At 32.0% G+C, this 69,280-nt stretch overlaps 7 protein-coding genes and 1 long non-coding RNA gene across 9 annotated transcripts; 5 read left to right on the top strand and 3 right to left on the bottom strand.

Annotated features, from left to right (window-relative positions):
* Positions 1-156: 156 nt before the first annotated feature.
* On the bottom strand, positions 157-1,174 carry LOC146934605 (ethylene-responsive transcription factor ERF117-like). Its single transcript, XM_085708437.1, has 3 exons — positions 701-1,174; positions 443-580; positions 157-319 (listed from the first exon to the last, which is right to left on the bottom strand). Exons 1-3 carry the CDS (start codon positions 1,152-1,154, stop codon positions 315-317), a joined length of 597 nt encoding a protein of 198 aa, XP_085564563.1. The 5' UTR covers positions 1,155-1,174; the 3' UTR covers positions 157-314.
* A 24,746-nt stretch (positions 1,175-25,920) lies between these two features.
* LOC146934604 (uncharacterized) lies at positions 25,921-26,955 on the top strand. Its single transcript, XM_085706509.1, has one exon. It carries the CDS (start codon positions 26,058-26,060, stop codon positions 26,700-26,702), a length of 645 nt encoding a protein of 214 aa, XP_085562635.1. The 5' UTR covers positions 25,921-26,057; the 3' UTR covers positions 26,703-26,955.
* An 11,579-nt stretch (positions 26,956-38,534) lies between these two features.
* On the top strand, positions 38,535-44,046 carry LOC146934603 (aluminum-activated malate transporter 9-like). Of its 2 annotated transcripts, none has more exons than XM_085706507.1 (6): positions 38,535-40,030; positions 41,682-42,089; positions 42,168-42,271; positions 42,377-42,523; positions 42,816-43,531; positions 43,637-44,046. In XM_085706507.1, exons 1-5 carry the CDS (start codon positions 39,688-39,690, stop codon positions 43,509-43,511), a joined length of 1,698 nt encoding a protein of 565 aa, XP_085562633.1. In that variant the 5' UTR covers positions 38,535-39,687; the 3' UTR covers positions 43,512-43,531; positions 43,637-44,046. The 2 variants fall into 2 exon arrangements, with proteins under 2 accessions (XP_085562633.1, XP_085562634.1); XM_085706508.1 differs by having other exon boundaries at positions 39,576-40,030; positions 43,640-43,776.
* Positions 44,047-48,041: 3,995 nt separating this feature from the next.
* Positions 48,042-52,609, top strand: LOC146934602 (aluminum-activated malate transporter 9-like). The gene is made up of 5 exons (XM_085706502.1): positions 48,042-48,500; positions 49,746-50,153; positions 50,545-50,684; positions 50,778-50,924; positions 51,331-52,609. Exons 1-5 carry the CDS (start codon positions 48,143-48,145, stop codon positions 52,024-52,026), a joined length of 1,749 nt encoding a protein of 582 aa, XP_085562628.1. The 5' UTR covers positions 48,042-48,142; the 3' UTR covers positions 52,027-52,609.
* A 1,202-nt stretch (positions 52,610-53,811) lies between these two features.
* LOC146934601 (aluminum-activated malate transporter 9-like) lies at positions 53,812-57,250 on the top strand. The gene is made up of 5 exons (XM_085706506.1): positions 53,812-54,172; positions 54,669-55,076; positions 55,651-55,790; positions 55,877-56,023; positions 56,371-57,250. The coding sequence occupies exons 1-5, from the start codon at positions 53,812-53,814 to the stop codon at positions 56,572-56,574; spliced, it is 1,260 nt and encodes a 419-aa protein (XP_085562632.1). The 3' UTR covers positions 56,575-57,250.
* A 391-nt stretch (positions 57,251-57,641) lies between these two features.
* LOC146934600 (cytochrome P450 CYP736A12-like) lies at positions 57,642-60,249 on the bottom strand. Its single transcript, XM_085706505.1, has 2 exons — positions 59,526-60,249; positions 57,642-58,709 (listed from the first exon to the last, which is right to left on the bottom strand). The coding sequence occupies exons 1-2, from the start codon at positions 60,219-60,221 to the stop codon at positions 57,870-57,872; spliced, it is 1,536 nt and encodes a 511-aa protein (XP_085562631.1). The 5' UTR covers positions 60,222-60,249; the 3' UTR covers positions 57,642-57,869.
* A 1,995-nt stretch (positions 60,250-62,244) lies between these two features.
* Positions 62,245-65,129, bottom strand: LOC146934599 (cytochrome P450 CYP736A12-like). Its single transcript, XM_085706503.1, has 2 exons — positions 64,314-65,129; positions 62,245-63,301 (listed from the first exon to the last, which is right to left on the bottom strand). The coding sequence occupies exons 1-2, from the start codon at positions 65,013-65,015 to the stop codon at positions 62,462-62,464; spliced, it is 1,542 nt and encodes a 513-aa protein (XP_085562629.1). The 5' UTR covers positions 65,016-65,129; the 3' UTR covers positions 62,245-62,461.
* Positions 65,130-65,569: 440 nt separating this feature from the next.
* LOC146934598 (uncharacterized) lies at positions 65,570-66,011 on the top strand. Its single transcript, XR_015007826.1, has 2 exons — positions 65,570-65,684; positions 65,784-66,011. It is a non-coding gene; the product is annotated as an uncharacterized LOC146934598 (long non-coding RNA).
* Positions 66,012-69,280: the final 3,269 nt, after the last annotated feature.

Raw genomic sequence — 69,280 nt, 5'->3', positions numbered from 1 at the left:
ACTAATGTTACCGTCACCTAGAATTTATATAAGACGCAACACACACAAAAGGAAAGCATATACACAGACGGACAATTTTCATAGAATTTCATCACATGCAAATCCAGCCATTTTTTATTATATTTAAAAAAAAAAAAAACTAAAATTTCTCGAAGACCATGAAAAAGTTAAACAAAGTTATAATTCCATAAAATTTTATTATCATAGATAACTAATCTAACATTCCAAACAAATTAAAATCTTGTAAGCAGCTGCATGTGGATTAAAGGCTGGTCAATCTCTGCATGCATGCCCTGAACAGCTAGCTAGCTTCATCAAACTGCAAAAGTACAATCAACATTATTCAAATTAATTTTCATCGATCCGTGCTAATTCCATGACATCTAATTATAAAGAATGTTTTTCAAGTACAAGGATCATAATATTGTTAATTAATTTCTACCTGCAACATCAATAACATTTTGGTGTGAACTACCACCTCCAAAGTCGTCGTCGTCGTTGTCGTCGTCGTCGTCATCAGAGGGATCATACCCTTTCCCTTGTTCCTTGCAAGATTGATTAAGAACAGGTGCCTCCTCTCCTTAACAAATTAACAATACACTAATCATAATCAACATCATCTTCCTAAATTTGATACGTTAGTAATAATAATAATTAAGCAAAGTGCAAATGATTAATTCAGGAGATGAATGAGCCAAACCTTGTCTGTCCTTGTTCGAATCAGCCACCTTTCTTTTATGGAACTCCTTAGTCTTTCTGCGATAAGCCAAAGCAGCTTCATATTCGGTATCATGAGTACCAAGGTACTCAGTTGTCTTTTCAAATGGATTTCTAATCTGAGCTGCATATCTTTCCTTTTTCCCACGGAGGCGCCGAACACCTTTGTAAATGCTTGTGGAAAACCTTCTCCACAATCCTTGTTTTTGAGGAAGCTTTTTAACTATTTCTGGATTTGGTTGCACAAACTCGCACAAAATTCTCTTAGGCGGTAATGGCTTTGAGGGATTAGGTTTTTGAACTTGTTCATCACTTGAACTCTCTGTTGCATCGGGGTCGTTAGCCAGAATTCGAACTGTTTGATGATAAAATTCATCTTCGCTTGTTGCGTCAACCTTTTCTTTTTCTTTCGTTGATTTTCTCTTTTTTGGCGCCATTTTCAAGTTACAACTCCAAATCTAATCTAATCAAAGAAAAGGGACTAAATAGATGAACAAGATCAATTTTGTTAATTAAAGGACTAATTTGATTTTGGATCTTTTTTAGTTTATATTTCATTTTCAAAGAGAGTGCACAATTTTGTTAGAGTTGAGATCATCTTCAATTCTCTTGAGAAATAAATAACGACTTCATTTATGAGAGATGGACATACATGTTAAAATAATTAAATAGAAAAATGGATACACCGATCCACTTATAAATATCAAATCTCTCACAAATTAAACCCTCAATTGGATTTAACTAAAGCAAATTAAGGTGTGAAACATATCAACGACAACGAAATAATGTCTAGTATTCAAAAATTACATGCAAACGACGATATATATACAAGAATGAATGGAGTTCATGAGAGCTATATACAAAAACAAGTAATTGGAGATAGAGAAGAAGAAATCAAGACACATATATTCTTCAGTCAAAAAATATAAAAAGTTAGCAATATTTGACAAAAATCTTAATAAATAATTGTAATCAAAACCAATACATTACACCAGAACAAAAATAAAATCAATGCATTGCTAGGTAAATGCAAGCGGGTATCATACATGTGCGCCGATCAAAGGTTACAAATCAATCCATAAAATAAAACATTTTTTATTTGAAATTTGTTTCATTTAGAAGAAAAAAAAATAAACATGCATGAAATCTAAAAGAGGTGAGTTGAGAAAGAATCTTACATTGGTTGGTACACTCAATCACATTCTAACTTTGGTTTGTTTATTTGCTAGAGTTTGCATCGGATATAAAACTCTAACTCACATTTGGCTTTATAATGCCAATTGCACATATTTAGTTCCGGTATCTTTTTAAAACAATGGGTGGGGGAAAATATTATCATTTATCAATTAATTAAAGTTATATATTCTAGTCAAAAATTAGTTTATAGTCATCATCATCATAAATATAAAGTGTAATAAAAAAGTAGAAAAATTATATTGCCATTTAAAACAAATATATAAATTACAATAACAAACATTGACTGAAAATAAATAAATTCGATACAATTTTTAAGATAAGACTAATGAAGTAGAGTGAAATTAAAAAAAAAATGAAATTATAACCAATTGGTTTACTGGTCAATTTTGAATAACATTAAATTAATATTTCTTTTATTAAATGTCAAATATATTTGGTCCAATATATCACGAAAAGTGGTGAATTGTTAAAGAATCTTAGCTTGGTTTATAGTTTGTACACTCAATCACACTCTAATTTTGGTTTGCTTGTGCTTACGATGGATATAAACTCTAGAAAAAGCAAAATTAGAGAGGGAAATTAGTGACGGAAAAAATAAAATCCTTCATAAATTTCTTGGTCGCAAAATTTAGTGACGGAATTTGGGAGGGATTTCATGTTTTCCCTCACTAATTTTTGTTTTTTTTAGTGAACTCACAAATTTCCCTCACTAATTTTTTGCTTTTTGAGTAAGGCCAATTACTCAAACTTAATTCGGTTTCAGCCAGTACCTTTTAAAAATACAATGGGTGGAGAAAAATATTATCAATTAATTAAAGTATTGTAGTCAAATATTGGTTTGTATATCATAAATATAAAGTGTAATATAATAGTAGAAAAATTATGCTAGCAATTAAAACAAATATATAAATTACAATAAGAAACATTCTAGTAGTGATTGAAAATACGTGACTAATGAAGTAGAGTGAAATAAATAAAAAAAATACAACGGTTTGATTTATTGGTCAATTTTAAATAACATGAAATTAATATATCTTTTATGAAAAGTCAAATATATTTGGTTCAATATATCAAGAAAAGTGGTGAATTGTTAAAGAATCTTACCTTGGTATGTAGTTTGTACACTCGGTCACACTATAACTTTGGTTTGTTTGTTCTTCTACTTGCAATGGATATAAACTCTAACTCGCACTTGAATTTTTTAGTGTAGCCAATTACTCAGACTTAGTTCAATTCCAATTGGTATCTTTTAAGAAAAACAATGGGTGGGAGAAAATATAATCAATAAATTAAAGTTATTGTAGTAAAATATTATTTTATATTAATTAGTTTGGAAATTATTAAAAAAAATATACATTCGTATATATTTTCAACATAAGCAATTTTAACGTGCCTAACAAACTTAACGTACGCAGCCGAATGGATTAAGTTTGAATCTCCCACATTTCAGGAACACTTAACTTCATTTGATTTGAACTACCGCCATTGTTATCATCATCGTCATCAATCAAAGGGATCACCATAGTTATTACCACCACCACATTCCTTACACAATTGATTGATATCAAAATCACTTTAAAATACATATTCAACTAATTTTTATTTCTGTCAATTTAGGTGGACTTGATTATCTTATTCAAAAAAAGCTAATTTCCCTTTCTTAAACTTCTCCAACTTTTCGCTATAAGTCGTAGCAACTTGTTTGTGGTATCAAGAGTATCAAGCCACTCTCTTTATTTTGCAAATGAATCTCGGATTTTAGTTGAATATCTTCGTCATGACCTGCATTAAACATCTTTGAACTTATTAGTCAAGGTCTTTTTTCCATTTTTGTCTTTCAGATAAAGCTTACTTTGTTGCATTGGGGTATATAATTAGAGTTTTCAAATGATCAACTGTTTAGCTTTTTTTTGGAAAAAATCAACTGTTTAGCTTGATGCTTTCTTTATTTTCAATTGGTAGATTTTCTCTTAACCATTTTTTATATCTGATCAAAGAAAAACAAATAGATAATCAAAAGTCATTTCTTAAGTATCAAACCATTTTCATTAACCCAAATGCTAAGACTGCTAAAACCAATTTAGAATTATAAAATTATTTATATTATTATCTACTCTCTCTAGAATGAAATATAATTAAAGAGACCTAAAAATTCAAGTGTATTTAGTCTAAATTTTGCACTAAATAAGTTTGACTCTTAAGATCTTTTTTGTTTACATTTCAATTTGGAATGAGTACATAATATAATTAGAGTTCAGATTGTCTGCATTTCTATTGAAAAGGGACTTTCCTTCTAGAATGAGCATATAATTTTATTAGACCTGAGATTGTCTTCATTTCTATTGAGAAATAGGATTCCATCTATGAGTACATAACGTTTAAAATAATTAAATAAAAATAAATTGATAGATTGATCTCTGATCTATTCCAACCCTAGCAACAAAATCAAGGGAAAGAATATTGATCGGTTAGATAATTCATCCAATTGGCCTTATTTTCCGATATGATTTATAATTCACCACTTGACAGTGATTTGATATCTAACAATTTATTTTAGTTTTTTTATTGGTTATTTATTTTTTCGGTAATATCTTGATTGTTTATTTTTTTCTAAAGGAAACAAATTCTGAATAAAAAATATTCACGTACCTATGTTTTATTTACGGTGATTATTGAATAATTTGTATCCTTTTGAGTACGTATGGTAGATCCATATACTTAGTAATATTGATTTTTATGGGGATTTTTTAATGAGTATTCATTTCTTTTAAAAATGTTATCAAATATTCCTTGTCTGACGAATTCTTTTTTCCCGAAACAAGATATATAAAAACAGATTCTATATTTGACCCAAAAAAAAAACAGATTCTATATTTTGTAAAAAAAATAAAGAAATTCTATATGATGCTAATTTTTTTCCTTAAATTGTCAATGTACTTTTTTATATATATAGTGCCTAGATATGAAGTAGATCCATGTCTTAATTTTTTTTCTCTCTTCATTCTCTTGTTTTTGTTATTTCAAAAAAAAATCTCTTGTTTTTTTTTTTTTAATTTCTTGAACTATGTTCATTCTTTATCGTCCATTGCATGCAATCTACGACTCGGAGTATTTTCTATAGAAGAAAAGGTATTTTCATCTAACTACAATTTTAATACCGTGACTATAATTTTTTATGTTTCACGTGTACCTTTTTGTTATAGCTGATTCAATGACAATTGAGGACTTGTTTAACATGCATAGATAAAGTGATATTTGAAAGAGATGATGTATCAATTTTTGTTTTAATTAATTATCATTTTAAATATTTGTGTTTATCTCTCTTATCGTAAACATATGCATGCTTTTTTTTGTGGCACTTATATTTTAGGACAAGTTCACCCCCCCCCCCCCCCCCCCCCCCCCCCCCCCCCCCCCCCCGTAACAATCTTTTAACAGGTTTGCGTCACAATTTGCTTTAACTAAGTCTTTGTTTGGTTTTTCCGAAACAAGGGAATTAAAGAAAAAGAAAAGGAAAGAGTTTAAGATAAAAAAATTAAATAAATAATGTGGCTATTTATTTTTTTTATGTTTCACATGCATTTTATGTTGATTTTAATATGAGGAGTTTGTTTAACATAGATCGATTGATATTTGAAAGAGATTGATGTTTAAATTATTGTTTTAATTAAAAAAGAATTAGGGAATTATTGTTTTAATTAATTGTTTTTTTAAACATTTATATTATTTTCTCATTTATAAAATCGTTATTATTTTCTCGATAGTAAAGAAGAAGATCTCAACCCTAACAATATATAATCATTTGGAATAAAATAATAGTGAAAGAGATAAATAAAAGTTGTTGTATTAAACTCAAGTTTTGAACCAAATACATTTGACTTTTTAGTTTGCTTTTTAATATTTCATTCAAGAGCAATTACATGATAGAATTATTTGGATTAAGAAAAATAATGAGATTTTGTGTTGGTCGAGTGATTTGATATTCAACAAATTGATCTTGATTGTCCATTCTTCTTTCTAATCAAAGAAGAAATAATTAATAGATAATCATGGTCACTTTGTGAGTATTAAGTCAATAGACAAATCTAAAACATCATTATTTTCTTTAACAAAAATAATAATAATAATATGTACTTTCTCTCAAATGAAAGAAATATTAACAACAATCTAAAAATTCAAATGTCTTCGGTTTAAAATTTGAACTAAATACATTTGACTTAGTAAATCATTTTCCCATGTATTTCATTTTGAATGGATTGTATAATTGTGTTAGATTTGAGATCGTCTTCATTTCTAATGAGAAATGATCAACGACTTCATTTACATGAGAGATCTCAAATGTTTAGAATAATTAAATAAAAAATATTGTTATACACTGATCTCTTTTGAGTATCAATATCTTTTTAAACAATTTCTCAATTGATTTTGTCAACTATCACAAAGGTGTGAATCAATTGAGATACACACACTTTTTCGTTTGTTAAATGTTCAAACTCTTTGAAAAGATTATTTGTTTGTTATAAACATTTGAAAAAAATATATAAACTATTTAAAATATATAGCTGTTTTCACTTTTGGACAGCTTTTCTTAAAAATTGGAACAATTGTTCTGACAAATAATTCTTGTTATGGCAAATAAACAATAGATATTTCTATTTTAAAATTATTTATTTTATTTAACGGTGACACCAATAGTTATTTTATAAATATATCAATTGAAATTTAAATTGTGTCCCTTAAAAACACAAAACTAATGAATATGAAAACTTACTATTTTATCAAAGTTTCATACTTTATAGCAGTGTTTGTATAGCCAAATCGGCAGGATCAGTTTTGTTTGATCGGACAATTTAAAATTTATATTTTTTCTCATTTCTGAAATCGTTATTATTTTCTTGATAGTAATGAAGAAGATCTCAACCCTAACAATATATAATCATTTGGAATAAAATATAAGTGAAAGAGATAAATAAAAGTTGATGTATTAAACTCAAGTTTTAAACCAAATACATTTGACTTTTTAGTTTACTTTTTAATATTTCATTCAAGAGCAATTACATGATAGAATTATTTGGATTAAGAAAAATAATGAGATATTAGTTTGGTTGAGTGATTTGATATTCAACAAATTGATCTTGATTGTCCATTCTTCTTTCTGATCAAAAAGAAATAATTAATAGATAATCATGGTCACTTTGTGAGTATTAAGTCAATAGACAAATCTAAAACATCATTATTTTCTTTAACAAAAATAATAATATTATTATTATGGACTTTCTCTCAAATGTAAGAAATATTAAAAACAATCTAAAAATTCAAATGTCTTTGGTTTAAAATTTGAACTAAATACACTTGACTTAATAAATCCTTTTCACTTGTATTTCATTTTGAATGGGTTGTATAATTTTGTTAGATTTGATATCGTCTTCATTTCTAATGAGAAATGATCAACGACTTCATTACATGAGAGATCTCAAATGTTTAGAATAATTTAATAAAAATGTTGTTATACAGTACTGATCTCTTTTTTTTTTTTGTTGATAAAATGACTGCATTATATTAATTCAAAAAATCTTTACAATACACCTCATAGATTGGGTCAGGAACCTCCTCAATCCAAACTCTATTAGGGTCAGAATGTGCTAACTGATCTCTTTTGAGTATCAATATCTCTTTAAACAATTTTTCAATTGGTTTTGTCAACTATCACAGAGGTGTGAATTAATTGAGACACACAAACACACTTTTTCATTTGTAAAATGTTCAAACTCCTTGAAAAGATTATTTGTTTATTATAAAAGTTTGAAAAAAAAAATCTAAAAACTATTTAAAATATATAATTGTTTTCACTTTTGGACAGCTTTTCTTAAAAATTGGTACAATTGTTTTGACAAGTAATTCTTATTATGGCAAATAAACAATAAATATTTCTATTTTAAAATTATTTATTTTATTTGGTGACACCAATAGTTATTTTATAAATATCTCAGTTGGAATTTAAATTGTGTCCCTTAAAAGCACAAAATTAATGAATTTGAAAACTTACTATTTTATCAAAGGTTCATTCTTCATAGCAGTGTTTTTATAGCCAAATCGACAGGACAAATCTTGTTTGATTAAACAATTTAAACTACTGGTTCAACAAAATTTGAAAAAATTGTCCAGACTTTTTTAAACCGGGCAAAATCACTTTAACTGTTGAAGTGGGTCTAGTTTTGCAAAAGAACTTATAGTGAACATGACCCTCTTTTATATATGATTCTCTAGTCTATCTCCCCTACGAAAAAAAAAAGTTGTGTTTGAGCATTATTCTCTGTACATATTTACTTATATTATTATAAAATATAATTGAAATAAGTTTTCATAATTCGTAACTCATATTTTAACAATGGTTTTAACTTTCAACGCACCATTTTTCTTTTCTCAACACTTCACATTATTTTATCTCTTTTCCACCTGATAATTCAACATTCATTGAACATTTACACTCTTCAATGGTTTTTTTTTTAACATTCAACACTCTACCCCACCACTTTATATTTCATATTCTTATTTAATTTTATAATTATCGATTACAATTAAATTAAAATAATACTCCCTCCGTCCCAATTTATCTGAGCCCTTGGCTCATTTCACACAGATTAAGAAAAATGTATAAATAAAGGGGAAAGTGGAATATATTGTATTGGGAATGATAAAAGTAGTATTATTTAGTGTTATATTGTATTGGGAATGATGAAAGTTGTATTGAAAATTGAAATGACTCAGTTATTTTGGGACACTTTTTTTTAGAAAATGGGTCAGATATTCTGGGACGGATGGAGTAAACACTTAACAATTTATCTTTTAGATTTTTTTTAAAACAAAATTTATTTAAATAATTTATTTTTATTTTCTTATCTTATATTATTAATAAAAAGGTTCATCTTTCAATTAAATAAACTCTAGAAATAGCAATAGTCATTATCAAAACAATAAAAAGGTTCGTTTTTTTTTTTTGTGTCCAAATCAAATGAAACAAGATTCTATTTAAAAAAAAAATCATGAATTTTGGTAAAAAAAAAAAATTAAAAAATCATTTGAATGAAATAATTGAGTTCAAATAATTAAGATGAGATAAAACCAATCAGTCAACCAGCAAGCGCCGCATGGCCTGCTCTTGGCCCACCATTGCAGGTTTCAACATGTTGAGTTCTTTCAAAATCTCTCTCTTCCACCTCATTTATCTTCAACTTTTAACACACCATTACATAGGGGTGTTCGTGGTGCGGTTTGGTTCGGTTTTGAGGCTAAAAGTCATCCGAACCGCAAGATAAAAAAACATGCGGTTTGGTTTGGTTCGGTTGACTTTTAAAATAAAATTCGAACCAAACCAAACCAAACCAATGTGGTTTGGGTTGGATCGGTTGGAGCGGTTTTTCGATACAATACAATTTTTTATTTCCAACATTAAAATTGAGTTAAAAATGTAAAACACAACATATTTTCAACAATGTTTCCGACAATGTTTTTAGTTTCATTCCACATTACAATTTCATTTTCACCAAACAACATAGACCAAATTAAAAACGTGGGCAAAAAGTAATTCTATTATGAAAGAAATGTAAAGACTAAGATTTTATCATTCTTTAAAAGTTCAAGTAGTACATAAATATATTTTTTAAATAAAAAGCAAAAGAAGAAACTTAACAAGAGGAAAAATATGTCATTTTATAGAAGTTTCCATTGAGTTTCAATGAGTATTGGTTTAGGAGACATAGATTTAATTAGTGTTTTCTTATGTTGCGGTTTGGTTTGGTTTGGTTTGGTTCGGTTGGTAGAATGAAAACCGCAAACCAAACCAAACCATGCGGTTGAGGAAAAAAGTGATCCGAATACATCCAAACCAAATGCGGTTTTTTGCTGTTTCGGTTTGGGTTGGTTCGGTTTGCGGTTTTTCTATTGAATTGGTTCGGTTTTGAACACCCCTACCATTACATGTTTTTGAGTGTTGAAAATGACATTCAACACACCATTGCCCTTGGTCTAAATATCATGTAAAATCTCAAAATATAACTTTAATTGAACTATTTGTTCATTAGCTTATTTGAGTATATCAGTCATATGTCTTATTACTTATTTGATATATTATTATGCAGTTATATGGCAAGTACGAACGATTTTTATTCTAATTTTAAGTGTCTTTCGTTGGAGGGAGAAGAGGAAGAAAGATTATTGTAAGGGGTGTTTGCGACTGAACCTATTGCTAAACCGATCAAACTCTAATACATAATGGGATGGTTTGAGTTTGGTTTAAGGGGTAACAACTGACAACATTTGTGTAATAAAATTTCAAAACATAGGGTCATCAAGTGCAGACTCAAAATTTCGAAAATACTAGTGAGGAGATGGTGTCCCATAGTCAACTCATATTTCTCCAAGGTTGATTAGTTGCAAACCAAAATCAACTAATTTTGGTTAACACTTCATTGATTGGTCATGTTCTTTACATCCTTATTTTTAAGAAAATAGATGTCCGTCGCATTTTTTATTTGATCAACTTTCTTCCTTTTTGTTTTAGTCTACCAATTTCAATGAATGAATGTCGTATTTTAGGGGGAAAAGAAAAACAAAACTCACAAACACTAAATTAGTTTAATACATGCTCAATCTTCATCCTCTCATTTCAAAATCACCTTCGACATCATCTAAAAATTTAAGAACGACACTAATTAAACATTGAAATTAATAATACCAATAGTACTTGGAATGGACAGAGTAGTTGAGATCTCGCTGAGATTTTCACATTATTATGTTGAGTGCTTGGAATGAATCCAAATTCATATTATTATGTTGTGATGCAGTAGCTCAGATAGTTTACTCACAGCTGCAGCAATACATCAAAAGCATTGAAGGCATACGTACAAGTTAGTTTGGACATTATCTCTAGAAGCAAAGCAAAGGTGGTCATAGAAGAAATCAACAAGGTACAGGGCTGAGAAATGTGTGGGCCGTTCTTGAAGCACAGGTAGTTGGGCTACATGTGCTGATAATAATTGAGAATTGGTCTTCTCCCATCTGTTTTTGTTCATCTCCGTTGAAAAATACACATGCGTGAGTTAACTCACGTTAAGAATACACATGCGTGAGTTAACTCACGCTCGGCTATTTTGACGGGAATGAGCAAAAACAGATGAGAGAAGAACCATTTCCATAATAATCGCATTTCAAATGGTACAATTGTAATTCTCACCCCAATTCTCAAACAAACATAAAGTTTTACTATAGATCTACCGCCATATTGGATTTAAACTTATTTACAAGAATAAGAACTTGTGAGTTTATTTTGAAGAGTTTATGAATTAAGCTTATGATATGTTCATAAACTAATTTTTGGTTCTAAGGATAGGTTATGTTGTAAGCATTTGATTAAGTCTAAGTCTTTTATTCAACATACATTGTGTGCGTCACATGTTCCTTCGAAACAAATACGCATGAAAATAAAATATAACAATAGACCGTCAATTTAATCTTTAGAAAACTTTATCTCCAATTTAGTTATTGAACTACATAAATATAACAAGTGACGATAATTCATGGACTATGTTAATTTTTTAAAAATAATTTAGAAATTACTTTTTTTTTTTGGAGGAATTTAGAAATTACTTATTATATTTTTTTTTAACGAACCAAAATGAATTATACTAACAAACCAAAGCAATCCCTTCAACATAAGGCGTGCCAAAAGGACTACTAAATGTACAAACAGTCAAGTGAGTAACAATAAAACGGTGATAGCCGATACTCAAACACATAAGGGGATTCGACCACCACAACTGAGTGCCAAAAACAAAAGAAACATGTCTAGCTTTCAGCCACCACAAAAAATGATATTTTACTTTTTCAAGTAACCCATAACTAGTGCATTCCTGATTATTAAACAATCTATTATTTCTTTCATTCCACAAGATCCAAGAAAACATAAGTCATAGGAGCTAAAGAAAATTTCGTCGCACTTTCAAACCACCTGTGCCATAAATAAATTGGCAGAAATGATCATGAATAACCTGCGTGTCGACACTATCAAAACTAATCCAAGCACGCACCAACGGCCAAAAGAGGCAAATACTTATTATATTTTTATAGATCAAATGTATTAAAAAAGCAATGTTAATTTCAAAAAATTTAATACTTTTATTAATTTTTTTAACAAGTGTTCCAACTCGGGATATTTGTGAGCATTTTTCAAATGTCATGGACGAGGCCAAAAGAATTGTACTGTATTAACTAATTAACTAATATTGTTTTGCCATAAATACAAAGATAATGACAAAACATGAAACATGGTCATTTTCTCTTTTGTAGGGGGAAAACATGGTCTTTTTCTTCTCCACTTTTATACAGGCCAAATAACGTCATTGGTCTTTTAATTGTAAACATTAAACCATAGTTTTAAAAACCGGACCGGTGATCGACTCGGTAAAGGTACTGGGTCACTGGTTCAATGGTTGAACCACTGGATCACTGGTCGACACACGACTGAATCGGATTGAATTGAATAACTCGCTTATTTGAATCGGTCAATTATAATTATTTTTTACATAAATAAAAGCACATTTTTTACAATATAAATATAAACATCTTTGATAGATGTCCTTGAATTTAGCTGCATATATTCTTTATGAGATATAGTACACATTTAAATAAATATATTAAAAAATATTTCACTTTGCATCTACAACACAAATAAAAACAAATGCGCTAAAAAAATAGTTTTAATCACGAAAAATGTTTACAACAATATTTTGTATCTTTAAAAAAACAATATTTTTTATTGCATAGTTATTTTTTTATAACAACACAAATAAAAACAAATGCGCTAAAAAAATAGTTTTAATCACGAAAAATGTTTACAACAATATTTTGTATCTTTAAAAAAACAATATTTTTTATTGCATAGTTATTTTTTTATAATATTGTTCATTTTAGTGACAAATCATTTTTGAGCTCACAAGCTTGGCCAAAAAATATATATAATTGAGTACATATGTGACGATATTGTCATCACAATCCATTCCTTCAAAAAACAATTTTGTCTTCTTAATCCAAGATATAATTATTATATATAAATAAGTAGAAGCAATATAATATATTTCATAAGAGAATCATGGTGCAAATGGTAAAGGGAATGCCTTGCAAGTGTTAGGTCGCGTGTTCAACACCCTGCTATGCCATTTTTTAATAAAATCATTTATTAAATTTCTGCTTCACAATCAAACCAGTCCGGTTTGTTAAAACCGCCGGTTCATCGGTTCTAACCGAGTCACACCGGTTCACGTCGGTTTGAACGCACAACCGATCTGATAAGTAGCTCGAACCGGTCACCCTTGAACGCACAACCGATCTGATAAGTAGCTGGAACCGGTCACCCCATCGGTTTCCGGTCGGACCGGTTCAACCGGCCGGTCCGAACCGGTTTTTAATACTATGCATTAAACACATTGGTCTTTTAATTTCTTTTTTTTTTGACAGATAATTTCTTTTTTTTATTTGAATTTGATCTCTTAATAAACTATAACTATTAACATTAAGTTACAAACCCATTTCAATTTTTAATGTTGTTGAATTGATACCTTGAAGTGTATTTTTCTTATAGTTTTGGGTCTGATTTTCTCTAATGTCAATTTTAATGGGTTAAATTCGTAGAGAGTTATGGTTTAGCTTTAAAGAAACCCTAAAAAAATGGACAGTGAAATTAACTCCTTCAAATTGGTTTGTCTTTGAGCCGAATATCGAGTTTAAAAAAAAATTAAGTTACAAATATTAGTCACTTCATCTTTCAAAAAAAAATATTAGTCACTTCAAAGCCTTAATTTATAAATATTAGACATTGATAAAAAGCATCAAAGTACTGGACATTTGTAGTTTAAGAGATTGAAGTATCTAATCTAGTACTTATAATTTAAGGGATCAAAATATCTAATACCTATAATTTAAGGGATAAAAAAACACTTAAATGATTAAAGTGTCTAATGTCCATAACTTAATAGATAGAAGTGAAATTTAAAATGACTTAAATATAATTAACAAACTATTTTAAAGTATACACGTTTTTTGTTATCTATAAAGGGGATAAAGAATGTTATACTATTTGTCTCATTGGAAAGAAAAGTATGAATTTATATTAGATTTTTTTTTTATAATTTACACGTTTTACCGCAATAAAAAAGACATAAACAAAAACGCTAGCTTAAATATAAGCACAGTAACTATTTATTTTCCCCTATTTTCGCCCACTTGGGGAAATTGGTTACTCCATTTTAAAATCACCTAGATTTGGTCTATTTCTCAAAAAAATTGACTTGAAAAAGATGTGATGTATCATACGACTTGATGATGTGTAACGATCAACAATCATGAACATATCAAAAACCCTCTTAAAACTTCGACTTGAATATGATATATCATCATTTTTTTTTGGACAAAATATATCATCATTTTTTAAATTCAAAAATACAAAAGACGGGTCAAAACTGAGTAATTTTAAAATGGAATGACCATATTTGTGAGTGAGAAAATGTAAGGGATTAAAATTGTAAATAAGCCTTGAATATAAGAGCATGGGAGTGGTTGGAAGGGAAATAACAGTGTAGATGAGATGATTTTATTTTAATAATAGTGTATTTGATACATTGTCCTTAAAATATTGTGTTGGATGAGTGATAAGATTGGACAAAATATGATTATGAATGAACCATTAAAGAGAGTTGTGGTAGCATCAATGATATAAAAGATGATAGAAAATATACTTAAGTGATTTGAGCATGTGCTGGGACGACATGTAGATGCAATAATACGAAGAGTGGCTCGAATGAAAGATAGTCGAATCAAAAGTGGTACATGAAGACTTAGAAAAACTATGAAAAAGTATGGTTTATAAGAGAAATGATATTTGAACAACTATTTTTAAATAACTTTTGTGACAATTCTCTCTTTCGTGCTCTCATTGTACTTTTATTCTCTATCTTCCTTTTTTTCCCTTGCTCTCTATTGTTATTGTCCAAAAAGAAGAGAAGAAAAAAGTTGTCACTAAAAGTTTTTAAAATTTGTACCTGCAGTGAGTACGATTTATCAGACTATGGTTAATTTGTTTAGGTCATGCTTTGAGGATGCTCTCAAGGTGGGTATTTATAGCTGTAATTGGGCCCATTTATCCGCCAACTTAGACAGTAAGTTAGCCGGGTCGAGATAAGCATTCGGGGTATCTAGGTGCTTCAAGAAGGCTTCAAAGGTGGTGCCCGCATAGAGGTCGTCCGAGGTCTCCTTGGCTATGAAGGGCGCCTTGGCCCTAACGAAGGGCGTCGTATCCCTTATTCGGATTTCTCCCGTCCAAAATTTGTTGTTAAAATATCATTCCTCGGTTAATACTCCCTCTGTTTCAAAATGGGTGTCACTTTAGCCAAAAAAATTTGTTTCAAAATGAATGTCGCTTTACATTTCCAATACAATTTTAATTTTTTTCTTCCAACTTTACCCTCTCAAACTTTTTCTCTCACACAATTTTCAATGCAACTTTAAGTTTGTCTTTTTCTAATAAAGTAAGGACAGCTTAGTAAAAGCGTTATATACAATGATTATTTCTTTCCATTTCTTAATCTGTGTGCCAAAGCCTAAAGCGACACTCATTTTGAAACGGAGAGAGTAATACTCTATCCGTCCCAAAATAATTGAGCATTTTATAAAAAAATTGTCCCAAAATATGATTTATTTCACTTTTTAATATAATATTAATTATTTTTTTCAATTATACATTTTAATTAATACTCCAATTTCATCACTTACAAATTAAATATTTTTCACTGTGCCTTTGTGATAATGTAAAACATTTTTTTTCTTTTTCGGTTATACATTTTCTTTCTTTTTTGGTATAGTAGTCTAATGGTTAGAAATTCACCGCAAATAAATGGGGTGTTTGAGGTTCGAACGCCGATCCCTGCATATAATATGAGTAGATGATCAAATTAATCAATTACTTTTAAAACAAGTAAACCATTATGATATAATTTGATCTATTTAACCGATACATTTACTAGAATAAAACTTGGTTAGTGTCTTTACTCATTAGCATGACCTTTTAAACTTTACTCTCTTCGGTCTTATTTATAAGAGAAATTTAAGTCAACATTGGTTACAAATTCAGCCCAAATACATCTACTTTTTGTTGACATAGATTTTTCTTATAAAAAGGCTGAAGGGAGTATTTTTATTGTAATTTTTGGAGTTGAACTCGTGTGGGGAGCGAACGAGGTCAGAAACTGAGGTTGACAAAACAATTACTCCCTCCGTTTCAAAATGAGTGTCGCTTTAGCCAAAAAAAATTGTTTCAAAATGAATGTCATTTTCAGTTTCCAATGCAATAATAACTTTTTCGTTTCAATTGCACCCTTCAATTAATACTATGTTACACTACTTCCAAAGTATTATTCTTTCTTTAATAAAAAACAAATCAATAGTTGATTAGAATAATTTGGTAAAAGAGCGGTGCTAGGGACAGACGTTTAGCCATTCGCTTACAAACACTCTCCTAAATAAAGAGTCACGTCATCAGTGATTTCTTGGTCACCGTTTGCTTTTTTTTAACACATTGTCTTTTACTTTTTAATTATTTAAATTAGATAGCAAACTGAATATGTTTCTTCGCCATTACCACCATCTTTCACAATTTCTTTCCCAAAAAATGCTACAGTATTGCCCAGATTAACAATCACCATTTGCACTTCATCTTCTCAACTTCTTGACAAAAATGTTTTTTGAAAAACCGCCATACTGGCTATCGAGAACCGTCGCCGATAAAGGAAAGTGTGTTCGTAAATGAAAAGAGTGAATCAATAGTTTAGTGTGTTGATTTCATACACAATCATATTTTGAATAACACAACTTAGAAATCAAAATTCCACAATAGCTACATATGTTTCTAGATCTAAATCTTGTTATTTCTTGCAATACTCTCTTTTAGTAATAATGGCCATTTCATTTCAAAGGTTCGATTAGAATAAGAGACGTTTTGGATCTGCATGTGGATACTTTGGTTGCAGGTTATAGACATGGTCACAAGAGACGAGAGGAAGTTGATGGTGAGTCTTATGGCTGCCAATGATGGGAGATTTGAAGTGGTGTTGCTGCAACAAATATGTTTGGACCTCCTTTCTGGAGATTGAAAATCATGGTGAGGCTTTCTTCCAGGTTGATGGTGGACTGTTCTCTATACAAGAGAAAGAACAAGATGACGGATGTTGATTGGTGGCGTTGATGGAAACGAGAGATGGAAAGAATAAAATAAAATAAAAAAGGTGTAAGAAAGCCAACCGAGAGAGCCCGTAAACCGGTCACCAATTTTAAAAGAATTGTAACGTGGCCCAATACCTGAGCGTGTGTTTAACATCGACTGCCAAAGCAACTGCAGCTAGCATTCCTCTTTGGTAAAATTGCTATGACATTTAACTACTTTATTCAATTCCTTAATCTGTGTGCAATTGCCTAAAGCGACGCTCATTTTAAAACGGAGAGAGTACATGAAACACGAAACAGGCTCGTTGGTAATAAACAAGTGGCAGCCTCGTAAACAGCTATTATGGATTCTAGTGAGGTCAGTAACCTTATTGTTCTCCTTCAATAAAAGCTGTCATGTTTGGTGAGGATGCAACATCATATGCATCTTGTCAGCCAAAGATATTTCTTTAGTGAAAACCGTATTATTCCATCCGTTTTAAAATGAGTGTCGTTTTAGATGTTTACACACATATTAAGAAATACAATGATTAAAAGAAAGAGAATTTTTATTTTACCAAATTATCTTTATTAACTATTGGTTAGTTTTAAAAGTAATACTCCCTCAGTCTCTCAATAGATGACATAGTTGACAATACACCATCCGGTCACTAATATAAGCAAAAGTTTGATTTTTAGATTCATTCATTAAATGACGTATGTAGTCTTTATTAGAGACTACATACGTCATTTAATGAATGAATCTAAAAATCAAACTTTTGCTTATATTAGTGACTGGAGGGTGTATACATTATTGACTTGACATACTTTAACCATATTTTTCTAGTAATTCACAGAGATAAATAATATCATGCAAGATGTTGTTGGATTCGTCACGATGAATATTTTTAAAATATTAAATTTTCATAATTTTTTTTAGTAGAGAATTGAAGATATCAAAGATAAAACATATGCATTGGTACGTGTGTCGGAGTCAACTAGGTCATCTATTGAGGGACGGAGGGAGTACTTTGGAAGTAGTGTGCAGAGTATTAATTGGAGGGTACAATTGAAAAGAAAAAGTTATTATTGCATTGGAAATTGAAAGCGATACTCATTTTGAAACAATTTTTTTTGGCTAAAGCGACACTCATTTTGAAACGGAGGGAGTAAGAAACTAATTTATCTTTATAAAAAATTTGTGAATGAAATCATTTTCTATATAAATTCAAGGGAAATGGTAAGTTGTGCTCTAAGGACACATGTTAAAATATCAAAGATAAAAAATTTATGTTGGAAATTGCATTAATTTATTTCTTAAAAGATTGAAATTTAATTTTTTTCAAAAAATATTTTTTTTTTGGAAATCTTAACATGACCCTAAATTTAAAAAAATGTATACTTTGATCTTTCAAGAAACAACATAGTCTCAGATTCCAAGCCCATACCACCAGACAAACCAAGTAGATTTAAAAGATAAAATTTTATTATAACATTGATAAGAAAAAGTATATAAGTGCGTGTTTTACTGTTGTATGTTAATAATATTATTGTTGTAAGTTTGTTTAAAAAATTTATTTTACATTTCTTTTTAAGTATTAACTCTTCAATTTTTAGAGAAAATGCGTTTTAAAATTAAATATGAAATATACGACAGTTAACATATGAGATCCACAGTTTGAATTTGTTTATTAAATTTGATAAATTCAAAGTTAACGGAGTCCAACTCCAAGCTAATTTCAAAAGTACATCTCATACGGAGTAATAAAAAATTCTCAAAGATCCAGCTTTACTATAGGCGAGAATTTCGGTTGCCTTTCAAACAGACGATGCCATGCCACGCATCGAATAAGGATTTTTTATTCATCTTCTCAAAATATACTTGTTATTACTTAACCGACACCATCCTACTCCCTCCGTTTTTAAATATAAGCAAAATTTATTTTTTAGGTTCATTTATTTAATGATGTATGTAGTCCATATTATGAACCACATACATCATTAAATGAATGAATCTAAAAAGTGATTTTTGCTTATATTTTGATACGGAGGGAGTATTTATTTTTGGGTCCTGTTAACTTGTGCCCTTAGGGCACAAGTTAAGAAGCTTAAAAGGGAAATTAAAAATAAATTTTATATTGAAAGTATAACTTTTGCAACTTTTAAGACATTGAATGCACAAGTTTCAAGAAAAACTTTATACATTTGCCTTCTTAACTTATGCCACAAGGGCACAAGTTAACATTTCCCTTTATTTTTTTTTTGATTTTCAAGCATTTTTAGTCTGATTTATAAGTTGAGAAATTATATTTACAAAATGTTAATTTGTGCCCTCTCAGGATACTAGTTAAGAACCTTAAATGGTAAAATTTTATAAAAGTTTATCTAATAAAGTAGGGAAATGTTAACTAGTGTCCGGGACACTAGTTAAAGACCTTAAATAGTACTCCATCCGTATCAAAATAAGTGTCGTTTTAGGTGTTTACACATATACTCCCCCCGGTCACATTTATAAGCAAAAATCACTTTTTTAGATTCATTGAATATTTAATGTATTTGGTCTTTATATGGACTAGATACGTTAATCATTCAATGAACCTAAAAAGTTGTCTTTATATGGAGTATTAAGAAATGCAATGATTAAAAGAAATAGAATGATTATTTTACCAAATTATCCTTATTAACTATTGGTTAGTTTTAAAAGTAATACTTTGGAAGTAGTGTGCAGAGTATTAATTGGATAGTACAATTGAAAAGAAAAAGTTATTATTGCATTGAAAACTGAAAGTGACATTCATTTTGAAAGAAATTTTTTTGGCTAAAGCGACACTCATTTTGAAAAGGAGAGAGTAACTTTTTGTGAAAATTTGTATAATCAGTGCCTTATAAATTGAAAAATTTAACATTTTTTAAGAATAATTATTTAACTTATAATACTTAAAGAGTGTCTCAAGGCACTCGTTAACAAAACCTAAGACCATCCCCAATGGTGGTGTCTTTACCAATTAAGACATCGTACCTAATAGGTACCCCCATTGGGGAATTTTTTTTTGGGGTCTCTTAAGACCCGAGGTCTTATTTAAGACCCCCAACTTTAAACGGGACCCGCACGCTTTTAATATTAAAAAATTGAAATGTAGTGATATAAAGTTATTGATAGTTGATTAGTGGATCCCATTTAAGAACTTTGTGTGAGATCTGGGTTGGAGGAATTGAATGCTTATTAGGTACTACTATTAAAAAATGATAAAAGAGTGATGTGTACGTGTGAGACCCATTTAAGTACCCAAAAATGAGTGTCTCCATTGTGGATGCTCTAATCAAGTATATTGAATATTGACAATTTTAACATTTTTAAAAAATAATTACTTGATTTAAAATATTTAAAAAATGCTTTAGAGATATTCGTTAACAAGACCATGTAAAATGATTGTTTTTTAATTTTGTGATAATTGTTGCGGAGAACGGGTGAAAGGTTCTGGAGAATGGATATGGTTCACCCAAACAAATGTGGAATACGCAATACAACTAGTAGTCAAAAGAGACAAAAATAAAATTAGAATAAGTGATTTTCGGCCACAAATACGTGGATCTGAGATTACGACAACCCATAACAGTAACGTCCGTTTGAAAAAGATTAAAAAAAAAGGGTAGTGTTAACTTGTGCCCTCAGGGCATATGTTAGGAATTTAAAAATGGAATTAAATAATCAACTTTATCTTGAAAAGATAAGATTTCAAATTTCAAGAATATTGAAGGCACAATTTCCAATAAAATATTTCTATCTTTGCCTTCTTAACTTGTGTCTTGAGGGCACAAGATAACATTTCCCAAAAAAAATTAGGTAGAAATTGTCAAAACCAAAAAAATATCTCTTGTCTAAAAATAAAAAAGAATAAAAAAAGACAAGAAAGTAAAACAAAGAATCCAACAACAGCGCTCCTTCATCGGTGGGACCACTCCAAAAATTCCAAACCCCCAAAAGAAAGAAAAAGAAAGGGTCATGTTAACTTGTGTCCTTAGGGCACAAGATAAGGAACCTAAAAGTAGAAATATTTCCTCAAATTTTGTGAATTGTATTTATTATAAATTCAAAAATCAAATCGGATGCACACATTCCAACAAAAAGTTAATATGTTGGGTTCCTTATCTTATGCCTTAAGGGCACAAATTAACATTTTCCAAAAAGAAATAGTAATGATTTTTTAGGAAAACCAACCACTTGATTCCTGCAACGTAGGTGGGGCCCACACCCACGGACTTCAAACTGCATTCAAATTTAGTTTAATTGCTAGTATTATCGACATCATAAAAATCTTGCCTCATTGCCCCGCAATAATGACAGCGGATCCCACAGACAAAATTAACCGAATTATTTTAATATTGTCAATTATTTATTCTGCTGTCTTAATCATAATTATTTTAAGACTTTTTTGACAAAAATAAATGATATTCATTCATTTAAATAATAGAGTATAGGTTACAACGCAAATTTGCTACTCCCTCCGTTTCAAAATGAGTGTCGCTTTAGCCAAAAAAATTTGTTTCAAAATGAGTGTCGCTTTCAGTTTCCAATGCAATAATAACTTTTTCTTTTCAATTGTACCCTCCAATTAATACCCTGCACACTACTTCCAAAGTATTACTTTTAAAACTAACCAATAGTTAATAAGGATAATTTGGTAAAATAACCATTCTCTTTCTCTTAATCATTGCATTTCTTAATATGTGTGCAAACACCTAAAGCGACATTCATTTTGAAACGGAGGGAGTAAAAACAAAAGGGTCTTGTTATCTTATGCTTTTAGGGTACAAGTTAAGGAATTCAAAATTAGAAGTTTTTCATAGAAAACATCAAAATTTTGACTTTAAAACATTGACTAAGGTTGAATGCACAACTTTTAAGACCATTATTTCTATTTAAATTCCTTAATATGTGCCCTTGGGGCACATGTTAGCATTAGCCAAAACAAAATAGATGAATCTGTGAACAAACTCAAAATATCAATGTTAATACTCCATCCGTCCCGGAATATCTGACCCATTTTCTAAAAAAAAGTTTCCCAAAATAACTAACCCATTTCAATTTTCAAAATAAATTTCATCATTCCCAATACAATATAACTTTAATTAATACTACTTTCATCATTTCCAATACAATATATTTCACTTTCCCCTTTATTTATACATTTTTCTTAAGAGTAATGATATTTTGACATCCATTTGATGACAACTTTGTTGACAACTTTGTTTTTCTCACTTCTTATTGGTCAAAAACAATGGAGAGAGAAAAAGGAAGAGAGAGGATAACAACATCATGTGAGTATGAGAGAGAAAGTTGTCCAAAAGTTGTCAAAAAGTGGTTGTCAAAATATCATTTCTCTTTTCTTAATCTGTGTGAAAAACCGAATTGGGCCAGATATTCTGGGACGGAGGGAGTAACATAAAACAACAATATACAAAAGCCTACACATATGATTATATTAAGTCTCTGGAATACCAATGTCTCCGGATTTGCAACGTGGACAACGTCAAATTCATTAATTGATCTGAATTGGATCGAAGCTGATTTGACAATCGAAACCAAACAAATACTTGACCGAAACATGAAAAATAGACAACACTGCACAAAGACAACGAACAAACCAACGTCGCACTAACACCATGAAATTACAAAATAAAAATGAAATATATGTGAAAATCACTTATTTCAATAAAAGTGAAAGAAAAAACGAGTTAGAGGAGTAATTTTGATTTAAAAATTGACTCTAAATCATCCCTCTCTGATGGATGAATGAGAAGAAACTAAGATTTTGGGATGGCTCACGAGAGAGGAAAAAGCGAAAAGAGGGTTATAAGTTTCTATTATTAAACAACTGTGTCATAATTATTAAGACTTGTCATTTGAAAGGGATGGTAATAGATCTATTTCGGGAGGCACACTCCGCTGAACACAAATTTAAATAAAAATACTTGATCACATATATAAAATCAAGAAAAAATTGTGGAAAAATAAAATTACAATATATTAATTGATGTGACTGAATGTTTTTATTTCATTTTGATAGTTTTATGTGAATATGCTCAAATAATATTTATTTGGGGTTGTATTTATGAAAGACTTTTCCATTGTCTATTTCACATCAACTTGAAGCTATAAATTTGAATTTAATCGTAAAAATATAGCAATGTTATATTTTTTGAAGAAACGATTTGTTGGTATTGTGATTATATTCGACTTAAAAGTTCTCGTGAACTTAACTCAGTTGATAGAAACAATATATAAAATATACAAGATTTGGCGTTCAAATCCCCATCACCACAAAAAAATACTCGACTTAAAAGATTAGTTCATATACTTATACAAAAAAAAAAGTAAAGCAATCAAAAGACAAGACCAAGACTCACTTTTTGTATTGTATTTTCTTGTTCCTTCCATGAAAAATAGAGTATTTTTTGTTCATAGTAGAAGTTTGAGTTATTTGAATACCAAAATATAAACATCTTAAATATATATATATTTTTTAATTCGTATGTGTCAACAATGTAAAACATCTTACACTACTTATAGTTTATTTAAGTAAGAGATGATATATAAGGATAAATTTTGAAAATATGATTGAAATATGATATTTGTATAACCATTTTACGATAAATTGTTGACAATTTTTTCTCTCGTATTCATGATGTTCCTATCTTCTCCTTTTTTTTGTATCTTTATTGCTTTTGATTAATAAAAAGAAAGAAAAAAAAGGTTGCAAGAGACGTTATCATCAAATGATTGTCCAAATATCATTACTTGTGGATATTGAACGTGTTGTTTACTATAGTTATACAATGAATGATACTTTCATCGTAACACGAATATGATTTGTGTCATAAAACACTTGCAATACTTTTTAGTTTAGCGATCAAAACTTTATCTTTCAAAGCGAATAAGTGAAAATCTTGAGTTTAAACTCTAGTCACTGCATATTGTATTGTCTAATATCAATTAAGTTAAACTCACGAAGACACTTTCTAACACTTTATCAACCACTAAAATGTATGATATTAATCACTTGTTTAACATATATTTTATCAACCATTACTTTGTTGTTAAAAATTCAACATCTGATCTAATGATCGACTAATCTGAAAAACCGATTCCACACATTAGTGAGAGACTTGTTTAAAGGCAAAGCAGACTCCGTAAGAACTAACCCACAAAGTTTATATGATGAGGTTTAAACATAAAATCTTAAAAGGAATAAAGTTCAAATCCGTTTCCAACACAACTATATCAACCCATGTTGATTTATTAAGTAGTTTGGTGGTTGGAAATCCACTTCTTTAGCTTGTAGAACAACTAAAGACATACTTTATTTTTTTATTAGAAAGTTAAACAATTTTAATTCAAATTAACATAGTACACTGATATAATACAAATTCGCTAAAAACAAAAATTATGAATTTGTGAACAAACTCGCAACATCTATGTTAATGACATAAACAATAAAGTATATAAGCTTACAAATATGACTATATTTAAGTGTATGGAATATCCATGCTCTTGATCTATAACGTTAACGACATCAAAGTCATTGATTGAATCTTTAGTGGATCAAAGCTGATATGACAGTCTCAATCTAATAAACATTGTAGTAAGACATGAAAGACAAACAACGCTGCACAAAAATGTGTCACACTAAAATGACACGTCATAAAAGGAAAAACCAAATATATATGAAAATCACTTATTCAAATAAAGGAGAAGTAGAAAAGAATTTAGATGGATATTTTGAGTCAAAAGTTGATTTGAATCACCTGTTTTTAGTAGGCGAAATAAGAGAAACTAAGATCGTAAATGACAGCCAAGGCCGTATTCGAGAATTTAGAAGCTCGGTTGTAATCTTGACAATTTTCATTTAAAAAGAATTGAAAAGAAATTGAACACCATAAATTGGTTCAAACATAACTTTAACGCTTTTACATAGAAACAAAGAGACACTTACCTATGAAGAATGAATAATTGACGGTAAATTTGATGTATTCCATGCATTTAGGTACGGAAAAATGACATCTCGTGAAAGATTTTGTTCGTAGGTGAAAGTTTTATTTTATCTATCCTTCAATCCAACAATTATAGCTCTATCCAACAAATATTTGAGATACTCATAAATTAAAAATCCAGTTTCATAAAACTCTTTGCTTTTTTGTCCATGAACGGACTTCATAACAGCTCACACGAAAGAGAGAGTACTACGAAATACTTTAATAAAATTAATATTTTTTCCTCTTAACATATACAAATAAAGATACTGCTAGTTTAAATCGATAAAGAGTTATTTTTATCAAGTAGTTTTTAGTTGCTAAAATTGACGAATAAAACTACTAATAATTATGCATTTATTTATTTTATTATTATTGATGTAAATGAATTTTACACATCAGATGATCAAATTACCGCTTTTACAACGGTTTTTCTAGAAATAACCATGACTTTTATTATTTGTTTGTTGTACGTACGGTCAATGTAAAACGGTGCATAACAAATCTATTATCTTATAGCAAAAGGCAGGCATGAATTGAAATAGCTAGCTTCCGGTCAAAATATTATTATTGGATTATCTTATTATATGCTGAATTGGAAGATACAGGATGCGATTTTTTCTGCTACACACGCGCCTGTCTTTTTCTGCCGTTTATTGAATTAAACTAACTAACTAACGTAACCCTATTTTATATCTAACCTACCCTTTTCCAACCATTATTTATACCCTCCATTCTTTCTTTCTCCCTCCACATTTACACTTTCATTTTCTCTCTCTACACTCCCCTCTAACTCACTCCCCTCCTTCTCCTCCTCACCCATCCAATCCAATAATAATACATACAAACTTCCTCTTAAATAAGAAATGGAAGAATGCAAAAATGATACCAGGAAACGAGTTCGTGACGATGACTCAGATGCCGACTCTTACGAGTCGAAGCGAGTTCTCCGAGTTGACTCCGGTTCCGATGATAACTCGTCCGGCTCGTGTGTTGACTCAGACGGGTCTGAACCCGTTCAAGTTGAAACCGATTCGTATGAGGTTAACGAGATAAAAGACGAGATTTTGAACATTCTCGACGAGACAGAAAATGTCACCACCGTGCAGGGTCTTGACTCTCTCATCAAGAGCTTTGAAGACGAAATACTTGCTCCGGGTCAAGATTTGAACCCGACCCATGTACCAGTCTCTGACGATTTAAACCCGAACCTAGGATATCTATTGGAAGCTTCTGATGATGAACTTGGTTTACCCCCGACGGTGACGCCAAACGAGGAAAAAGAGTTGCCTGAAACCAACGATTCGGGTCGGGTTGGTCCAGATGGAGTTGATTTAAGCGGGTTCTTTTGGTTTGAAGAAGATATTCGTAACAATGAAGCGTTTGGTTTCATGGGTTATGACGCCGTCGCCGACGACAACGGTGGCGGTTATGTAACAATTGACGGACTGTTTGATTATGCTGACTCCGGTGATCTTTTGTGGAGGTCGGAGACGTTGCAGGCTATGTAGAACTTTCCGGCACGGCGAGATTTTGTAACGCCGTCGCCAGAATGTCTTAGGAAGAACATATGATGACGTAGGAGGGTAGATGTGAAAATTTTAGAATTATGAAATTTGTTGAATAGGCCCCTGACTTGTTCGATAATTATTTTTTTTTCTAAAAAATTGTGTTTTAATAGTATGTGAATGTGAATCTAGACATGTTTTAAAAAATGATGAAAGAAAGAGACATATGGTGAAGTCGTTGATTCCAGATTCAAAATTTCTTGTCAAAATATATATTTACTTGGTTGTTTATATTCATGAAAAGAATAACTTTCTATCAAAATAAATAAATCAATTTATATTAATATGTAATTTAGTTTCGTACAATTGAAGTAGAACTGGTAATCCGAGATCATCATTTTAGAAAAGTCTTTCAAGGACACACCCATAAATAATAAATATTAATAACTTTCTATCAAAATAAATAAATCAATTTATATTAATATGTAATTTAGTTTCGTACAATTGAAGTAGAACTGGTAATCCGAGATCATCATTTTAGAAAAGTCTTTCAAGGACACACCCATAAATAATAAATATTATTCGGACACAGTCACATAAAATTAACAAAATTAAATAAAAAATATTACTAGGTTACAACAATTAATATTTTATAATTTTATTAAATAAGCAAAATTAAATAAAAAATATTAGGTTACAACAATTAATATTTTTGAAGAAAATATTAATATTTTATAATTTAATAAATTCAAAAAAAAAACAATTAATATTTTATAATTTTATTTTTTTTAATTTTGTGTGTGTTAAAATATTTTTATTTAGATTTGTGTCCAACCAAATACACCATCAACATTTTTTAATATCATTTTTTTTGTTCAACCTTTCTATTCTTATGGACAGATATGGAGCCAGAAGAGGATCAGCAATGAACAATGACCACGATCTCCCAAACTTTAAAAAAATAATATACGAATATGCAAATATATATTTTTTATCTCTAAATACTTTTTTTAAAACTTTATATGATATTGCATAATAATTTTTTGGGTTAATTATGTTTCTAGTCCTTATAAAATAGCGACCTTGTAAATTTAGTCCTTACTTAATTTTAATAGCATTTTTAGTCCCTATAAAAAAAATTTACTTATAATTTTAGTCCCTGCTAAAACAAAGTTTGATTAATTATCATTAAACTCTTAAATTTTTGAACGATTTTTTTAAGACAAGATTAGAACACTATGAAAGGTTCGTTTACTAAAATTTAGAATTTTCTGACATGAAATGAATTAAATATGAATTTTTTAAAACGACATAAGTTAAAGATAAAAAGTAATAAAATCTGGATGTAGAAATCAAATTTTGCGATAATTTTTTGCGGAGGAACTTTTAGTAATGTTCTAAACATGTCTGCAAAAAATTGTTCAAAAATTTAAGAGTTTAAGCATAAATTAAACAAATTTGAATTGAGTAGGGACTAATACTCAGTGCAGAAAAACAAAATTAGGGACTAAAAATGCTATTAAAATTAAGTAAGGACTAAACTCACAAGGTCGCTATTTTATAGGGACTAGAAACATAATTAACCCTAATTTTTTTATTCAATATATTGGATTTTAGATACACGATTATTTCTAGACTTGTGACCGCAAATACTTAACTAGAATCCTTAACATAAAGAAAATAAAAGGTTAGGCACGGACTTTGGTCAAAAAAAAAGGTTAGGCACGGACTTAAATTTACATAAAAACCATAATTACTTATAATTTAATATGTAATTTTTCATTGCAATTTCCTACGGAAATATTGAATCGCTGTTTGTAATCCTGTTTTGCACATCCAACGGTTGATTTGGTCGCAATTTAATCTAAAATTTATCTTTTTGGGTGTAATTTTTGTTGTTTCATACTCCCTCCGTCCCATATTACTTGACCTATTTAGAATATTTGTACTATTCATGTAACATGCTTTGACTCTATTTTTCTACTAATATATAAAAACAAAATATAGCATATAAGATGTTGTTAGATTCGTCTCGATTAATATTTTCAAAATATCAAATTTTCGTAATTTTTTCTACTAGATTATTAAAGAAATTTAAGTTTAAAATTGTGCATTGGCATACGTGACAGAGTCAACTAGGTCAAGTAATATGGGACGGAGGGAGTATTTTTTTAATGGTTGTAATTTTTGTTGTTTCATATTTTTTAATTTACTCTATTTAAAAATTATTTTTTTTAGACTCGCCTAGGCATGGCAACAAAACCCATACCCGCGGTTACCCGCCGGAACCAAACCCAATTTGACGGGTTTTCCCCGTTTTGACTGGGTTTGGGTATGGGTATGGGTTTTCCCCGATTTCAAAACACAGGTATGGGATGGGTAACGGGTATATAGGTACCCACCCCGAACCCATACCCAAACCCGTCCCAAATGTAAAAATTTACTTTATGTTGATATGTCATGTTATTTTGTTTGATAATTGTCATGTTAATAAAAACTACCATTGATATTTAAAGATCAACTAAATCATTCCGTCAAACAAATGTTAAAGTGAGCGCATTGTTGGATAATTTATTACAACCTTGCTCTTGGGGATGCCAAAAAACTTTTATTTTTTAATAAAAAAAATTATTCAATGCGGGGATGGGGATGAGGCAGGGATACCCGAACCCGTCGGGGACGGGGATGAGATTCAATTTCTCATCCCCGTTGGGTATGGGTAGGGTAACGGGTAAGTATATGAGAATCGGGTATAGGGACGGGGAAGGTAAAACCCGTCCCCACCCCGCCCCATTGCCATGCCTAGTCACTCGCCACTCTTAGAGAAGCCTCAAAGTAATGTCATCTTTTTATATACTTCTAATTTTGAAATATATTTTATGATTTCTTAAATATCTTGTATATGGTATTTAAAAAGTGGATTAAATATTTTTTTAACAAGTCAAAATGACTTCTTTTTTTTTTGTGGTGGTCGGGATTCGAACCCCGGCCCTTGCATATATTATGCATTGTCCTTACCAATTGAGCTAAGCTCACGAGGACATCAAAATGGAATATAATAACTCAAAGTGAGTGATTCATCTCGCCAAAATGGAATACAATAAAAAGTGGATTAAATATGTTTCTGGTTTCTGCAAAACAAGGACTTTCTAAGTTTAATCCTTACATAATTTTAATAGCTTTTATAGTCACTATAATTTTTTATTGAACATAGTTTTAGTCTCTAATAAAACAATTTTTTTTAAATGACCATAAACTCTTATATTTTTGAATAATTTTTTGCATAAATGTTTAAATATCATAACAAACTTCTTCGTCAAAAATCGGCTCAAAATTTGATTTCTAGACTCATATTTTATTTACTTTTAAATTTTTTTGAGGGGATATTTACTTTTATCTTGAACTTTAAGAGATTAAAAAAATTCACATTTTAGTAAATGAGCTTTTTATGTTGTTGTAAACACGTGGGCAAAAGTTCCCGTGAGTTTAGCTCAGTTGGTAAAGACAATGCATAATATATGCAAGCTCCAGGGTTCGAATCCCGGACACGACCAAAAAAACATGTGGGAAAAAAGTCGTTAGTACTTTTTAGATTTAAAGTATAAATAAACAGATTTTACTTTAGCAAGACTAAAACTACATGCAAATTTTCTTCGTAGGGATTAAAAAACTTTTAAAATTAGTAAGGATTATAGTTATAAAGTTCCAATTTTATATGAAACAAAAAACATATTTAACCTTTAAAGAATTATTTTTCTTCAATAAATTATATTTTCAACTTAGTCTCTCTAAGTTTAATTTTTGGCTCTGGTCCTACTTAACAAAATAAAATTTTAGTAATTCAAAGTTCAATTGTGAAGTATATAATGGTCAAGAATTATTCTACCAAAAATCAAATCCGACGTCTTTTAAACTCTTTGTCGTAACTTATTAACCAATCGAGGTCAATTGCGTAGTTACTCTTGTACCATAATTATGGTTCACGTAATGAACAAGTTACTAGTTTAAAATGAGTTTTTTTCCTTCTTCTTCGTTATCAAAACTGAAATAGAGCTTTATTTGAAAAAAATAAAAATAGAAATAGAGTTGTAAAATTAGTGAGAATAAATCATAGTTTTATTTTAAAGTCTCTATTTGAAATTCAGGGGTTTAAGTAAAACAAATATATATTGAGCAAGAAGACCAAATCGCAATACTTGTCAAAAAAAAAAAAAAGAAGAAGAAGAAGACCTTACCACAATAATATGGATTCAAACTTGAACATGGGTTTGGGGCGACCTTACTCGTCAATTGATGTTATTTGAAAATAAGTATAAAGATTCATGAAATTCCACTATCAATTTTTTAGAAATCTAATTTTTCTAACGTTTAAATAATGGAATCAGAGTATTTGGAAGTTCTAGTGGAGAAGATGAATTTTCAAATTTTGTGAGGTAAAGAGATTATGAAATGTGTACAACGCAAGTCCAAATTAGATCTTTGGGCCTAAAAAAATTGAGTCAAAAAAGGTCTAAAAAAAGTTTAATTTGGTTAAAAATATAACTTTTTTATGTATCAATCTTTTGGTTTTTAGGGGAAAGGACCCCTAATAATCAGAAGTTCGATCGAAAGGTAAGTGAATTCTAACAAAAAAATTGGTAATAATAAATTGAATTCGGGTTCTCTCAAATAATTTGTCCTTCAGTGAAGTTGTTAACCACTTTAATTTAATCACTTGATTCATTAAAAATACCATATATGACAACATAGTTTTATATGTTTCTCTAGTTGAGTTCGTAAACCTAAAGGCCTCGTATAACCTCTTGTCCAGGTTCAACTCTTGGTATAAGAAAATTTAGATTTTTTATTTTATTTTATTTGTCTGTATGTCTTCACTTTTTATTGAACGAATGCATGTAAGTTACGAATAATAATTTTTTATGAAATTTTGATTTTGATTAATATTATAAGTCTATAAATTTTGTACTTTCATATTGTAATAAATTATACTCATATTTGTCCTCATGAACTTAGCTCAGTTGGTATAGCCGGGGTTCGAACTCCGGCCACCACCAAAAAAATTATACTTATATTTTTTATAATGACACCAACAATATAACAAATACAATATAAATTAATTCTTATCTTTTTGACTGATACCGACAATATATCATTATGAAAAATCTGTTTAAGAGTATAAATTGGAAGTGAAAAAGTCACATCCAAAACAATGTATTCTCTTTTTATATGTATGTATGTGTGTGTCTATATATATATATATATATATAAAGTAATTTTTATTTATCATAAAAAGTCTTACAATAAAAGTTGTTTTAGGCCTCTCAACTAAGTTTTTAATACCAAATACTATTTGAGGATTATGCTCACAACACCTAGTATGTGTGTGTGTATATATATATATTAAGTAATTTTTATTTATCTTAAAAAAGTCTTACAATAAAAGTTGTTTTAGGCTTCTCAACTAAGTTTCACCAAAAGGCTTCTCAAAGAAAGAGTAGGAACTGGGTGGATGTCATTTATGATGAGTATGGAGAAAAATTTTCAGAAGAAGAAGACATTGCTAGAATTTTCACTGAATTTTTCCAGAATTTATTTACCTCTTCTGAGCCGTCTAGAATTGACGAAGCTGTGAATGTTGTGCAAGGCAGAGTAACTGAACAAATGAGAGGGTTTTTGAACCAGCCTTTCTCCCGAGAAGAGGTTTTTGTTGCTTTAAAATCTATGAAACCTACAGCAGCTCCAGGCCCTGATGGTATGCCGGCAATCTTTTATCAAAAGTATTGGCACATCGTTGGAGACGAGATCTCTCTTTTGGTGCTAAACGTGCTAAATAATGGCAGCGACTTGAGCAAACTGAATCACACTTTCCTTTGTCTCATTCCAAAGAAGAAGAAGCCAACTTTGACAAGTGAGTTCAGACCGATTTCTCTTTGTAATGTTATTTACAAAATTGTAACAAAAGTGATAGCTAATCGACTGAAATTAATTCTACCTGACATTATTGATGCATCCCAAAGTGCTTTTGTTCCTGGTCGATTAATTACAGATAATGCTCTTGTAGCTTTTGAAGCATTTCATTACATGAGGAAAAAAACTACGGGTCGAAAAGGTTTTGTGGGTTTGAAATTGGATATGTCCAAAGCTTATGACAGAATTGAGTGGCCTTTTCTCAAGGAAGTTTTGATTAGCATGGGTTTTCCCCAGCATTGGATCTCCCTTATCATGAATTGTGTTTCAACTGTGTCATTTTCAGTTCTCTTGAATGGTGGTCCGTGTCAATCCTTCTTGGCCCATAGAGGTTTGAGACAAGGGGATCCATTATCTCCTTACTTGTTTATTTTATGTGCTGAGGTTTTTTCAGGGCTTATTTCTAGAGCTATTGAAAGGAACACCCTTCATGGTATCCAAATTGCAAGAGGAGCTCCTATTATTTCCCATTTGTTTTTTGCCGATGACTCTCTCATTTTTTGCAGAGCTAATCAATCAAATGCTGCCAGTATACAAAGTATTCTCCAACTATACCAAGATTCTTCTGGTCAACTTGTGAACTTGGATAAATCAGAGATCTCTTATAGCCGAAATGTTCCTAATGAGAAAAAAATTGAATTCCAAAGATGGATCCCCTTTAAGGCTGTAGAGACACAATCAAAATACTTGGGACTTCCCTCCTATGTCGGGAGATCGAAAAAACAAGTGTTTGATTTCATTCAAGATCGCGTGTGGAAGAAGTTAAAAGGTTGGAAGGAGAAATTTCTTTCGTCAGCTGGTCGAGAGGTTTTGATCAAATCAGTGGTTCAGTCTATCCCTACCTATATTATGAGTTGTTTCATCCTCCCATTGGGGTTATGTGAGCACATTGAATCTATGATCAAACAATTCTGGTGGGGCTACAATAAAGGAGAAAAGAAAAAGTTTCATTGGATTAATTGGAATAAATGTTGTCAACCCAAAAGCAGTGGAGGCATGGGTTTTAGAAATATCAAAGATTTCAACCTTGCTCTTCTTGCCAAACAAGGCTGGCGTATATTATCAAATCCTGATTCTTTGCTTGCTAGGTGTTTAAAGGCTCGCTATTTTCCACGTGGAAATTTGCTGAAAGCGAGCCTTGGACATGTTCCAAGCTATACTTGGAGAAGTATCCATGGAGCTTTATGGGTTCTGAATCGCGGATGTGTCTGGAGAGTGGGAACAGGTCATTTCATCAACATTTGGGAAGATAATTGGCTTCCTCTTCAGAATGGCTACAAAGTGTGGTCTCCAAAGCCACCAAATACTGAACTTTCTCAGGTGTCTCAACTTATTCATCATGATCTTGGAATTTGGAATGCACCATTGATAAATGCAAATTTCTTGCCTTTCGAAGCCATGCAAATCCTTCAACTCCCTTTGCCAACATCAACACATATGGATTCTCAAATTTGGGGCCCTAACAAAAAAGGCATTTTCTCGGTTAAAAGTGCATATCACTCCATTAGGAAGTGGGAGGAATCTGATCTTTCTCAAACTTCTACTCGTAATTCCAACTCAGAGTGTTGGTCAAAGCTTTGGAACATTCGCACCATCCCAAAACATATTCATCTTGCTTGGAGAATTTTTCATGATAGTCTCCCCACAAAAAAGAAGTTGATCCATAGAGGAATGATGATTGACCCTTTTTGTCCTCGTTGTGGTAATGCTGAGGAAGATTTGGACCATGTCTTTAAAAGGTGCAACTGGGCAAAAAAGGTGTGGTTTCAATCTCCTTTGGGTGTTCGATTAGTGGATTCTCCCCTATCTTTTATATCTTGGCTCGATCATGTCATTTCTCATTCAACATTAGAAGTCATCTCATATGTTCTTTCTTTATGTTATGGTATTTGGTTTGCTCGTAATAAGTCTTGTTTTGATGGGAAACAAATTTCTGCGGAGGATATTGTTTGTAAGGCTTGGAATGTAGTAGATGACTATAATTTAATGTTGAACACACATGTAACATATGATTATCTGGAGCCCTCCAATTCTCCCATTTCTTGGAACCCCCCTCCTCCACATTGTTATAAAGTTAATGTTGACGCTGCTGGTCCGATTAACAATATGTGGGGTATTGGTGTTGTTGTTAGAGATTCAGATGGAAATGTTGCAGCAGCAGCTACATGGTCTGTTGAAGCACTTCCGGATCCTGATATTGGCGAGGCATTGGGTGTAAGGTTAGCAATTTAGTTTGCCCTAGATATGGGATTTTTCCAAGTGATGTTTGAAGGCGACTCCCTAAATGTGGTTCGTGGTTTTCACAACCTCTCAAATAATCAATCTTACTTTGGTATGGTTCTTGCTGATTGTAATCGTCTTAGTTCCCGTTTTAATTCTTTTTCATTGAGTCATGTTAAACGTAGTGCTAATACGGCGGCTCACTTTTTAGCTAAATTTGCTTTAAGTTCCTCAGATACCGTTTGGATTGAGGAATGTCCTCCTTGTATTGCTTCTTCTATTGCAGCCGATTTGGTTGCTTAATGAAATCTTGTTTACGTCAAAAAAAAAAAAAAGTTTTTTTAATACCAAATACTATTTGAGGATTATGCTCACAACACCTAACAAGTAAGTTTTATCCGTGTTACAACTCAAGGTTCCTTCATCAAACATTGCTCCTTAACTTAGCGGCAAACTTATATTCTCACAAACATTAGACTTTATATATACCAGCAAATACCAGCGTTCAGATGGACATGAGTACCCATCTGTTCCATTTTCATCTTATTGTGATAATGCATATAAATTAGGGGTGGGCAAAAATAACCAAAAACCAATTCGAACCGGTTAACCGAACCGAACCATATTAAAATTAACTGAACCATTTAACCAATTCTTGAACCGAACCATTATTTTTATAACAATTCACTAACGGAACTGAACCGTTAGTAACCACAATTATCCGAACCGAACCAAACCGAACCATTAACCATATCAATTTTTAAAACAGCTTATTTTTAAAAAAAATAGCTTATTCAAACCAACTTATTTTTTGCAAAACAACTTATTTTAAAAAACTGCTTATTCAAAACAGCTTATTTTATGAAAACAGCTTATTCGAAAGAAAAAAATTTTATTCAAAAATAGCTTATTTAGAACAGCTCATTTTAAGCAAAACAACTTATTTTAGAAAACAACTTTTTTTTGACACAAAAAAACAACTTATTTTAAATTTTTTTTTTTTTTTTTTGGAAAAAGCCAAAAAGGATTATATTAAACTACACTAGACGTTAAAGCACAAGGTGTGCCAAAACGACTATGCACAAAAGAGTTCAACAAACATGTACATGCCACAGAGGCGTAGAAATCACAAAGAAAACAAAAAACAACAAGCTATAAAATTGAGTTTAAGCAGGTTAAAGGACTCCGCCGCCACTCTTGATAGTCAAAATCAAAATTAATGTATTTCGATTTCAACCACCAAAATGACTGAAGCTTCACCCTTTCACCGAGCGCTTGCAAGTTGTCCTCCTTTCCTTTGAAGATTCTATTATTACGTTCTTTCCAAATTATCCAAGCTACTGACAACCAAATAATCTGCATGGACTCAGTAGACTTCTTTGAGAAGCCCCTCAAACCACTAAATTGATGCAAATGAGCAAAGAATTGACAATGAAAAGCTGTTGAAAAGCCAAGCCAATTCGTAACCATACTCCACACTCCACCAAAGAAGCCGCACATAAGAAATAAATGATCTCTGTCCTCATTAAAACCGCAATTAGCAATACAACCCTGTTCAGAAACAAGCAGAACCTTCCGTTGGAAGAGTTTATCTCTAGTAGGAATCCGATTTAAGAATAGGCGCCAAGCAAAAATCAACACTTTTAGAGGCACCGCTTTCAGCCACAAAAATCCATAATTACTATTAGGCTGCTGATGACTATCAAGCTCTATGTCTGTTAAAAAATAATAAGCAGAACTAACAGTGTAACAATTAGAATCATGTAACATCCAAATCCATCTATCAACACGGTCAACCTGAAAAGAGAAATTGGTTAGGCGAACAATGCACTCCCCCAATAGCTCATCCTCCCAAGCAAAAAGTCTCCGACGCCATTTCCACGCCTCCCCGTTAACCCCCCATCCTCTCGCAAACATGTCAGCCACCAAAGCTAATTTGTTCTCCGCTAACTCATAGAGGCGCGGATAAAGACTACACAACGGTTTCCCCTCCAGCCAAGGGTCGACCCAGAACAAAGTGGATACGCCATCCCCTACCTGACGGTTTATATTATCCAACATCCACCCAGAATCAACCTGACCCACACCATCCCTAACATCTAAAATTGTCTGCCACCACACCGAGCCACCCACTCTATTAGAGCAGCAAAGCCGCCCCCCCTCCTCTCCATACCGGGCACAAAGAACCCGATACCATAGGTTATCCCGCTCCTGTAAAATCCTCCACCACCACTTACCTAAAAGAGCAATGTTAAACTCCATCAACCTCCGCACTCCCAAACCTCCATTCTCCTTTCGTAAACAAACAGTTTCCCATTTAATCCAAGTAATTTTCCTAAAATCCTCACAACCCCCCCAAAAAAATGCATTAAATAAAGATTCAAGGATAGAGATTATACCTGAGGGGGCTTTGAAGAAGGAAAGAAAATAGACCGGAATGGAGGACAGGACAGACTTAAGAAGGATCAATCGGCCGCCCATAGACAGGTTACGACTTTTCCAATCAGACAACCTTCTTTTAATACGATCAACAAGAGGATACCAAAAAACCAACTTTCTCGGATCACCACCAATAGGGAGACCCAAATATAAAAATGGAAGTCTGCCATGTTTACAATGTAAAACAGAGGCCGCCTCATGTAACCAAGAATCGGCGACATTAACCCCATATAACATGCTCTTATGGAAGTTGACTTTAAAAATTGATTCATGCCTTTGAATGTATTGGATCTTAACATTTTCAACTCAGCTTTCAGAGTTAGGAGTTATCACTGTTTCTGTTAAATTTGATTTTTTTATTTTCATGCTTTCAATTTTAATTCATGGGAAAAGTATTCAGTATGCTTTGAAAGTCTTCAATTAAGCTATGGGAAAATTTGAAATCATGTTGTAGTAACCATAAGCTTAGTTTACCTGTTGTATTGTAGCGACTGCATACTTTTCCGACTGCAGGGATCCATATCCGATTTTAAATTGCAATTTTGTCGGGGTAACAGAAAATTTGAAATCATGTTGCAGGAATTATCTTAATCTATGATATCATCTATGATGTGGGAGTGCTATAATGAAGTCTTTGTTATCATAAGTGTTTAAAATTATAAGTCAAATACTTGAATATCCTTTGCATTTTTACATTCTTGCTTCTTTAGATTTTTCAATTGATGAGTATAATGCGCACTGAATAACACAGGTTATTTCTACAACAATCCCTGTAACACACTCAAAAGGGAATAAGTTGTTTTTTAGAATAAGTTGTTTTACATAAAATAAGTTGTTTTTTAAAATAAGTTGTTTTGCATAAAATAAGTTTTTTAAAATAAGCTGTTTTGAATAAGCTATATTTTAAAATAAGTTTGTTTGCATAAAATAAGATGTTTTGAATAAACTGTTTTTAAAAAGAGATCGTAATAAGCTGTTTTTCATAAAATAAACTTTTTTGAATAAGCTGTTTTTTAAAATAAGTTGTTTTGCAAAAATAAGCTGTTTTGAATAAGTTTTTTTTTTAATATGTTGTTTTGCATAAAATAAGTTGTTTTTTTAAAATAAGAAGTTTTGCATAAAATAAGTTGTTTTTTTAAATAAGAGATCGTAATAAGTTATTTTGCATAAGATAAGTTGTTTTGAAGAAATAAACTATTATATCTTTTAATTTTAATTTGTTATTTTTTTTTAATAAAAGTGGTTTTATTCATTGGATAAAAAGTATTTGTTGTGGTTCGGTTCGATTTGGTTAATAGATAAGCAAATGGTTAACCGAACCATAACTTTGGTTCAGTTTGGTTACTTCCAAACTTTAAACGGTTCGGTTCAGTTTTTCTGAACCATTTCAGCAATTTGGTTCAGTTCGGTTCGGTTATGATGGTTAACCGAACCATGCCCACCCCTAATATAAATTATCAATAATAGTTTTTGATAAAATTTTGATAAAAATTATAGGTAAAGATTGAATGTTCATATTATAAGAAATTATAAAAAATATCTTATCTTTTCGAATGACATCAGCAAAATAGTATTATTATAGTCAAATTTGTTTGGGGTATAATTAGAAAGGGAAAAAGTCATCCAAAATTATTCTATCTTTTTTATATATAGTATAAATATTATGAAATACAAAAGAAATTGCTGATTTACGGAGTGGTTAATGTCCATATTTTCGCTAGTTTACAATAAAATACAAGTGATGGCTATCCGACTATGAGTGTTGGGATTATTTTTACATTGTCACAAGACTAAATATAAATTACCTAGACACACTCATAAAATGATAAATTTACCTTTTAATCTTTTAATCATTAATAAAAATGATTGAAAATGTAATTCAATATTTTGCTTTCAAATGATGTGTCTAAAACTCGTGCCTATAACTTATGGCCATATTGAAGACTTGCTCGTGGGTGTATTTCTATCATAGTCAAGTGTTTAACCCTGCCTGCTCAGTTAGTTCCGTAAAGAAAGAAAACAAAACACGACAAAAATATTTTATTTTTGCGTTACAATGTACTTTTTTTATGCAATGCCAAATATATCTTTCTCTATAATATTCACTCAACAAATATATCTATTTTACCTCTCGACTCTACACACATTTAATAGTTGAATTCATATAACTGATTTTTTTTTTTTTTTTTTAGAAGATACAGTATCTTATGACGTATTACGTATATAGCTTAAGTTTGTTCCGATGTTCCGATAATATTGGTAAATCTGTTCCTATTCATTAGGTTATTTTACGTGTATATATATAATAACATGTACGACACCTTGTATACATGTTCATCACTTTTCTCTCTCTTTGCTTAGCATGGCTGCAAAGTTGGAAAATAACGGCTTAGCTGAGTATAAAGAGAAACTTCTCCCCGTCAAGGTTGATCATGATTATTCTCATATAGGAATTTGTTTGAATGAAGAACAAGTGGAAACATCAATGATGATGAAGTGTCGGAAGACAATGGAGGGTATTGCCAACAAGGCATGTCAAATGGGTCGGTCCGATCCAAGGAAGATAATATTTGCTGCAAAAATGGGTCTTGCTTTGACTATTATCTCCCTTTTGATTTTTCTCAAAGAACCCTTCAACAAAGATATTGGTCGTAACTCTGTTTGGGCTATTCTCACCGTTGTAGTAGTCTTTGAATTCAGTATAGGTACGTACGTAATCATATTTTTCATTTATTATGCAATAGTAATATTTACGTTTTTTTTTTCAACTTACAAAATAGAAATAAGTTATTTTTCTTAGATTTGAAATTAGAACTGTTGGTTTTAAATTGAAACCATTTCGGTGAATGATTATTTATAAGCACGGTATAGTTTGATAGAGGCAGGGAATATAGAGATATTGCGAAACAAACCAACCCCCTTAGCTAGTTGACTAATGCTTTGGTTGGAAGTTTGGAGGGGAAGAGAGGGCCTTGTGGGGTGAGAGATATATATAGGAAAATTGAGAAATCATTCACATTTTTTTGAAAGAGAATTTTTTAGAGAATGGTAAACTAACGTTTATGATTCATATACTTTTAATATTAAGAATATTTTAACATAAGTTAAATTTAAAGAATCCATATAAACCTTCCAAAACTCCCCAAAACCCTTCTTCAATATAACTTTTTAGTTCGCCAAATGAGAAGGGTTCTCTATTATGAAGGAAAATTAACACCCAAAACTCTCCCATTCCAATGTACTTTATTCCTTCTAATTGCTCCTTTTTTTTTTCTTTCTAAAACTCTCTCGTCCATTCCCCTCCAAACTTGCAAACAAAGCCTAAGACTTTGTTTGAAAGTGTGCTGGGTTTTGTATTATGAAGAAAAATTAACACCCAAAACCTTCCCCTTCCAATATCCTTTATTTCTTCCACTTGCTACTTCCTTTTCTTCTAAAGCCCTCTCATCCCTTCCCCTCCAAACTCGCAAACAAAGCCTAAGACTTTTTTTGAAAGTGTGGATGGAGGAGAAGAGAGAGCTTTAAAGGGTGGAAAACTTTGGAGAAAATAAAGAAATTTTTCACATTTTTTGAAGGATTATTTTTTTAGAGAATGAAAAATACAAATTTTGAGTTCCTTAAATGAGGAAGATTTTGTATTTTGAAGAAAACAACACCTGTTTTTTCCACATGTTCCTTTTTTTTTTTCTTTCAAAGTCATTCCCTCCCTTTCCATCCAAACTCTCAAACAAAGGTCATATTTGAATTCAACCCTGGATTTGTTGCAGTCAGCACAATCAGATGGATCCGTACAGTCACACAATCAAGTCTCGTTGACCGTCCGATCAAGATCCAATCAGATGGTTCTTATTTAATCTCAGCATATTTGAAGTCATATGTACGTTTTTTTTGGTGGCCGATGTTTGAACCCCAGACCTTGCATATTTTATGCATTGTCCATACCAACTGAGCTAAGCTCACAAAGACATATGTACGTTTTCGATTAAGATGAGATGACCAACGATTCTTGACTTTAGCGATTTGCTGATTGCAACATATCCTGGACCATTCAAATTCACAAGTAAATTAAATAGACTTTTGTAACCAAAAAAAAAATTGAATACCCTTTTTATACTTTTGTAAATAGTTATTTTGTTAATTACATATCCATTGCTTAAGCATAAGTACTTTTTTGAGGTGGTTTTGAAATTTGAAACATACATGACATGGTGAATAATTTTGTTTTTTGAATAATTGAGTGTAACTGTATATGTCGTGCTTGTTTATGTTAGACACCGGAAATGTCTTTAATATGAAACCTCAGATCTTCAATGTTTTCAATTTATTTTATGAATAAAATGCAATGGAATTTTGCAGGGGCAACTCTGAGCAAGGGGTTTAACAGAGGATTAGGGACATTGTCGGCTGGAGGACTTGCTGTTGGAGTGGGAGAGTTATCAGCATTGGCTGGAGAATGGGAAGAAATTATAGTTATTGTCACTACATTCATTGTTGGATTTTCTGCTACTTATGCAAAACTCTATCCAACTTTAAAGCCTTATGAATATGGGTTCCGTGTGTTCTTGATCACTTATTGCTACGTTACGGTATCTGGTTATCATACTGGTGAGTTTCTTGATACATCCATAAGTAGATTTTTGCTCATTGCACTTGGTGCTGCTGTCTCTTTGGGAGTCAATATCTGCATATATCCTATTTGGGCCGGAGAAGATTTGTATAATCTTGTGATAAAAAATTTCAAGGGTGTTGCAACATCTCTAGAAGGTATTTTAATAACTTAGTTACTATATAGTATGAAATTACAGTGAATGGATTGAATAACTTTGTTGAACTTGTTTTTAGGGGTTGTCAATCACTACCTTCTTACGCACCAAGCAGCTGCAGATGACCCAGTTTACAGTGGCTACAGATCAGCTGTTGAATCTACAAGTAACGTGGAAACATTGGTATTGTCCACTTCACTTTTCCGTCTCTAACTTTCGATCATCAATACTTATTTGCCATTTTAATAGCTCATGTCATAGCATAGCCATGTGTTTGTAATTGTATAGTTGGGATTTGCTGTGTGGGAACCACCTCATGGTAAATACAAAATGCTTAAATATCCATGGAAGAATTATGTCAAAGTAAGTGAGGCTCTTAGGCATTGCGCGTTTATGGTTATGGCCATGCATGGATGCATACTTTCTGAAATTCAGGTACTTCAAACCTTTTCTGTAACACTTTTTTGGTTCTTAGTGCTTAAATAGTGTTTTTTTTGTTTTTGTGAAGGAAGTGCTTAAATAGTGTTTGTGTTTCATGTTTCTATTTTCACTGATAAAATTAACATTAAAGAAAATATTTTATAAGTTTTGGAAAATAGATTAAATATATTTGAAAATTCTGAAAAAATTTCTAACATTCTTTCAAAGATGCAATTTTGTAGTTAAAAATCCATAACCAAATGTCATTTCAAAAGTAGACTATATAAACTTTCTTCTTAATATATAGGCCCCAGCTGATAAGAGACAGGTTTTCCACAAAGAGCTTAAGAGGGTTTGTTCCGAAGGAGCACAAGTGTTGCGTGAACTTGGAAACAAAGTGCAGAAGATGGAGAAGCTGGACAGGGGAGATTTGTTGCACAAAGTACACGAGGCAGCCGAAGAATTGCAACTAAAGATCGATAAAAAATCTTACCTTCTTGTCAATTCAGAGCTCTGGGAAATCGGAAACCGTTCTAGAGAGGAAACTGATGATGATCTTCCTGAAGGCCTCGTTAACATGGATGAAGATAAACAATTTCTAGAGTACAAGTCTCTAAGTGAAGCAGCACTTGATCTCAGATCAATTGAAATTGAAAACAATTGGGATGAAATAACTATAGATAATATTAATAGTAATAACCATGATGTGCCTGCTTCTATCGCCAATGAAAACATGTTCGCGAAACAAACGTCTTGGCCTGCTCATGTTTACTACAAAGCAAAAGAGGAAGAATCGAAAACTTATGAAAGTGCAAGTTCGTTGTCTCTAACAACATTTACATCACTTTTGATTGAATTTGTAGCAAGGCTTCAAAATTTAGTGGATTCATTTGAAGAATTGGGTGAGAAAGCTAACTTTAAGGACCCCCTCGAACAACAAGGCGCGGTGGCCTCTGGCGGGTTTAGGAGGAGATTGTTTAACTGCTTTATATCCCAGGATTGACAAATGGAGTATGAAAAGAGGTAAATTTTCTTAAAAAGTATATCAACTCCAGAAATTTCCATAAAGTTTTGAAACTATTTGATACTTCATCATGTAACTTCAAATGGACTTGTAAAAATGATCAGAAGTGGACCTAAAGACGCCGGCCGAAGTTGCTTGGATGCAGCGGAGGATGGCGACTACTCATTATTAGAGGGAAGGTTATTCCTACAAGGACTACAACGCTCAAATCAACAAGGCTTTCAAGAAAATCTATAAGATCAACCGAAAGAGAAAACATAAATTTCACATGGGGGTGAGGGTCCTTTAGATAAATGTGGTATAATGGACTCTAGGTCTGAAATGGTTACGATGTTCCAATATATCTGAGGGAATCACAGTAGTCATGTGATTGTCATTAGAGGGTCATATTTGATCACGGCAATTTGATTCTCCGCACTACTATTGAATCAAGTTCGTTACATGTATTACATAACTACAAATTTCAAATTCATACGAAATGTCAGCTTGATCATTCATATAATATGACATTAATCAATTGACTGTATTAAAGAATTTTAATATTTATATTGAATTAATGAGCATAATACCTTTAATCAAAATTTTAAACGACCTTTACCTAGTTATTCTTTTAGTAAAATAACAAGAAATAGGCAATAACTTTGTATAATGAACTCACGTGCCCACCTTTCCACTTTTTTAACTATCAACGATATTTTATATAAATATATAGGCTTAATTGCAATTTTAGTCCCCCTAATTTATCAATTTTTGGATTTTAATCGCCCTATTTTTTAATTCGCAATTTCCTTCTATTATTGCAATCTATGAAATTGGATCCAATCTCAAAATTAAGGAACATGTGGATGCCACATCATATATATATATATATATATATATATATATATATATATATATATATATATATTAAAATTATAAGTATAGATATAGATATTTGTGAATTTCAAATGTAACAAAATCAAACCATATTTTTTTTTTCAATGACAACAATATTATAACAACAAAAATAAAAACACTTATATTTTTTAATAACACCAACAATATAACATTATTATAAGAAAATTTATTTAAGGATATAATTGAAATATCAGAAAAATTCAGCCCAACATGGGCCTAAAAGAGACTATTTACTTTATATATAGGCCAAATACCTCTCCGGGTCCTTTAAGTTTCACGTTTGTAACAGATAGGTCCTTTAAGTTTCAAAGGTTACAGATATGTCCTTTAAGTTTCTAAGGTTTCAGATAGGTCCTTAACGGAGGTTGATAGAAAGGACCTATCTGAAACAAACTCGAAACTTAAAGGACCTATCTGAAACCTTAGAAACTTAAAGGACCTATCTGTAACCTTTGAAACTTAAAGGACCTATCTGTTACAAACGTGAAACTTAAAGGACCTAGGGAGGTATTTGGCCTTATTTATAATATATAGTATAGATAATAGTGATGTTAATAGTCAAATAATCGTGCTAACTTGTGCCCTTATGGCACATGTTAAGAATTTCATTAATATCAAATATTTATTATGAAAAATAAAGTCATAACTTTTTGAAAAATAAATAGACACAATTTTCAATACATAATTTCTATTTTGGGTATCTTAACATGTACCCTAAGAGCACAAGTTATTATTTCCCATAACCAAATTACATCTATATCAGGTTGAGATTCGAGCTTGGTCCCTTCGAGATTACAAAATGAAATTATAACCATCGAAGTGACACCTCTCTTGGTAGTATAAATAATTAATTTTTTGGGTACATTGAAGCATAAATAAATGGGTTTTAGTAGAAGACACTCATGAATGTGTCTTTTAGCAATTCACACTTCAATGTGTGATTATCAACTTTTTAGTTATATCTTACTAAAAAACATCTTCATAAAAAATTAGTTAGTGTCTTTTAGCAAATGTCTATAAGATAACTTGCTAAAAGACACCTTCATAAATGGTGTCTTCTAGCAAAACCCTAAATAAATCTATTGGTATGTTCCTTCAATAATTTTTTGTTAACAATTAATTAGTTATTTTTGTATTTTTGTATGTTAGCCCTTTAATTAATAAATTATTTTTTAAAGGAAGGTTAATAAAAGATTTACGAACAGAATATTTACACAAATGCAAGTATATATGCGTGAACGCACCGATACCGTGGTCAACTCAATTTTTAATTTTGGTCGACTGGTCTATTAACTAGAAATTCTTCTCTTAGAGTGAATATACGAAGAATACGAGCTTCAGATTCCAACCCTTGCATATATAATACAATGTTCTGCCAACCGAGTTAAACTCACATAGACAATATCATTGTTGCTTTATAATATGATGATGAATTTAATTAGGATATCTTGGATGTTTAGATTGAGTAAAAAAATAAGAAAGTTTTTTTTTTAGGGAAAAATAAGAATGTTTATAATGTTTAGGTTTATTTTTTTTGGACAAATAATGTTTTGATCTCTCACAAAAAATATGGATGAACGATTAGTCCCTAAAAAAAATGACTCGACCATATAAACAATGAGTGGTGCTATATGTCCAGAAGGAATTTATCAAAAAAAAAAAAACCAATTAAAGTAGTTGTTGGCCGCAATACATGCTAGTCATGGTGTTATAAATACATAATCCAATGGACAATAAACAACCACATACGCTCGGGATTTTTTTGGGATAAAACTTGTCGCGTTAAGAAGCATTTCCCATAAACAATGTTATGGTCCCCTGTATATATGATGATGAACGATTAGCATATCTTGAATTTATAGATTGAAGATTCATTTTGGTTTCTCACATGAAATATGGATGAACAATTAGTCCCTAACAAAAAAAACTACCCTCTTTTGTTGAACCCTAAGAAACCAAATTTATACTTTCCTATTTTGTGGAGGACTCAAATGATAACTTTTTTTTTGAAGGAACTCAAGTGATACTTTTATTTTATTTTTGGGAGAATTAATTGGGACACATTCTCAAATTATCTAGAAAAACGCAAACACACTCATCTAATTAAACCAATTCCCTAAATATATAACCAAAATTTAAAATTTTGAACAATTGCAAACTTTCAAACTAATATTTGGGGGATTGATTTAATTAGTTTGAAAGTGTTTGTATTTTCGTAGTTAATCAGGGAATGTTCTCAATTTAGCCCACCATAAAAATATAAGTATCAATTTATCCCCCATAAAATATGAAAGTACCAATTCATTTCTCTTGTGTTAAGAAAACTCGACCATTTCATGATTGAAGAAGAAAATGCCAATTAAAGAAGAATGAGTGATATCCATAATTTACTGAGTTTTGGATTTTTTTTAAGGTACCAAATTAACCTAAAAAGTTGTCGCAATGACCTAAACATTTTTTAAAAAATACACATGAACCATTCATTGTATGACATTTGAACTGTCACGTAATCCAGTCATGATTTTAATTGGAAAAATCACATTAGAATTTTTTTTTTTATTCAAGGACTAAATTGTTCTAGTTTATTTTTACAAGTGCTTAAAAAGATTTTTTTCAGAGACTAATCTATTTTTGTGTTGTACCAAAATGAAACTTTACTTGTAAATATATGTGACCATGAAGGCTTCTCCATAAGAAATAATTTATTTTTTAAATTTATTGAATAAATTGATGTATCTAATATATAATTTAGACGAAATATATTTGTCAAAAGAATATAAACTAAATATATAAATTATTCAATGAATTTAAAAAGTTAATTATTCTTTAAAATAGAGACATGAGTTAGTAAAATATATTCCTACATTCATTCCTTTAAAAGTTTTTTTTCTTCTCTTTCCAACATCCCCCTTAAAAAAAATCCATTATAAAACGTTTATTGTAGTTGTTGATTGGATCACTAGATTACGGTCCTCGTGTGAACTTAACTCGATTCATACGAACAATGTATAACATATGTAAGGTTTGAGATTCGAACACCAGACACCAAAAACAAAATCACTAGACTACGGCTCTACGGTGCATGAACAACACGATTCACATGATCACATGTATTGTTTTCTCAATACAAGAATCACAACAGTTTTACCCTCGTAAGTTTAACTCAGTTGGTAGTGATATTGCATATTATATGTAGCGGGCTGGGTTCGAACCCCGGACACCTCACTTATTCATTTTTAAACGTTAAACGTGTGAGCTCTAGCTACTAATCTGCTTAGTGGTGTTTGAGGTTCAAATCCCGAACTTTGCATATATTATGCATTTCGTTACCAACTAAGCTAAGCTAATCACAACATTTTATTCCTATATTAATAATAATTATAAAAAACAAAACTAATGGAGTACAAGAATAGTATAGAAAGAAAAAAGAAAAAGACGAAGTGATATCGACCAGGGAGTAGAGTCAGAGACTCTGAGTGTCGTTTCCATGATAGTGATGTCACGTGTTTACCTCTGTGTGCTCAGTTCCATAAAGGAAAAAACAAATGATGATAAGATTATTTACTTTACAATCTTCTTTAATAGTATATGCGGATGCAACGCTATATCAGTATCATTCATTCAAGCTCCGTAATATCCACACTTCTCCCATGTTCACAAAATCAATTACTACTTTTCTCTCTTTTGCTTAGAAACAAATAAAGCAATCAATCATGGCACCAAAGTTAGCGAAATCAGGATCATTTCGTTATACTTTAGCTGAGAAAAAGGAAAGACTTCTATCCATGAAGGGTGGTGATCATCATGGTTATTCTCGTATAGGAAATGGTTTGCTACAAGAACAAGAGGAGGAATCTAAGATGGTCAAGTTCAAAAAGATGATGAAGCTCGTTGCTGAAAAAGCATGGGAAATGGGTCGTTCTGATCCAAGGAAGATCATTTTTGCTGCTAAAATGGGTCTTGCTTTGGCCCTTATCTCCCTTTTGATTTTTCTTAAAGAACCCTTCGATTTTAGCCGTCACTCTGTTTGGGCTATTCTCACCGTCGTCGTCGTCTTTGAATTCAGTATAGGTACGTCATTCATATTAATTATTTTCTGCCCAATAATACGTTGTTTGCAATTTGCATTGGACATAGAGTATTATTTTGAGTGTTGATGTGTCCGTACTGTCAATTATGTGTTTGTGCAAGTGCTTGATACAAAATTACCACTCTTCACCATTTGACTGGATTTTAACTTATTTTGATCATTGATTAATGAAAATAAGTACGGTATTGTTTGATAGGGTTAGGGGATATATAGATAGATAGTACAAAGAAAAGGAAATGAGTAAATCATCAAATTCGTCCTTGAATTTGCAGGGACTTGTTTGATGTGTCTGAGTGAAATGTGAGGATGGAAGGAATGAGTAAAAGAGGGGTAAAATTGGAAAAATTGAAAGTGAAAAGTTAAAACTGAAATTTGTTGCGTTTCCATCAAATCGGTCCTTGTACACGTGGTTGACGGGATGACATGAGTACAACACAGCACAACATGCAGGACGGCATCTCAGCATCACTACAGAGATATTGGATGGAGGGATGAATTGATGGACGCTTGTTAAATTCAGGGACAAATTTGATATTTCGATAAATTGGGGGAAAAATTTGGCTGGTCCGTGTAAATTCAAGGACGAATTTGATGATTTACTCAAAAGAAAATTAATTATTTGATTAAGTGGGTCGGGTCATATTTGAAATCAATTATGAGAAAGCGTGTTTGGATGATCATCATGTTTTTATACCATTTGCTTTGCTTTTGACACTTTTGACTTCCTGGCATTAGAGGCTGTTGACCTTTCACGTAGGGTTCAAAGGGGTCATGCATAACAATGTCATGTCTCGGAAATCCATGAATGTTGTGTTTACAACAATTGGTTTTGCCATCCAAAAAGGCCTAGTTGCGCAACTTTTTGCCCGCTTGCCCTCTTTTCATGTGTAATTAATCTTTGATATATCTATAAAAAAAATATTTTGGATTAAAAAATTAAATAGCCTAATACTACTTTAGTAGTTTTTTTTTTTTTTTTTTGTTAATTATATATCCATTGCTTCTGCATAAGTAATTTTTTGAAGTGTGTTCATCTTGAAGTATATAGAAAAAGACACAGGTATATGACATGTGGACATTGTTAATAATTTCAAAAAATTATTGAATGTAACTACATATGTCGATGTCTTGACCGTAAGTAACACCTGAAACATCTTTAATACAAAATGTTGGAACTTCTAAGCTTTCAATTTATTTTATGATCAAAATGCAATGGAATTTTGCAGGGGCAACTCTGAACAGAGGGTTTAACAGAGGATTAGGGACATTGTCAGCTGGAGGACTTGCTGTCGGAATGGGAGAGTTATCAGCATTGGCAGGAGAATGGGAAGAAGTTATAGTGATTATCAGTACATTCATTGTTGGATTTTGTATTACATATGCAAAATTGTACCCAACTTTGAAGCCTTATGAATATGGGTTCCGTGTGTTCTTGATTACTTATTGCTACATTACGGTATCTGGTTATCATAGTGGCGAATTTCTTGATACATCTATAAGTAGATTTTTGCTCATTGCACTTGGTGCTGCTGTATCTTTGGGAGTTAATATCTGCATATATCCTATCTGGGCTGGAGAGGATTTACATAATCTTTTGATAAAAAATTTCACGGGTGTTGCAACATCTTTGGAAGGTACTTTATTACATTTCTCATGATCACATTTAATTTGTAGTTGCTACATACTAGTACCATGTAATTGTTCAATGGATGTAGGATAGTTACTATTACATTTAGTGTAGGATAGCTACTGTAATAGGATATATTCTATTACATTTTGCGTATAGTTACTACTAAATTAATTTGTATTCACCATTTTTTATGTATCCGCAAATACCATAAACTACTAAAGTTCAGGTCTTTGGAATGGGGGGAGTACTATATGTTATTGTTCTGCTACTTAGTGAATGTTTGAAATCACAGTGACTCAACGTTATTCTGCTAAATCACGGCCAATCCAAATGTATGGAATTGAGTAACTTTGTTTTTTGACAATTGAATAACCTTGCTGAACTTACATTTTCAGGGGTCGTAAATCACTACCTTAATTGTGTAGAATACAAGAAGGTGCCATCCAAAATTCTGACTTACCAAGCTGCTGCTGATGACCCAGTTTACAGTGGCTACAGATCAGCTGTTGAATCTACAAGTAAAGAAGACTCATTGGTATTGTCTACTTCAGTTTTCTGTCTCTTTCATCAATATTTATTTATTTATTTATCATATTTATGACTCATTGCCATGTGTTTGTGATTGTAGTTGGGATTTGCTGTGTGGGAACCACCTCATGGTAAATACAAAATGCTTAACTATCCATGGAAGAATTATGTCAAAGTAAGCGGGGCTCTAAGACATTGTGCATTCATGGTCATGGCTATGCATGGATGCATACTTTCTGAAATTCAGGTACTTCTAATTATCTAAAATCTTTTCTGTAACATTTTTTTGGTTCTCAGTGCAGAGCATATGAAATTTATAACCTGTATATTTTTAGTGTGTCATGTTTCTATTTTCACTGATAAAATGTACATTAAAGTTTTTGGAAATGTATTTTAGAAAGAGATTCAATATCATCCCAGCCATCATTTGTGATTAAAACTATGAAATTGACATGGAATTATCCTAAAGCATTGGGACTATATTAGAAGTGTTGTCACAAATAGGGGCTAAAAGTACAACATTTGTGATTTTGATTTAAAAGTTTGTTTTTATCATAAAAATTATCTCGACATTAAAACATATGCAGTGCACTGAAGCTTCGTATGTTATCTTATCAATCTTGAAAATACTGAGCTGTCTTCTTGATATATAGGCTCCAGCTGAGAAGAGACATGTTTTCCTCAATGAGCTTAAGAGGGTAGGTTCCGAAGGAGCAAGAGTGTTGCGCGAACTTGGAAACAAAGTAAAAAAGATGGAGAAACTAGACAGAGGAGATTTGCTGTTTGATGTACACGAGGCAGCAGAAGAATTACAACAAAAGATCGATAAAAAATCTTACCTCCTTGTAAACTCAGAGTTCTGGGAGATCGGAAACCGTCCAAGAGATGAAAGTAATGATGATCATCCTAAAGGCCTATTTCACATGGATGAAGATAGAAAATTCCTAGAGTACAAGTCTCTAAGTGAAGCTGTACTTGATCTAAGATCAATTGAAGTTCAAAACAATTGGGATGAAAAAACTACAGATAATAATAGTAATAACCATGCTGTGCCTCCTATTGCCAATGAAAACATGCTTGTGAAACAAATGTCTTGGCCTGCTCATGTTTACTACAAACCAGAAGTCAAAGCAAAAGAGGAAGAATCAAAAACTTATGAAAGTGCTAGTTCGTTGTCTCTAACGACATTTACATCACTTCTGATAGAATTTGTAGCAAGGCTTCAAAATTTAGTGGACTCATTTGAAGAATTGGGTGAGAAAGCTAACTTTAAGGACCCCCTTGAACAGCAAGACGCGGTGGCCTCTGGCGGGTTTTGGACAAAATTGTTTAACTACTTCAAATCCTAGGATTGACAAATGGAGTGTGAAAAGAGGTAAATTTTCTTATTGAGTAAATCAACTCTGCAAATTTTCGAAAACTTTTAAAACTATTTGATACTTCATCAAGTAACTTCAAATAGATTTATGAAATGTTTTAAAAATGATCCGAAGTGGACTGAAGAAGATGGCCGGCCTAAGTTGCTTGGATGCAGCGGATGGTGGCTGCTCATAAAAGGGAATGTTGTTCCCACAAGGACTATGATGCTCGAATCAATGAGGGTTTAAGAAGAGCCTATAGGATTTACCGAAAGAGTTGTTTAAAATACACATAGACCATTCATTGTATCACGTAATCCCGTCATGATTTAAAAAAAAAAAAAAAATACTATTAGGAATATTTTCTTTTGATTGAACATTGAAGGAAGGACTCAATTGTTCCTGTTACTTTTTGGAAGTAATTTTTTTTTTTTTTGAAGACTTTTTGGAAGTAATTAAAAAGAGTTGTTGTTTTCTTTGTTAAAGACTAATCCATCCTCCGTGTTTTTTGCGATGTATCAAAATGAAACTTCACTCCTAAATTTGTTCACAACGATCCCTGTTATAAGAAAAATTGCACTTTTTCGATTTATTGAATATTGTTTAATATAGACCAAGTATATAAGTTTTCAATGGATTTCCCTAAAAAACAAATTATTCAATGGATTTCTAAAGTAAACTTTTTTATTCTAACCTCTAGGGTAGTAAAATATATTTTTAGTCTCGTAAACATAACTTAATTGATAAAGAGATCATATAATATATGTAAGGACTGTGATTCAAACTTCGAATTCTCCATTTATTCTGCTTGGGTGAATTTCTATTTGTTAGGATACTTGACCTAAATAAATAAACACATATTTTTTTTTTTGACAAAAATAAAGACACATATTAATGAGTCAAAAATAAAAATATTTTATTGTAATCAATGTATTTGAATTTAATTTTTTCACTTTTAATTAATTGAATTCACAAAATTTAAGAGAACATTTTTACATTTGAATTGCTTAACATGTGCTTTGGACACAAAGTTTGCATGACCGATAAATAAATGTTCTCTCGGTCAATATTATAAGCTAAAAGTTGCCTTTTAAATTTATGTATTATAGACCAAATAAATTAATTACTTATAAGTATTTTTTTATAATATTGATGGAAGGGAGTATATTCCAATGTCCATAAGATAGATATAAACATAAAACCCCTTAAAAAAATATATAAACATAAAACATTTATTGAAGTTGTTGACTTTGACTACACTTGTACGGTGCATGAACATCACATCACATGTATTGTTTTTGTTTTTTGGATACAGAACACATGGATGGATGGACATTCGTTCCTACTTTAGGACAAGAATCTCAACTGTTTATCCTATAAAAAAATAAAATTAATACTAATAATAGTATTATATAATAGAAAGTAAAAAAATAAAAATAAAAAATGAAGAAATGATGTCGACCATATCATGGTGATGTCACATGTTTAACCCTGTCTGCTCCACTTTAGTTCCGTAATGAAAAAAACAAACGACTACGGCAATAATGAGATATTACAATGTTCTTTTTTTTCCGGATATCATATGACTAGTCACCATTCAACCTTGTCATGAGTCATATATCTTTCTCTAGAATTACTATTATACCTTTCTACACACTTCTCAAATTCAATTCTTCACTTTCATTCATATAGTGTAGTGTTCATCATATCATATACTATAATTTAACTACTATCTTTTCACTCTCTCTCTTTTGCTTACGAACAAAGTAATCAATTATGGCTCCAAAGTTAGCGAAATCAGGATCATTCCGTTACACTTTAGCTGAGAAAAAGGAAAAACTTCTATCCATGAAGGGTGCTGATCATCATGGTTATTCTCGTATAGGAATTGGTTTGGAAGAAGAACAAGATGAATCTAAGTTGGTCAAGTTCAAAAAGATGATGAAACTCATTGCTGAAAAAGCATGGGAAATGGGTCGTTCTGATCCAAGGAAGATCATTTTTGCTGCTAAAATGGGTCTTGCTTTGACTATTATCTCCCTTTTGATTTTCCTCAAAGAACCATTCAAAAATGATATTAGCCGTCACTCTGTTTGGGCTATTCTAACTGTTGTCGTAGTCTTTGAATTCAGTATAGGTAGGTAATTCTATTTTCATTTTTGTTTTTGCTATTATATTTCATTTCTTTACCATTACAAAATATCCACTTGATATGCATTAGTTACATGACACTGATGTTTTAGATTGAAGGTGTGTCTACTCTAACATGTTATTTACGTTTGATTATTTCATCTTATTATATTATTACAATTGTCGATGTGTCGGTATCAATTATGTGTTTGTGTAATGTAAGTGCTTGATATAGTATAATCAATAACGTTGACTATTTGACTTGATTTGAAATTGTTTTGATCATTGATGAATGAATATAAGTACGGTATAGTAGTTTGATAGGGGCAGGGGATATGTAGACATAGTTCGAAGAAAATCAATTATTTGAATAAGTGGGTCAGATTTGGATTCCACTTGAAATAAATTAATAGACTTTACAATTCATGAGTCAATTTCTGAGGTGAATCCAGCTTCAATGCTTTCAATTTATTTTATGATAAAAATGCAATGGAATTTGGCAGGGGCAACTCTGAGCAAGGGGTTTAATAGAGGATTAGGGACATTCTCAGCTGGAGGACTTGCTGTCGGAATGGGAGAGTTATCAGCATTGGCTGGAGAATGGGAAGAAGTTATAGTTATTATCAGTACATTCATTGTTGGATTCTCTGCTACTTATGCAAAACTCTATCCAACTTTAAAGCCTTATGAATATGGGTTCCGTGTGTTCTTGATCACTTATTGCTACATTACGGTATCTGGTTATCATACTGGTGAGTTTCTTGATACATCTATAAGTAGATTTTTGCTCATTGCACTTGGTGCTGCTGTCTCTTTGGGAGTAAATATCTGCATATATCCTATCTGGGCTGGCGAGGATCTGCATAACCTTGTGGTAAAAAATTTCATGGGTGTTGCAACATCTTTGGAAGGTATTTTACAACATTTTCCTCATGATCAGATTTTATTTGCAGTTACTGACTTACTGTGTACATACACACACAAAGACATGCGCGTGCGAGAAATGCCAGGAACCACTCACTCTTATATTGGGTAAAACCAATGCGGTTCATACCACTTTATGTGTGACCATTTCCAATGTGTGGAATCCACATTTATTTTACCCTATAAAAGAGTGATGTTAGAGGGAGGGAGGGAGGGAGGGAGGGAGCGAGGGAGGGGGGGAGGGGGGGAGGGAGGGAGGGAGGGAGGGAGGTGTTTTATCTTATTTGTTAGCTTGATTTATTAGACTAGCATATCAAATTATATTGTGTTTTTATTTTATTTTTCTATTTGGTTTAAAACTTTAAAATGTACCTTTTGCCTTACCGTGATTTTACATCATGACTTTGTCAAATTCATTGTCAATCCAAACATACATTGTAAATACAACATCATAAATTTCTGTGTAACTTAAACAAAATTACGATGTCTTGTCCTTATTCTGCTACCTCACCGCCAATCCAAATGGATTTTATTGACCAACTTTGTTGAACTTATTTTCAGGGGTTGTCAATCACTATCTTAACTGTGTTGAATACAAGAAGGTACCATCCAAAATTCTTACTTACCAAGCAGCTGCTGATGACCCAGTTTACAGTGGCTACAGATCAGCTGTTGAATCTACAAGTAACGAGGACTCATTGGTATTGTCTACTTCAGTTTTCTGTCTCTTTCATGAATATTTTATTTAACATTTCAATGACTCACTGTCACGTGTTGGTGATTGAAGTTGGGATTTGCTGTGTGGGAACCACCTCATGGTCACTACAGAAGTCTTAAATATCCATGGAAGAATTATGTGAAAGTAAGCGGGGCTCTAAGACATTGCGCATTTATGGTCATGGCCATGCATGGATGCATACTTTCTGAAATACAGGTACTTTTAATTATTTGAAAGTTTTCCAAAACACTGTTTTTGTTCTCAGTCCAGAGCATATACAACTTAGTACATGAGAATGTTTGTTTTCCATATGATGAGTAGTCTGCTGATTTCACTTTTATGTTTAAGGAAGTGTCTTATATGAAGTGGTTGGTTAAAATATATTTTTGGTTCCTTTTCAATGTCATAAAAATATAATGTTTGTGACATTTAGAAGTCTGTTTCTACCTTCCCACATCATTGAATCGACATCAAGACATACACACCGAACCTCCTTATCTTATTCTATCTTATCTTATTCCTTAACAATCTTAGAATTTCTAAACTTTCTTTTTGATGCATAGGCACCAGCTGAGAAGAGACAGGTTTTTCGCAATGAGCTTAAGAGGGTAGGCTCTGAAGGAGCAAAAGTGTTGCGCGAACTAGGAAACAAAGTCAAGAAGATGGAGAAACTAGACCGGGGAGATTTGTTGTATGAAGTACATGAAGCAGCCGAAGAATTACAACAAAAGATCGATAAAAAATCATACCTCCTTGTAAATTCATAGTTCTGGGAAATCGGAAACCGTCCTAGAGACGAAAATGATGATCTTCCAAAAGGCCTCTTTCACATGGATGAAGATAGCAAATTTCTAGAGTACAAGTCGCTAAGTGAAGCTGTACTTGATCTCAGATCAATTGAAGTTCAAAACAACTGGGATGAAAAAACTACAGATAATAATAGTAATAACCATGATGTGCCTCCTTCTATCGCCAATGAAAACATGTTCGTGAAACAAACGTCTTGGCCTGCTCATGTTTACTACAAAGCAAAAGAGGAAGAATCAAAAACTTATGAAAGTGCTAGTTCATTGTCTCTAACAACTTTTACATCACTTTTGATTGAATTTGTAGCAAGGCTTCAAAATTTGGTGGATGCATTTGAAGAATTGGGTGAGAAAGCTAACTTTAAGGACCCCCTTGAACAACAAAGTGTAGTAACCTCTGGTGGATTTTGGACCAGATTGTTTAACTGCTTCAATTGAGAATCTTCATTGCTAATGATTCTGAGTTACCATGAAAGCCAAGTTCTTGATAGAATAATAGGCTGTATTGTGATCAGTGACGGATCCAGAAATTTTAACTAGTGGGGGCATGGTCATTTATTATAAACATTTGTACAGAAAATATATAAATGCAAAGTGATAAACGACAACATAGATCATTCTTTGTTGAGTTAAATAAGTTTTTCATCTTAAAAATATAGTGAATAAGGCTTTAAAATATACTAAATCTCTATATGTGATCAGAGTAAGGCTTAATTTTTTATGTTTTATTCTGGGAGTAAAGAAGTTGATTTTTATTTCATTTAATTTGCTGCACATACGAGCCTCAATTAACCCATTTCTCTCACTCTCTTACTTTTTTAATGAAATCTCTCACACTCTCTTCTTATTTTGACAACAATATTCCACCTTTTTACATTTTAATTTTAAAATCTATATAAATCTTCCTTTTTTTATGCCAGAAAAAACACAGTTTATTGCTGTAAGTATTCACTATTTCCTTGGCTCTGAAAAATCTATCTACCAATTCAATATAATGATATTCTTTGAGAGACAAAAAGGTACCGAGGTTCAAATAACCATATCAAATGATGTTCTTATTGTCTTGTGTAAGTTTTGTACAACATTTTTGTGTTTCAAACCCATTATTGTTATTCTATGATTTAATTCATAGACAAGATAAACACCTCAAATCCATTATTGTTATTCTATGATTTAATTCATAGACAAGATAAACACCTGCGTAGTAGTACAACTTTACATTACTTCAATCCTTGAACTAAAGCAAACTTGATTGGTCATGTTGCATTCCCATGAAGGCGATATGTTGGCACAGCAAGCAAGTGTTTGGCTCTTGGGATTGAGAGACCAAACTTTTCAGTCATGTCTAAATCATTTGGAGTCATACTCGAGGGAAGCTTCCAAGAAAAGCAATGTACCAACTGAGCTACAACAAGTTTAACTGTAGCTAGTCCAAGGTTTATTCCAGGACATCCTCTTCGACCAAAACCAAATGGTATAAATTGGAAATCATGTCCACGGTAGTCTAAATTTTTATCCACAAATCTCTCTGGATAAAATTCTTCGGCATTATTAGACCATATCTTAGAATCTCTCCCTATTGCCCATAAATTCACAATTACTCTTGTTTTTTTCTTTATGAAATAACCATCAACTGTAGCATCCTTGGTTGACTCGCGCGGCACAAGTGGTCCTGCAGGATATAATCTTAAGGTCTCCATGATCACAATATCTAAGTAACTTAACTTTGTCATATCATTCTCCTCCACTAATTTGTTCTTCCCAACTACATTATCTAGCTCTTGTTGGAGATTTTTCATTACTCTTGGATGCCTCATGAGCTCGGATAAAGCCCACTCCACAATGGTTGCAGAAGTGTCAAATGCCGCGGCAATCATGTCTAAGGCTATAGCCTTTATGTTTGTTCGATCAATGACATGGCTTTGTTCGTCAGAGGGATCGATCGTCTGGTGCGTCAATGAGAGTAGAATGTCTATGAAGTTCTTGTGTTTCTGCCCTTCATTTTGCACATGTGAACTTTGTTCACGTTCCTTAATTATCTTCTCAAACACTTGGTCCATTGCTTTAGCAGTTCTCTTGTACCTTCTTTTTAATCCCTGACAATAAAAGCTAAATAACTTAGGCCATGATTGGATACGCATGTTAATTAATTGGTTGTAGCAACAACATAAGTGTTATGTTCTATAACAAAAGATAAAATTAAATTTAGCTACTTTTATGCTATAAGGTGTTTCCGTCTATTCGGAAAGATTATGGAAATAAGCTGAAAACAACTTATGGACATATCATAAGTCGTTTCGATAAACTATTTCAAAGTATCACGAGTACTTATGCCCTTAAATAAGTTCAAATAAGCTAATCTAAACATACCCTAAGTATAACCCCAAAATGATTCATGTCGTGCATCTAACTCCTATGAAAAGTGTGAGGGCATAACAAAAACAAGATTAAACTAATTCATTGGTTTGCAAGTCCAAGATAATAATGTACCTGGTGGCAATACCGCAATAATGTGTGACAGAGAGATTTTAACATTCATTGATTCTAGTTTATGCTAGTACTAGGTCAAAATAGTACTGCAAACCTTAAATTGAAAGAGAAAGTTCACAAGACATATCTTGGTACTCCCTTCGCTCAATTATTATAAGAGAAAGTTCACTTTTTAGAGACTAGGGTAGTAATTAATATATTGGACCTCTTTTTACATAAACACGAGATAAATCATAGTAATTAAATTGAAAGTAACCTAAGAACTTCAAATATTTGAGCTTCATTCAAATTAGGTCATATAATCTACGACTGGACTCAACATGACACATCAACACATGTGATAATTTAAGAAAATGAATTAATTGAATATAATCACATGTGTATAGTGTTTAGACCTTATAACAATTGAATTTCATGCATACCTGAAGATCAAAAACTCCAAGAAAAGGAACATAATCAGCAAGATTAAAGGCGCCAGAAAGTTCCATCCCTTGTTGAATTTGCCCCTTCAAATCAAACTCCTCATCAACACTACACCCCAACACCATTTTATACACAATCTCTGCTATAACACCATGCACAAACTCACTCACATCAACAACCTCACCCAAACTCGCAGCTTTCTTCAAGGATTCCAAAGCCAATTTTAGTTCCCTCTGCCTCAAAGGCGCAAACGATTCAACTTTAGAAGCACTCAAAAGCTGCAGAGTACAAACCTTCCTCATGTTACGCCAATATGCTCCGTATTCAGCGAAAACCAGACCTTTAGAACCATAAGAAATATAATGGGCGGCTTCAAGTTTTGGACGGGAAGAGAAAACGACGTCGTGTGTTTTAAGGAATTGTTCAGCGGCTGAGGAGGAAGAGACAATGATTGTTGGGACTTGTCCTAAACGTAGTAACATGATAGGACCGTGTTTTTTGGACAAGGCTTGGAGTGCGCGGTGTGGGAGGGTACCCAACATGTGGAGGTTACCAATGACTGGATAGCCCCGTGGACCTGGTGGGTGTCTCCGATCATTATTTTTAGGTTGTTTACGACGGAGGAACAAGGTGATGACGGAGAGAATGAAGATGAGTGTGAAAGTGAGAAACAAGGGAAGTGATGAAGGAAACATGTTTTGGATGCTTCTGATTTTTCATAAGATGAAAAGCTTTTAAGTTTTGATATTAGCATTTTAATAATGTCGTTGACAACTTCAATTCAAGCCCCTAGTTAGACTTTCCCAGTGCTAGTATTTTATTTTATTTTATTTTAAAAGAACCGTTCAAAAGCAGCCACTGTTTCTCCGTTTTTTGCCATTAGTATAATATTAAGGTCCATGGCATTTACAGTTGCATTAAATTAAGGAGCTAAATAACAAGGTTTTTTATGTCTTTCTTTCTGTTTACTACAGAAAACTAATGCATTTCGGTATAAAAGAGAATGTCAGAACAAAATTGAGAACTAGCAAGGTTATCACCAACCATATTAGTTTCTCTCCTAAAAAATTTAACTAATAGAATGATGATAAAGTACTATGACATCTACTTAAAATTCAACCTACCTCAATTCTATCATTGATTAACAAGTTAAAAGAATCCAACACTATTCTTTGAATCCAAAGTAAAGATGGCTTGAACTCTAATTTCTGTATCCATTCGATAGCTGCTAATAAGTCTAACCCTCCTCAACATTCAAGATAGGTTGCAACCACAAAGTTTTTCTCCCATAAATATTTCTTACGCGTCCCTTAAGCAAATCTCAATTCCAATCTTATTGTGCTGCTCAGAAATTGATGCGTCACTGCCACGTTTGACCATTCTGAACAGGCGGTTGTAGACAAACAGCCTGCCCATTTTCTTGACACGCCGCCCTCCACTCTCTTAAGTAAAATATTATCAGGATAAATTACTTCAGCTGCACTCTCAGACATATTTTCCCAAACTGATGCATTCTTACTCCTCCATATACTCCAACCGCTCCTCCTTCGATAAAACAACCAAAATACTGAAGACTTTTTGCGTTATATTCGATTGCTGCACTTGAAAGGCTTGAATATGATGTCATAGCCTCAGTTGCTGTTAAATTTACACACTTCTTTTACAATGTAGAAACTGCTATTCTGGTGTCTCCAGACATCGATTACACCATGGACATTGGGTGTAGATATTAACCCCTTTGTCAACCAATCTAAAGTGTGTAGGCATGCAATTCTCCACATAAAATTTCCCACCTTTGAGATAACAGTTAGCTTCCAAAAGGTCTATCAATTTCCTATAACTATCAAATTTGTATTTTTGACAAGCTCAGTCAAACAAAACCAATATGTTGAGCGCACACTATACTCGCCATGATATGGTCTCCAAATTAGTTCATCTTAGACCACAAAGTTAAATAGAGGAGTTCAGACAACATCATTAACAGACTGAAGGCTCAAATATACACACAAAGTCTGGATATTATTTTTACAAATAATGAAAAACTTCAACCTAAAAAGCCTGGATATCTTTCTAACCATTGCTAACCACCTATCAAGAAAAACCTGGATATTTTTTTTACAAATAATGAGGTAGACTTGATATCTCTCATTAATCCCATCTCAATAAATATTGAAAAGCCGCAATCATCTCCTTTTATGTTATCTAAAGACAATATATCTACCTTTCTAATTTAAAAGAAAAGGCAAGTTGTTCAAGGATCCTCTGAACAGCAAGTTGTGGTAACCTCTGCTTCAAATCCTAGGATTGAAAAGGCAGTATGACAAGAGGCAGAGCTCCAAAATGAGAATAAGATTGCTGGAACAAACTCAACTCGTATCTTTTGTAACTCCACCGGTGCAGTCGCAGTACAAGATCTATGTTTTAAAAAGTGCAGGAGCAATATGTAGAACTAAAGCAATAATCTACTATTTTACATTTTATTTTTAAAATGCATACAAATCTCTCAATTTATATCATAATGTCAGAGGAAATCACAGTTTTTAACTCTATGAATGGAATATATGACGAAAGCCATTAGCAAAAAGAAAACGTTCTAAAAGTTTTTTTCATGTCTAATTTTTTTCTATGCTTGTAGACTGATCTCTACTCAATTTATTGCTGTAAGTATTCATTATTTCCACGGCCCAAAAAAATCTAATTACCAATTCAATGGTATTCTTTTGAGGAAAAAAAAAAATCTAAGGTGGTTAACCCTATTATTGTCTTTTATACAACATCTTTGAATTTCTTCTTATGTTCATATTGCATAAACTCTTGGATTTATAATCCGTTATTGTTAGCATATACTAATATTAATACAGACATGAGACAAGCACCTAAGTAGTACTACAACTCTCTATTAGTTCAGTCCTTGAACTAAATTAAACTTGATTGGTCATGTTGCTTCCCCATGAAGGCGATATGTTGGCACTGCAAGCAAGTGTTTGGCTCTCGGGATTGAGAGACCAAATTTTTCAGTCATGTCTAAATCATTTGGAGTCATATTCGAGGGAAGCTTCCAAGAAAAGCAATGTACCAATTGAGCAACAACAAGTTTAACCGTAGTTAGTCCCAAGTTTATTCCAGGACATCCTCTTCGACCAAAACCAAATGGTATAAATTGGAAATCATGTCCGCGGTAGTCTAAATTTTTATCCACGAATCTCTCTGGAAAAAATTCTTCAGCATTATTAGACCAGATCACAGAATCTCTTCCTATTGCCCATAAATTCAAAATTATTCTTGTTTTTTTCTTTATGAAATAACCATGCACTGTAGAATCTTGTGTTGACTCGCGTGGCACAAGTGGTCCCGGAGGGTATAATCTTAAGGTCTCCATGATCACAATATCCAAGTAACTTAACTTTGACAAATCATTTTCTTCTACTAATTTGTTCGCCCCAACCACGTTATCTAGCTCTTGTTGGAGATTGTTCATCACTCTTGGATGCCTCATGAGCTCTGATAAAGCCCACTCCACAACGGTTGCGGAAGTTTCAAATGCCCCGGCAATCATGTCTAAGGCTATAGCCTTTATGTTTGTTCGATCAACGACATGGGTTTTTTCGTCAGAGGGATCGATCCGCTGATGCATCAGTGAGAGTAGAATGTCTACGAAGTCCTTGTGTTTCTGCCCTTCACTTTGCACATGTGAGCTTTGTTCATGTTCCTTAATTATCTTCTCCAACACTTGGTCTATTGCTTTACCAATTCTCTTGTACCTCCTTTTTAATCCCTGACAATTCAAGCCAAGTAATTTTGGTCATGATTCGATATACATTTTAATTAAGTGCTTATAGCATATATGTGTTGATGTATAAGTTATTTATGTAATAAAAGATAAAATTACATTGTTATCGTATATGCAATAAATTGTTTATAAGCTATATTCTGAAGAGTTTAAGGAAGTAAGTATGACCTCCAAATGACTCATGTAGTGTATATATCTAACTCCTATCAAGAGTGTGGTGAGGGTTATCCCCATCTATCAGAGAAACTAACATAGCAAAAACAAGATTAAACTTCATTGGTTTGTAAGTCCATGATTTTGAAATACCTGATGACAACGGACAATAGTGTGTGATTGAGAGATTTCGACATGCATTGATTCTACTTTATACTAGTAGGTGAAAACAGTATTGTCAACCTTAACTTCACCTATGTCAAAAATTACAAAATTTGTAATTGATTGAGGTGGACCTAAAACCACATAGTTATTACATAGGTGTCATGAAGGAAAACGGATTGCCGGTCAATAATTTGACACATTCACGCAGTCGGCACATCTGTAATTGTAATTTGATTGAAATCAGATGGTCAAGATTCTTTTTTGTTGTAAAATAGTTATTTCCACCATTTATCGTGTTTCCTACATTTGCTGCATTCACATATCCACGACCTTCTAATCAAAATCAGATGCTTTACATTTCAACATTTTATGTTGACTTGAATCATGATCATGCAATTGAATGTTAGAGGGTCTGCGACCGCAACAATTGCGTGAAAATGTGATTGCATTAAATCGCCATCGGTTGCACACATTCATCAGAAGACCAAGTAGAACAGTTTGCACAGACTTCTCAAGGTTCTTATAGAAGAAAAAAAATATTAAAAGTATGAGTGCCTTTCTTTTTTGGTTGACAAACACCACACTAATCATATAATTGAGCTGAAAGTAACTTATGAAATTCAATTTTTTTTTTAGCTTCAATCAAATTAGGCCTTATAATACGTTTTGAATCACATACCTGAAGATCAAAAACTCCAAGAAAAGGAACATAATCAGCAAGATTAAAGGCACCAGAAAGTTCCATCCCTTGTTGAATTTGCCCCTTCAAATCAAACTCCTCATCAACACTACACCCCAACACCATTTTATACACAATTTCCATTATAACATTATGCACAACCTCACTCACATCAACAATCTCACCCAAACTTGCAGCTTTCTTCAAAGACTTCAATGCCACTTCTAGTTCCCTCTTCCTCAAAGGCGCAAACGACTCAACTTTAGAAGAGCTCAAAAGCTGCAGAGTACAAACCTTCCTCATGTTACGCCAATACGTACCGTATTCAGAGAAAACCAACCCTTTAGAACCATAAGAAAGATAATGAGTAGCTTCGAGTTTTGGACGGGAAGAGAAGACCACATCATGTGTTTTGAGGAATTGTTCAGCCGCTGAGGAGGAAGAGACAATGATTGTTGGGACTTGTCCTAAACGTAGTAACATGATAGGACCGTGTTTTTTGGATAAGGCTTCGAGTGTGCGGTGTGGGAGGGTACCCAACATGTGGAGGTTACCGATTACTGGATAACCATGTGGACCTGGCGGGTGTTTATGGTTATTTTTTGGTTGTTTTCGACGGAGGAAGAAGGTGGTGGTGAGAATGAAGGTGAGTGTGAAAAGGAATAACAAGGATGATGAAGGAAACAATGTGGTTGTTACCATGTTATCGTTGAAAACAATGTAATTAATTTCTTTCTGCGCCTCTGGTTTTTGCCTAATAAGGAAACTGGTCAGCGAAAAGCTATAGCTCCATGTTAGGTAGACATATTTCTTGACAGATAATGTTAGGTAGACTACTTCCCATTTCAATCAGGGGCGGATCCATGTTGGGGCAATGCTATAGCTCCACATGCTTTTTCCTTTTTTTTTTTTTTTTTTTTTTATAATAGATAAAACGCAGCAACATAATACTGAATTTTTACGGTGTTTCATGCTTGAGTTTCGCAAACCATAGTTCATCTACTTAATAGATATCACCTTTATGCTTGGTTTTGAACTACATGTATTATGAAATATGCGTAAAACACAATAGATACGTCACTTGTCTTTGTGGCTTCGAGGACTCCTTGGATATTCTGACGGATATTTTATGACTTTTGGTGACTTTAATGTGTGTCTGTGTTGCCGCGGTTTTTTGTATTTTTGAACCTATTCCCGAGTGATGGTATTTATTTTGAACCAGTAGTCGGATTATGACATGATATCTAAAACGTTGTAGAATTAGTTTTTTTGGTGGAAAAGGAGTCTACTTCCAATCCAACCTTGGATTGTTGTTATGGAGTTGTGGAGATTTGTGGCAATCCAATCATCATTGATCTATTCAATGGGAAGGTGATGTACTTTTTTCTTTTGCTTTTACACACTTATCTCATATACTTTTTTATTTTTATGTTTGTTGAGACTTAGGCAAAGCTTTCTTCTTCTGTGCAGAATTCCAAGCATGACTTTGATTTTTTTCCAATTGGTGGTTGTGAATGTTATTCGAGGGGACAATGAACGGATGACCATCTAGATTTCTTGTTTTGTTAGTGTGTGAAAGGGTTTAGATTCATCTGGTTTGTACAATACATCGTGTAAACAGTTCTTGTCCTTTTTCTACTCTGTTTTGCATTCAACGCTAGCTCAGACCAGAGTTCATCTTCTTCGTGGATTGCTTAATTTAATGTCTTTGTGTGCTTTGGTGGTTTTTGTATTTTTGCTGCTGTTGCTGAGTGATAATATTTATTCTTAACCGAATATATTAGTTAGCCTACAGCTGTGTTGAATTGGTCTGTTCACGTTGTTTTTGACCTTAAATAAAATTAACAGGATATTCCAGCCGTGCGTTGCACGGGTTCGTACACTAGTTTCTTGACAGATAATGTTAGGTAGACTACTTCCCATTTCAATCAGGGGCGGATCCATGTTGGGGCAATGCTATAGCTCCACATGCTTTTTCCTTTTTTTTTTTTATAATAGATAAAACGCAGCAACAGAATACTGAACTTTTACGGTGTTTTATGCTTGAGTTTCGCAAAGTCATTTGCAGTTTTTGATGTGAACAAGTTATTGAGGATGACTGAGTTTTATCCAAATGATTTTATAGATGTGTTGAAAGTGGCGTTACGCACTCAACTTAAAGAATTATGTTACAGATGTTCGATCTGACCGAAAATTTGCTAAGTTGAAAGGGCTTTCAGATCTTTGTGCAAAACTTGTGGAAACAAATAAGTACAACATATTTTCTATGGTTTATAAACTTTTGAAGTTGGCTTTGCTCTTGCCGGTAGCAACTGCAAGTGTTGAACGTGTTTTTTCATATATGAAAGTGGAAGAGTAACCTATGTAACAAAATGGGTGATCAGTGGCTAAATAATTGTCTTGTAACTTATATATAGAAAGAGATGTTCTTTTAACAATTAGCAATGGTGTCATTTTAGTTCATTTTCAACAAATGGATAGAAGACGTTGTCATTTTAGCTCATTTTCACCAAATGGATATAAGACGATTTTCATTGTAATGTATTGTATCAAACAATATTATTACTTATTTTTAATATAGTTTACATTATTGTTTCTTTAAAATTTTAGCTCCACATTGCGTAAAGTCTGAATCCGCCCCTGATTTCAATAGATATTGAAAAGCTGCAACTTGGTCTGTGCTATCACACTGCTAGATCTCCATTTATTATCTAAAGGTAATGAATACCTACTTTTTAAATTGGGTTGTTATGGTTATGCTAACAAAGAGATTTGAATTCTTTCCACCTAAATTTCTCTCAGTGGAATCATCTAAAGGTAATGAATACCTACTTTTTAAATTGGGTTGTTATGGTTATGCTAACAAAGAGATTTGAATTCTTTCCACCTAAATTTCTCTCGAGTGGAATCACAAAACCATCAAATATAAACAAGTTAATATATAAAGAAAAGTGTGTTTTAACTGTGGAGAATTTTTTTTTTGTGGTGGCTGGGATTTGAACCCCAGACCTTGCATATATTATGCATTGTCCATACCAACTGAGCTAAGCTCACGAGGACTTAACTGTGGAGATTTAAAATGGAGAAAAATTGAGAGAATTCATATCCGCTTACAAGTGCATTAAAAACTTTGTTTGAGAAAATCATAAAAGGAAATTGTGCCAACAGAATTCATGAATTTTAATGATTGGAGTAATTGCTACATTATAGACTTGATAAATTTTAGGAAAATGCTACTCCCTCCGTCTCTAAATAATAGTCGTTTAAGGTTTACGCATGATTATTAAGAAAATGATTAATTGTGTTGATTTTGATTGTAAAATTAGTATCATTTACTAAAATACCTTTATTAATTGTAGTTAGTGGAGTACTAGTTAAGTTGGATGAAATTCAATAAACAAGGGTATAATAATGAAAAAAAATAATAAATGGTGCATTGGTATGCTAAAGTGACAATTATTTTGAGAAAAAGAAAAACGGGTAAAGAAACAATTATTGTGAGACGGAGGGAGTAGATATCAAGAATGGATTTTCTTGAATCAAGAATGACATGGCAGAATAATCACCCTTAGATTTCAGTCTTATTTATTAACGTTTCATAAAAAAAATACATAACCCTTATTTATTTCCGACCAGACTGAGATTTTATTGGCTAACATTAATTTCGGGACAATTTCTTAATATAAAATCTTTTCTTGATATATAGCATTGCTCTAAATTTTAATGTGTCAACATCTATTATGCTTTGCTAGAACCGTTAGGGTGTGTTTTGATCACCAAAGAAAGTGAGAGGAAAGATTGTAAGAGGAAAGATTGTTAAAGGAAAGAAAGTATGAGGAAAGTGAATGGAAAGTGAGATGATTTGTTAGGTTGTTTGATTATAGTGAAAGTGACTAGAAAGTGGAAGGAAAGAATAAACTATATTTTGTAAATGACATTTATACCCTTTTATAAAAATGATATATACACACATGTATTATTTTATAATAATAAAATAAAATGATAGTAGGTATTATGGTATTTTCACTCAAAAGTTGGTGTTTCTACATCCTTTCCGTCCAAAAAAGCAGGGAAAGATTTTAGGCATGGGTCCCACCAAAAAGATACTTTCTTTCCACTCTTACAAAGCAACCAAACAAAGGAAAGAATGTTTTTCCATAAACTTTCCATTCTTTAGGCTTTCTTTCCTTGATCTATCCATGGTACCAAACACAGCCTTAGTGTTGTGTGAGGGGGGCGTATCTAACAGGAATAATAATTTATTTACTTCTTTGAGGGAGGGTATAATAAATTTTAATGATTAGAGTAATTGTTTCAGATCATAGTGGCGGACCAATGGTTAAGCAACTAAAAAATGCAGAATTTGAATAAAATCACCTCTAACCTTTAACATTTAGTATAATACTAGTATCCAACAAGATTTTTTTTAAAGATTTCTGCATCTTAATGACTTATATTAAGATTTTGACGCACATGTGTTAGATTTTATTTATTTTTAAATGTAAAGAGTACTGCATTTAATGCATGTGTTAATAAAATTAAAATAAAAATAGTTTATTTACAATGGTAAGAAAAAGACCTCCTTTTTTCGTGGTTAAGTAGTCTAACGGGGGTGTGGTTATCATGCATAAGCCAAACTTATGCACCATGCATAAGCCCTGAACGGGCCCAGCCCATTAACACCAGCCCAAACGAAATTGCTTTCTCCACCACAGTAAATTGCTTTCTACACCTAGGTTATAACTGAATTATATTATTTTTATAACCACTTTCCTGCTAGTTGTAAATTGTAATTGCCTTCATTTTTTCGTCTTCAATTTCAAAACACTGAAAAAACAATTCAAGCTTTGTTCATATTAGTCCCAAATGGATGAATAATTTTGTTTTACCATACGTAGATTCCTTGAAATGGTACTCATAAAATAAAAATGCCTTCTAACCTTATTCCAAGTTTTATAACAAAATTT

Source organism: Medicago sativa, chromosome 4, assembly GCF_051527215.1.
Source record: "Medicago sativa cultivar Bolivia chromosome 4, Bolivia_mono, whole genome shotgun sequence".
NCBI classification, from domain to species: Eukaryota; Viridiplantae; Streptophyta; class Magnoliopsida; order Fabales; family Fabaceae; genus Medicago; species Medicago sativa.
This window is presented reverse-complemented; position numbering and strand designations above follow the sequence as displayed.

Coding starts and splice junctions, on each gene's coding strand:
- LOC146934604 (XM_085706509.1), top strand. CDS start 26,058: ATGGAAGAATGCAAAAATGATACCAGGAAACGAGTTCGTGACGATGAC.
- LOC146934601 (XM_085706506.1), top strand. CDS start 53,812: ATGGCTCCAAAGTTAGCGAAATCAGGATCATTCCGTTACACTTTAGCT. Junction 54,173..54,668: donor AGTCTTTGAATTCAGTATAG/GTAGGTAATTCT, acceptor GGAATTTGGCAG/GGGCAACTCTGAGCAAGGGG. Junction 55,791..55,876: donor CAAGTAACGAGGACTCATTG/GTATTGTCTACT, acceptor TGGTGATTGAAG/TTGGGATTTGCTGTGTGGGA.
- LOC146934599 (XM_085706503.1), bottom strand. CDS start 65,015: ATGGTAACAACCACATTGTTTCCTTCATCATCCTTGTTATTCCTTTTC. Junction 63,302..64,313: donor TTGGAGTTTTTGATCTTCAG/GTATGTGATTCA, acceptor TTGAATTGTCAG/GGATTAAAAAGGAGGTACAA.
- LOC146934602 (XM_085706502.1), top strand. CDS start 48,143: ATGGCACCAAAGTTAGCGAAATCAGGATCATTTCGTTATACTTTAGCT. Junction 48,501..49,745: donor CGTCTTTGAATTCAGTATAG/GTACGTCATTCA, acceptor GGAATTTTGCAG/GGGCAACTCTGAACAGAGGG. Junction 50,154..50,544: donor TGTTGCAACATCTTTGGAAG/GTACTTTATTAC, acceptor TTACATTTTCAG/GGGTCGTAAATCACTACCTT.
- LOC146934605 (XM_085708437.1), bottom strand. CDS start 1,154: ATGGCGCCAAAAAAGAGAAAATCAACGAAAGAAAAAGAAAAGGTTGAC. Junction 581..700: donor TTCGAACAAGGACAGACAAG/GTTTGGCTCATT, acceptor TAATTTGTTAAG/GAGAGGAGGCACCTGTTCTT.
- LOC146934603 (XM_085706507.1), top strand. CDS start 39,688: ATGGCTGCAAAGTTGGAAAATAACGGCTTAGCTGAGTATAAAGAGAAA. Junction 40,031..41,681: donor AGTCTTTGAATTCAGTATAG/GTACGTACGTAA, acceptor GGAATTTTGCAG/GGGCAACTCTGAGCAAGGGG. Junction 42,272..42,376: donor CAAGTAACGTGGAAACATTG/GTATTGTCCACT, acceptor GTAATTGTATAG/TTGGGATTTGCTGTGTGGGA.
- LOC146934600 (XM_085706505.1), bottom strand. CDS start 60,221: ATGTTTCCTTCATCACTTCCCTTGTTTCTCACTTTCACACTCATCTTC. Junction 58,710..59,525: donor TTGGAGTTTTTGATCTTCAG/GTATGCATGAAA, acceptor TTTTATTGTCAG/GGATTAAAAAGAAGGTACAA.